The sequence below is a fragment of the Equus quagga genome, chromosome 10 (genome assembly GCF_021613505.1).
Source record: "Equus quagga isolate Etosha38 chromosome 10, UCLA_HA_Equagga_1.0, whole genome shotgun sequence".
Lineage (NCBI taxonomy): Eukaryota > Metazoa > Chordata > Mammalia > Perissodactyla > Equidae > Equus > Equus quagga.
The window spans coordinates 2,515,775-2,586,182 of record NC_060276.1 but is presented as its reverse complement, the minus strand read 5'-3'; the positions used below and the strand labels follow the sequence as shown (position 1 = coordinate 2,586,182).

At 45.5% G+C, this 70,408-nt stretch overlaps 3 protein-coding genes across 7 annotated transcripts; 2 read left to right on the top strand and 1 right to left on the bottom strand.

Annotated features, from left to right (window-relative positions):
- Nucleotides 1–5,477: 5,477 nt before the first annotated feature.
- LOC124245886 (uncharacterized protein CXorf51A-like) lies at nt 5,478–6,085 on the top strand. The gene is made up of 2 exons (XM_046673705.1): nt 5,478–5,600; nt 5,792–6,085. The coding sequence occupies exons 1-2, from the start codon at nt 5,478–5,480 to the stop codon at nt 6,083–6,085; spliced, it is 417 nt and encodes a 138-aa protein (XP_046529661.1).
- Nucleotides 6,086–29,001: 22,916 nt separating this feature from the next.
- On the bottom strand, nt 29,002–33,153 carry CETN2 (centrin 2). 2 transcript variants are annotated; one of them, XM_046672541.1, is made up of 5 exons: nt 33,056–33,153; nt 31,949–32,107; nt 31,496–31,624; nt 30,002–30,139; nt 29,002–29,553 (listed from the first exon to the last, which is right to left on the bottom strand). In XM_046672541.1, the coding sequence occupies exons 1-5, from the start codon at nt 33,056–33,058 to the stop codon at nt 29,464–29,466; spliced, it is 519 nt and encodes a 172-aa protein (XP_046528497.1). In that variant the 5' UTR covers nt 33,059–33,153; the 3' UTR covers nt 29,002–29,463. The 2 variants fall into 2 exon arrangements, with proteins under 2 accessions (XP_046528497.1, XP_046528498.1); XM_046672542.1 differs by lacking the exon at nt 33,056–33,153 and adding an exon at nt 32,754–33,015.
- A 163-nt stretch (nt 33,154–33,316) lies between these two features.
- Nucleotides 33,317–63,234, top strand: NSDHL (NAD(P) dependent steroid dehydrogenase-like). 4 transcript variants are annotated; one of them, XM_046673191.1, is made up of 9 exons: nt 33,335–33,436; nt 36,801–36,938; nt 41,166–41,277; nt 45,480–45,638; nt 53,802–53,948; nt 57,338–57,466; nt 59,866–60,008; nt 61,337–61,439; nt 62,818–63,234. In XM_046673191.1, the coding sequence occupies exons 3-9, from the start codon at nt 41,206–41,208 to the stop codon at nt 63,148–63,150; spliced, it is 1,086 nt and encodes a 361-aa protein (XP_046529147.1). In that variant the 5' UTR covers nt 33,335–33,436; nt 36,801–36,938; nt 41,166–41,205; the 3' UTR covers nt 63,151–63,234. The 4 variants fall into 4 exon arrangements, with proteins under 4 accessions (XP_046529145.1, XP_046529147.1, XP_046529144.1 ...); XM_046673188.1 differs by having other exon boundaries at nt 41,166–41,313; XM_046673189.1 differs by lacking the exon at nt 36,801–36,938 and having other exon boundaries at nt 33,317–33,436; nt 41,166–41,313.
- The last annotated feature ends 7,174 nt before the right edge of the window (nt 63,235–70,408 follow it).

Here is a 70,408-nt window from a genome sequence, read left to right as displayed (position 1 = left end):
AAATGTTAGGGCTTAAGTGTGACATTTAATTTTTATAACAATTTGTTTTTCAGAGCAGTTTTCCATTCATAGCAAAACTGAGAGGAATGTGCAGAGATTTCCCATATACTCCCTCCCTCCCTAACTCCTAGCAAGTACTGAGTTTTTTACTGTCTCCATAGTTTTACCTTTTCCAGAATGTGATATAGTTGGAATCATACAATACGTAGCCTTTTCAGATTGGTTTCTTTCTCTTAGTAATGTGCATTTAAGATTCCTCCATATCTTTTCATGGTTCAATAGCTCATTTATTCTCAGCATTGAATTTTGGTGTTCCATTGTCTAGATGTACCACAGTTTATCCATTCACCTACTGAAGTACACCTTGGTTGCTTCCAAGTTTGGGCAATTAGAAGTAAGGCTGCTATAAACATCCACGCGCAGTTTTTTGTGTGGACATAAGTTTTCAACTCCTTTGGACAAACGCCAAGGAGAGTAGTTGCTGGATTGTATGGTTAAGAGTATAGTATTATAAGAAACCTCCAAACCGTCTTCCGAAGTGGCTGTATCATCTTGCATTCCCACTAGCAATGAATGAGAGTTTCTGTTGCTCCACATTCTCTCCAGCATTTGGTGTTGTCAGTATTCCAGATTTTGGTCATTCTAATAGGTGTGCAGTGGTATATCGTTGTTTTAATTTGCGTTTCTCTGGTGACATATGATATAGAGCATCTTTTCATATGCTTATTTCCCTACTGTATATCTTTGTTGCTGAGGTGTCTGTTCAGATCTTTGGCCCATTTTTTAATCAGGTTGTGCATTTTCTTGTTGTTGAATTTTAAGTATTCCTTGTGTATTTTGGATAACAGTCCAAAGATTTTCTCCAAGTCTATGGCTTGTCTTTCCATTCTCTTGACAGAGACTTTTGTAGAGTAGAAATTTTTAATTTTAATGAAGTCCAGCTTATTAACTATTTCTTTTATGAATGGTGCCCTTGGTGTTGTATATAAAGAGTCATCTCCAAACCCAAGGTCATCTAGATTTTCTCTTATGTTATCTTCCACGAGTTTTATGCTCTCATGCTTTACATTTAGGTCTATGATCCACCTTGAGTTAATTGCGGTGAAGGGTGTAAGGTCTGTGTCTAGATTCGTTTTGCATGTACATGTCCAGTTTCCAGTCACCACTGGTTGAAGATATTGTCTTTTCTTCATTGTATTGTCTTTGCTCCTCTGCCAAAGATCAGTTGACTATATTTATGTGGGTCTATTTCTGGGATCTCCATTCTGTTTAATTTATCTATTTGTCTATTCTTGATAGTAGCTCTATAAGTTTTGAAGTCAGGTACTGTCAGATCTCCAACTTTATGCTCCTCCTTCAATATTGTGTTGACTATTATGGGTCTTTTTCCTCTCCATATAAACCTTAGAATCAGTTTTTGTCATATCCACAAAATAACTTTCTGAGATTTTTATTGGGAATCTATTGAATCCATAGATCAAGTTAGGAAGAACCTATTTCTTGACAGTATTGAGTCTTATCCATGAACATGAAAAATCTCTCCATTTATTTAGTTCTTTGATTTTCTTCATCAGAGTTTCATAGTTTTCCTCATATAGACCTTATAGATATTTTTCTTGATTTCTACCTAAATATTTTATTTTTGGTGGTGCTAATGTAAATAGTATTGTGTTTTTAATTTCCAACTCCGTTTGTTCGTTGCTGGCATATAGGAAAGCGATTTACTTTTGTATATTAACCTTGTATCCTGCACCTTGTTAAAATCGCTTATTAGTTTCAGAATTTTTTGTTGAATCTTTCATATTTTATACATAGATGATCATGTCATCTGTGAACAAAGAGTTTTATTTCTTCCTTCCCGATCTGTGTATCTTTTATTGCCATGTCTTGTCTTATTGCATCAGCTGTGACTTCCAGTATCTTGTTGAAAAGCAGTGGTGAGAGGGGACATTTGTGCCTTTTTCCTGATCTTAGTGGGAAAACTTTGAATTTCTCACCATTAAATATGACATTAGATGTAGGTTTTTTGTAGATTTTCTTTATCAACTTGAGGAATTTCCTCTCTAGTCCTACTTTACTGAGAGGTTTTTTTTTTCATCAAGAATGAGTGTTGGATTGTGTCAAACACTTTTTCTGCATCTATTGACATGATCAGGTGATTCCTCTTCTTTAGCTTTTTGATGTGATGGATTATATTAATTGATTTTCGAGTGCTCAATCAGCCTTGCATATCTGGGATAAATTTCGCTTGGTTGTGGTGTATAATTCTTGTCATACGTTGTTGGATTTGATTTACTAATATTTTGTTGAGGATTTTTGCACCTATGTTCATGAAAGATATTGGTCTGTAGTTTTCTTTTCTTGTGATGTCTATCTGGTTTTGGTATTAGGGTAATGCTGGCCTCATAGAATGAGTTAGGAAGTATTCCTTCTGCTTCTATGATATGAAAGAGATTGTAGAGATAAAATTTCTTCCTTAATCACTTGGTAAAATTCACTAGTGAACCCATCTGGGCCTGGTGCTTTCTGTTTTGGAAGGTTATTAAGTGTAACAAATGTACACTTTTGGTGTGGGTTGTGGATGGTAGGGGATCTTGTGCATGCGTGGGTCAGGGAATATATGGAAAATCTCTGTACTTTCCACTCAGTCTTTCTGTGAACCTAATACTATTCTAAAAGAATAAAGTCTTTTCAAAAAAACAATTCTCATTTTATCAACATCATAATCCACATTTCTGAATAATTCCAGTGATTAAATTCTCTCACTAATCTTTTATTTTTATTCTTTTCTGAAGCTGTTTTATTTTTTCCTGCAGGACTAGAATATTTTTTAAGTTTTATTGAGGAATATTTGGCATACAAAAATTGCATAAAATGTAAATTTGGTAAGTTTTGACACATGTATACATCCAGGAAGCCATCACCACAATAAAGATAGTGAACACATCCATCCTCCCCAGACGCCCCTCACGGCCATCTGTGATTCTTCCCTCCCCCTTCCCTGCACCCTCATCTCCAAGTAACCACTGATCTACTTTCTGTCACAATAAATTATTTTGCATTTTTAAAAGTTTTATATAATTAGCTAGTAGTGGGTTGTCTGTATCACATGGTAGGTGTATATTTAACATTTCAGGAAACTGCCAAATGGTTGTACCATTATGCCTTCTCACCAGGTGTATAATGAGAGTTCAGTGTTCCACATCCTTACTCTCAGTATAGTCAGTCTTTGCAACTTCAGACATTCTAATAGTTCTGTAGTGGTTTCTCATTGTAGTTCTGATTTTCATTTCCTTAATGACTAATAGCATTGAGCTTCTATTCATGTGAATATCTGCCATCTATCTTTTGGAGAAGCATTTAAATCTTTCGTCCACTTTTTATTGGGTTGCTTTATTCCTTCTTATTGAGTGTTGAGAATTCTTTATATATTCTGGATACAAGAATTTTATCAAATGTCTGATTTTAGAATATTTTATCCCAGTCTGCAGGTTGTCTTTTCACTCTCTTAACAAAGTCTTTCAAGAGCAGAAAATCTGAATTTGGATGAGCTCAAATTTACCAATATTTTTATTAATGGATTGGGCTTTTTTCCTGTATTTAAGAAATTGTTAACTAGCCAAGAGCAATAAATATGTTCATCTGTGTTTTTTTCCAGAAGATTTATAGATTTAGTTTTACATTTAGGTCTATGATCCATTTTGAGTTACTCTTTTATATAGCTTGAGATATGAATTGAAATTTATTTTTTGCATGTGAATATCCAATTGTTCCAGACCCAATTGTTGAAAAGACAATTTCTCCTTTCTTCTCTAATCTTTCTTTGCATCTTTATCAAAAATTGGTTGTCTGTATATGTGTATATGTCTATTTCTGCACTATTTTGTTCCATTGGTGTATTTCTATGATATGCCAATGTCACACTCTACTGATTATTCCCACTTTATAATAAGCCTTAAAATCTAGTGTAAACCCTCCATCTTTGTTCCCTTTTTTACAGTTCTTTTAGCTATGTGGGTCCTATCTATTTCCATATGAATGTTAGAAGCAAACTTCCAATTCCTATTAAACAGTTTTCTGGATTTTACTTGGGATTACATTAAATCTATCAAAAATTTGGAAAGAATTGACATCTTAACAATATTGAGTCTTTCAATCCTTGAACAAGATATCTATCTCCACATATTAAGGTCTTAGTTAATTTATCTCTGCAAAGTTTTGTAGTGCTCAGTGTACAGAACTTCTAGAGTTTTTTTAGATTTATCTCTAAGCATTTCATATTTTCTAAAGCTATTTTAAATTGCCCTGTTGTTTATTTCAATTTACAAATATTCATTGCTATAATATAAAAAATACAATTGATTTTTTATATTGATCTCGTATTCTGCAACTTTACTAAACCCAATGATTAGTTATAGAAGTTTTTTTTGATTGAGAGAATTTTCTGCATAGACCGTCTTGTGGTCTTCGAATAAAGACAGTTTTATTCTTCCCTCTCAATTGGGAGGTGTTTTTTTCCCTTGATGCACTGGACAGAACTTCAAGTACAATGTTGAACTCCTCCCTACCGCTGCACTGTAATATTGTTAGTCTCAGGCTTTAGTTTCCTACATGCAAACATCCAGTACAACTTCCATAGGGAAATATCTCCTTCATCCTCTCTACACTGTTAAAACTCAAGCCTGGATACTACACCTACAGAGATGAACACGATCCCCAGATTTGAAACAAGACTAACACACTCAGCAGCACAAGTTTATTCACTGAAGTTTTGACAGCTGAAATTGCTGATTTCAGACTGGAAAGAAAACTGCAGAGAGCTACATGGACTCTGGAAAAAAGACATGGATGGAAAAGTTCCCTCATAGAAGCCAAAAAGTGGATGGACCATCTTCACAGTGCATAAGAGCAATTTGTAGGTGGGAAGTGGGATGATTCACAACTCCACATAGCTTTAAATACATCCACATTACCTTGGAGGGATTTTAGGTAAGACATACAAACATTAGGTAATGATGAAGGGTGGGAGAAAAGAGAATGAACCACTGAATAGGGTGGCCATGAGAAAAGGCTGGGAGGAAACGCCTTCTGCCTGCCATGTAACCCACCAGAACTGAACATGGAAAGATGATGAGGGGTGGAAGGTGCGTTTGGGGAGTTCTTTAGGTGTACTTTCTCCAACAGAAGTATTTAGGCTCTCCAGCATCGCCCCACCACCACCACCATGGAGGTATCAGAATGGTGCATTGTGAGATGTCTAAGCTGCATCTTGGCCTCCCCAGCATCTCCTCTCCCTCTATGGGCATGTCAGGATGGTGCTTTATGTTGTCTAAGCCTCCTCCAGGGCTACCATTGGCTGGAGGAAAGCCTTGCTGACCAAACAAAGCTGAAGGATGTGGCCCCTCACTGTCCTGGAAAGGGGTATATATAGGCAGGTCAGCAGGCCTGGGGTAGACAGACCACTGGGAGGCGCTGACATGGCGAAAGTGACCAGGAAACCACAGGCTTCTAGCACAGTTACCGAACAACCTACGCCAAACACCAAAGAGAGGAAGATGAGGAAGGGCTCCTGTCAACCCAGGTCCAGAGGTAGTGTCAAGGTGAGATGACCCCGCCCAAGCTACTCCTCTTCCCCTTTGACTCCTCCCACCAAGACTCCGCCCCTGTCCTTGCCTGGCACACACCTCCTCCTCAGTCCACATCCCTTCTCGTGAAGTCCCTGTTCCCACCCATCTCCCACCCTCTTCCCTCAAACCAGTGCCGTTCTGTGCTCACCCTGTTGTCTTTCCAGGCGGCCAAGAAAACCACGGGGGCCAAAAGATCCCTTCGAGGGAGATCGACTGAAAAAGCCTCTCCAAAACGTCCCACCTCTTCAGTTAAATCTAAGAAAGCGAGAGGAACAACACTATTCGGTCACTATCACGGGCTGAATGAAAAGCTGAATTATGGTGAGGCAGAGGAGGACGGAGAGAGCATGGAGAAGCCCAGCACTTCATGTGCCTACCTGCACCACCAGCAACTTCAGAGCGAGGCCAGAGACCTCACAGAGGAATCATCTGAGAAGTCTCTGAGGTCTGGCCCCTGAGAAATGGCCAACGGTGTTGACGTCATTTGACAGCAGCAGGGTGCCCTGATGGTGATTTAAATAAAACGGACCTGTTGTGAAAATGTGTGTGTCTCTGAGAGTTCTGTCATGGGGGGAGCAGGGAAGGAAGGGAAGAGGCAGGTGTGTGAGGGGGAGGGAGGTGAGTCCTGCAGGGTCGGGGGTCAGACTATCAGGTCCACAGTTAGCCAGACATTGAGTACAAGGACTGGATGAAGACTGAGTACTGAAGACAAATCTCTTTCTTAAGTTTTTATTTCTCTGTGATAAATGCCCAATGGCACAATTTGGGGAAGTAAATTGCACGTTTGGTTTCGTTAGAAATTGCAAAACTGTCTTTCAAAGTGATTGTACCATTTTATGTTCCCACCAACAATGTATGAGGGATGCAGTTTCTCCACACCCTCACCAGCATTTGCTGTTGTCACTATTTATTTTAGCTGTTACGATAAGTGTATGGTAGGATGTCGTTATGGTTTTAATTTGCATTTCCCTAATGGCCAATGATGTTGAACACCTTTTCACATGCTTATTTGCCATCTGCGGGTTCTCTTTGCCTCTTTGCAGTGACTAGAGCTTCTAGTATTAGGTTGAATAAGAGTGGCGAGAGCAGGTATCTTCATCAAGATGTTCCTGATCTTAGGGGAAAAGCATTCAGTCTTTAACCTTTAAGTATGATGCTAACTGTAGAGGTTTTGTAGGTGTTCTTTATCAAGTTACAGCAATTTCCCTCTGTTACTAATTTGCTGAGAGTTTTTGTCATAAATGAGTGTTGGGTTTTGTCAAATGATTTTTCTGCCTCAAATTTCTGTGTTTATATGATTTTTCTTTAGCCTATCGAAATGGTGGGTTATAATGATTTATTTTCAAATGTTAAGCCAGCCTTGCATACCTGGAGTAAATACCACTTGGTCATGGTGTATAATTCCTTTTATATATTTCTGGATTTGGTTAACTAATATTTTGGGGGTTTTTTCCAAGTAATTTTATTGGGATTATAATGATTTATAACACTGTGTAATTTGGGGTGTACATTATTGTTTATCAATTCCTGGATACACTTCATCGTGCTCACCCCCAGCAGTCTAATTTTTATCCATCACCATACATATGGTCAACCAATATTTTGTTGGGTATTTTTGCATCTAAGTACATGAGCGATATTGGTCTATAGTTTTCTTTTTTTTTTCTTTTTTTTTTTTTTTTTTTGGTATTATCTGTGTATGTCTTTGGTGTCAGAGTAAGAAAAGCCCCATAAAATGAGTTGGGAAATATTTACTTCTCTTCAGTTTTCTGGGAAAGTTTGTACAGAATTATATTAGTCTTTCCTTAAAAATTTGAAGAATTCACCTGTGAAGCCATCTGAGCCTAGAGTTTTATTGGTGGGGAGATTTTAACCACTAATTCAATTTCCTTAATAGATACAAGGCTATTTATATTATTTACTACCTTCTTGATAGTTTGTCTTATAAGAAATTACCCATTTCTTATATGTTATTGAATTTATTGGCATAATCTTGTTCAAAACATTCTCTTTCCAGCCCTGGTGGTCTAGCGGTTAAGACTCAGTGCTCTCAGTGCTCTCACTGCCACAGCTGGGGTTCATTTCCCGGTCAGGGAACCACACCACCTGTCTGTTGGTTGTCATAATGTGGCGGCTGCACGTTGCTGTGATGCTGAAAGCTATGCCACTGGTATTTCAAAAACCACCAGGATCACCCGTGGTGGACAGATTTCAGTGGAGCTTCCAGACTAGGACTGACTAGGAAGAAGGACCTGGCCACCCACTTCTGAAAAAATTAACTATGAAAACCCTATGAATAGCAGTGGAGCATCTATTCTGATAAAGTACTAGAAGGTGAGAGGATGGTGCAAAAAGACCAGGAGGGTTCCGCTCTGTTGTACACAGGGTCACTAGGAGTCGGAATAGACTCGACTGCGCCATCAGCAACAATATTCCCTCTTTCATGGCTCTAGGGTCTGTGGTTATGTTGCCTATCTCATTGCTGATATTGATAATGTGCGTCTTCTCTCATTTTGTTCTGAGCAGTTTGGTTAGAAGTTTATTGATCACTTTAAAGACGCAGCTTTTAATTAGTTTGACAGTGATGAATATTTCACAATGTATATGTATATCAGAACTTCAAGTTGTACACCATAAATATATACATTTTTTAGTTGTCAACTATACCTACATAAAGTTGGAAAAAAGAAAACTTTTCTTGTTTTCTAATATAAACATTTAAATTTCCTTGTAAGAACTGCTGTAGTTGCATCTCACAAATTTTTGATGTGTTACATTTTTGTTTTAATTCAATTGCAAAAATTTCCTAATTTCTCTTGGGCTTTCATTTTTGATCTATGGGTTATTTAGAAGTGTAATTTTAAATTCCCATATAGTTTTGGATTTTCCAGATTTCTTTTACTGATTTCTAATTTAATTCTATTGTTGTACAAGAACATATTTTTATGCTTTGATCCTTTAAATTTTTTCAGATTTGTTTTATGGCCCAGGATATGGTCTATCTTGATGAATGTTCCATGTGCACCTAAAAAAATATGTATTCTTTAAAGAATGTGTATATTGATGATGTTGGGTGGAGTGTTCTGTAAATGCCAACTGTGTCGTGTTGGTTGATAATGCTGTTCGAGTCTTCTGTATCTTTACTGATTTTTATGTACTAGTTCTATCAATTATTGAAAGAGAGGTATTGAAATCTCCAGATATAATTGTGGATTTGTCTGTTTCTCCTGTAAGTTTCTTCTTCATTTATTTTGAAGCTCTGTTGTTAGGTATGTGCACATTTAAAATTAGTATGTCTTCTTGGTAGATTGACCTCTTTATCACTATTTTTTCATCTCTAATAATATTCCTTGTTCTAATATCTATTTTGTCTGATGGTAGTATAGCCAATCCATGGTAGATCATTTATTATTCTTTTATTTTTGATTGATCTCTTTTTCATATATAAAGTAGAATTTTATAGAGAAAGTGTAATTGGATCATGCTTTTTTATCCAAGATGACGATCTTTGCTTCTTAATTGGAGGATTTAACCTAATCCAAGGTTATGTAATCTCCCCAGGAGAAAGCTACATCCAATGACTGATCGATGCAGGTATATAAAGACTGGGCTCCTTCCTCTCAATTCAGGGACAACTCTGAAGGGCCACACCAGTTCCAGAGTTCCCCATGGGATCAGATGAAGTCTCTATAGTGACTGAGTCACAATTCAGCTCCCCCCGCTACTTCTCCCTCCCTGCTTTCTTCACTCCCTCAGAGGTGTTGTACCAGAAAACATTTCCAATAGTCTTCTTGTATGCAAATCTCTTGGGAATCTGACCAAACACAAGCAATTTTTAAATAGAGTTGAACACACACCAACCCTATGTCCCAGAAATTCTATTTCTGGGTATTTTCTCCAAAATAAATGAGGCCGTATGTCTAAAGAAATAGTTGTATAAGAATATTTGTATAAGGATGTTCATAGCAGGGTCATAACAGCCCAACATGGAAACAACCCAAATGTCTTTTAACAGGTAAATGGTTAAACAAAATTTGATATATTCTTAAATTGAATTCAGCAATAAAAATGAATAAAATACTGATATATGCAACACAATGAGTAACTCTCAAAAACATTATGTTGAGGGGAAGACTTCTGACACAAAAGCGTGCACAGTATATGATTCCAATTAAACTCTGAGAACATGCAAAACTAGTCTACAGTGATAGAAATCAGAATAGTGGTTTCCTTGGATAAGGAAAGATTGAATGGGAAATGGAATGGAGGAACTTCCTGAGGTCATGGAAAAGTTCTAAGTCTTGATTTTGGTGGTGGACATACGAGCATATGCACTTGCCAAAACTCATATAACTGTGAGCTTAAAATCTATGCAAGCTATTTTTGAAAATTAAACCTGAATAAAAAGTTGAAAATTTAAACGATATTGAAACTAAGCAATATTGTTAATAAATGTATTAGAAGTTGGTAAAACTGAAAGAGAAATGAAAATGATTATCACAACCCTCCCCTTTTAGTGTGGATGATATAATTCACATGGGGGGGCTTCTACATTGCTAGTAATATTCTATATCTAGACTTGTGTGATGATTATATGGGTATTAGGTTCACAACCACTGTTAAATTGTATGTACATGCAGTTTTCTGCATGTATATTTCACATTATATATAAATATATATTTTAAACAAATATATTTAACAAAAGATTGGTATCCAGAATGTATAAGGAAATCCTGTAAACTAAAAATAAAAAGACAACCTACTATAAAAATGGGCAAAATAAACAGGTGTTTCACAGAAAAAGAAGCACAAATGATCCTCAGGCATTTTTAAACAGCATTATTGATGTATAATTCACATAGCATATAACTCATCCATTTAAACTGTACAATTCAATATTTTTAGTCTTGTATTTATTTACTTGTTATCCATCACTCCTCTATAATTCTCTTTCTCTCTCTCTCTCTCTCTCTCACACACACACAAACACACCAGAATGTAAGATCCTTGAGGGCAGGGACTTTGTCTTGTTCACTTGCTGTGTTCTAATATCTAGAACGGTGCCTCAGAATAGTAGGTCTTCAGTATTTGCTAACTGGCTGGGATGAAGGTAGTTGAGGTGGAGAAAAGTAAATTGATTTGATGAATTTCTAAGACCTGGAGATAGATGGGGTTCAGGAACTAAAGGAGAGGGATGTGTCATCGATGACTCCCAGATTTCTGGTTTCGGCCATTCAGTGGTTGGTGATGTCAATGACAGAGATATAGGACACTGGAGGCAGAGCAGGATGGGAGGCCACAAATGACTGGAGGAAAATGGCATGTTGTAGTGAAAAGAGCATGGAGGCAGAAGGCAGTAAAACTAGGTTATTGTCCTGTCTTTCCCACATTACTCCGATCAGGCCACTGCCCATTTCTGGGCCATTTTTCTTTTGTGAGGTGATGGATTTGGGCTACATGGTTTCTTGATTTTGACACACAGATTTTGGTAAATATTTCAGGACGTGTAGAATCTGACCATAGACGCATGTTACATTGAGTCCATACCCCTTAAATGGCCTCCAGCTGGCAAGACAAACCTGTCAGTAATATCAAAGCTTCACCCATGGGTCTCTGAAGCTCCAGAGTGTGGTGCACAGGAGCTCACAAGCAAGTCCCTCACCTCCACTTCACCTGGAACACAAGGCATGCTCTTCCTTTGGCACTCCTGCCCCCACTGTGCCCATTTGTATCCAGGGAAGCCAGGGATGGGCAGCTCCTCACTACTGCCATTGCCTGCAACCCCCTGCACAGCAGTGGTGGTGGAGGCACCAAAAGTGCTTACAAGTTGGTATATTTATCAAGTCACATTTATATAAGTTTTAGTTATACTCTATTATAAATTATATTTATAAATTTATATAAATTATACTTACGATATATAAATTCAATAAATACATTACATTTATAATACAATTTTTTATATTTAGATATATAAAACAAGAACAAGGATGACAATGACAATAAAGATGATGATGAAAGTGCTTAATTTGAGGAGAATAGAAACAAGGCAAAATAACTGGACAGCATTAACATATGAGATGAGAAAGGGCAGCCAAAATCAAAATGTTCTAGGATCCTTGTGCAGTTTGAAAGGAGTGCAAAGATAGTGATTAATTTTAGATTTGTTTAGTCAGTTGTGCATGTTGAATGCTCAAGAGGTAAACCATTAAGAAAAATAGAATGTATAACTTCCAAGCCAGTAGAGGGGAAAAGAAGGAGTTAAAATTTAAAAGCTTGAGTGGATAGCTAGTAAAAAAAGGGAGAAAAAAGAAGCATAGAAATAGAAAGGACAAAATAAGATGGTAGAAATAAATGCAAATAATTACAAGAAATGGACACAGAGGAAGGCAGAGAATGGTGGGTTCTCCCTGAGCAAAGCCCATGCCACCCCAGCCCTGGTCTGTCATCTTTTAGTGCTGTAAGTCCCAGGTCAAGGTCCCTGGACACTGCTGCATGCTCTGCAGGTGCCTGTGATGGAAAGGCCGGGCTGTGGGACTTGACCCCCAAAGCTGCCTGAAATCCTGCCCGGACTCCCACCAGCAGGATGGAGTAGGAGGACATCCCACTCCCCAGCTCTGGGTTCAGCCTGTTCGGGTGCATGGTCTCCCAGGGTCCTGCCACCTAGCCAGTCCTACTTGTGATAAGGCAGGTAGATTGGGTCATATGGGCCCCTTTGGTGGGGCTTATGGCTTCCAGAGCCTTTTTTAGGAGTTGAGGGGGGCAGAAGGGACACAGATTTGGCCCTGGACTTTCTCCCTGCTTTGAAACCTGGCTCCTTCCCTGTTCTTATTGTTCTTTCTTTTCTGTTTTCCTTAACACAGTGCCTGTCACATAGCAGATCCTCCATACATTTTAGTTGAGTGAATGAATGCAATCTCAGTTTCCACTGTCTCTTTGTTGCTAAATACAGTGGATAGTTTGCAGTCCTTTCCTCGCTGGATAACTCTGAGGAATGTGACAATGGTGATGGCCAAAATGACAAAACCTGGCAGATCGTGTCCCTAGAAATGCAAAATATTTATCCTGACTTGAGGCTGCAGTGCTAGAGATAGGAAGCAGCATTTTGGCAGTGGAGCCTGGGAAGACACGTGAGGCAAAGGTCCTGGGAAGAGGGAGCCTCTACCTGAGGGTGAGGCCAGCTTAGCGGAGAGAAGTGGCAACATTTGTATCTGCCCCTGCCGCCTCACCACTTTAGCAGCCTGATTGCCTCTGCAGAGAACCATGAGTGCACGCTGCCAGCCGGCACCTCTGCCCTCCAGCGGTCTGACTAAGGAGAGAATCCCAAGGACTGCTGACTGCTTTCCCGACAGGCCTTCCTGTCTGCCCCTGCTTCCCCAGCCCACGGGGGGCCCCTTACCCTCACTAACTTTACTGGTTTGCAACTGATGCCTGGACCCAGACTCCCGACTTCCAAATCCAGGAGCACAAGCCAACACGGGAAGGGGACAGCAGGCCCCTGCCTCTGACCACTGTGCCTCAGCAGGTGCGAGGAAAGGCCACTAGTGGGGAGGACCGTGCGAGAGCCCAACACCTGCAGCCTGCATCTTTTTGCTATCTACACAGTCATCAGAAGGATCTCAACTAAAAAATAAATTAGATCACATTTCTCCTCTGCTTAAACCTTCCAGCAGCTCCTTACTTTCCTCAGAACAAATATCTTCTTTGGAGAAATGTCTATTCAAGACCTTTGCCTTTTTTGATCGAGTTATTTGTTTTGTTGCTGTTCAGTTGTAAAAGTTCTTTATATATTTTGAATATTAACCCCTTACCAGATATATAATTTGCAAATATTTCTCCCATTTCATGGGTTGCCTTTTCACTCTGTTGGTTGTTTCCTTTGATAGACAAAATTTTTTTATTTTGATGTGGTCCAATTTATCCTTTTGTTGCCTGTGCTTCTGGTGTCATATCCAAGAAATTGTTCCCACATCCAATGTCATGAAGTTTCTTCCCCCATGTTTTCTTCTAAGAGTTTTATAGTTTTAGCACTTACATTTAGGTCTTTGATCCATTTTGAGTTAATTTTTGTATATGGTGTAAGATGAGAGTCCAACTTCATTCTTTTCCATGTAGATACCCAGTTGTTCCAAGACCATTTGCTGAAATTCCTCAGCTCTTAAAGGAAAAAGTGACAAGGAACAGGGTGACTGAAGGTGACCGGGTGACTGTGAACAAGGCCCTTCCTCTTGCCAAGCCGCTCACTTGCTCAAGGAACCTAAGCAAGTTTCTCAGCTCCTCCTCTTTCACTGTTTGTTCATTTATTCATTTGCCATTCACTCATTCATTCATATAGCGTGCGATGTCCAAACTCGGAGCCCACAACCTGCATAGAATTTAGGGGTCTGTGGAATCAGATGGGGGAAGAATATTCATTAATTTCACTAACTTCTATCTGAAATTTAGCCTTATGCATAATGAATGCAGGCAACCGACCACAAACAGATTAGCAGTACCTGTGACTTTGTCACAGAGAGAAATCCCTGATATTTTCGTATCATGTTATCACAGCAGCAGCTCTCCCCAAATATCCTTTGTACTTGTTACGACTTCCAAATTACAGTAATTGTCAGACCTGCCACTCTGTCTTGTTATTTAATGCATCAATAAGATGCACATATATTTTATAATCACGATTGTGACTTTTTAAATATTTGAATAACTGTATTTCAATAAAATTTCTTTCCTTTGTAATACTACCTATTTTGTTTCATGCATTTAAAAACATTATTCTGAGAAGGGCCCCACAGGCTTCCCCAGATGAGCAAGGAGGTTAAGAAGCCCTGCCCTGTGTTGGGCACTGGGGACACAGCAGCCCATGACACAGCCTCAGGAAGATCCCAGCCGCTGGGAGTGGGAGGGCACACAGATATGTAGATTCAATATAATAAGATTATTTCTGTACCAGGGGAACCAGGCACTGTGAAAATCCCACAGACTACGCAACTCCAAGTTGACTAGCCACTTTTTGGAGGTCTATGTATGAGGAGAGATCATCCATTCGCCAGCCTTGAGGAATGGTCCTGCCCCTGATGACCTGTTCACCTCTCTTTGTGCAGGTAATGAGATTCAGAGGAACCAGCCCTGCCCTCCTTGGCAGCAGAATATCAGTTCCCTTTCCTCCTCTTCTGCTGACACCAGATATATTCATTCAGCTGTGGGAGCAGAGATGCTTACCGTGCTCTCGGTAGCTATGGAAATCCCAGGGTTTCCCTAGCAACAGCTCTGGTTCGGCCTTGTTGCTAAGGAACACTGGTATTTCCCAGGCTGCCACATGAACCAGACTGCTCTAGCTAGAGGACAGAAGACTGAGAATGGCTCTAGGTCTGAGCCCCAGGGAATGAACGGTCTCCCTTTAACTCCGATCCTTTCAGGGTACCCTGGCCTATAGCCAAGTGACAGGTGGCTGCACACTGCGTGAGATGTCTTGAGAGGGGGGTGAGGAGGGAGTGCTATGGGGTAAGCAAACTAATAGAAAAGTCCAAATGCCAGGAATTGGAAGACATTGGGCTTTGGGAAGCTCTTTAATCTTCAAATCCAGCACCTGGCTGTTTGTAAAGCACTTTTCCAGAGATTATCACATGCACACACCTGCTTGGTTTCAAGAGAAGGCCCAAAGTTAGAACTAAGGCCAGCCTCGTGAGTGTGCAACCTAGGCAGTCCCACAGGGCCCCATGCTTAGAAGGGCTCTGCACGCTTGGTATAGTGCTCTGTTGTCACCATCTTGAAATTCAATTTTTGAATAAGCAGCCTTGAATTTTTATTTTGCACTGGGAAATCCAAGATTCTGCTGCCTTCATGCTAAGGAGTAATTCAGCTCTCTCTTTGACTCTCTCCTTTCATCCCCGAGGCAGCCAAGTATCTCCTTAAGCAAAGAGCTATCTACCAAGAAAATCCTGTCACTCCCCTGAAGAGCAAAAGCAACGGCAGGTAGTTAAGGCGATTTTTCTTCTTTTTTCTTTTTAAAAAAATTTTTTTAGGTTAACAGTGCTTTATCAAGGTATAAGTACATACAATAAATTGCACAGATCATAAGTGTAAAGCTTGACAAGAAATTTGACAAATGTACCTTCCCATGTAATCATCATCCTGGTCAAAATGTTAGTTGTGGTTGCAAATAGAAATCCCCAGCTCTCTGCTGCAAGGTTTCCATGCATCATATGCCAACTCTGGCCAGGCCAGGTATTGGGCCCTGAGCATGGAGAGTTGAAGTGCAAGGTCAGTGGCATAGATGACCTTGCTGACCCAGCAGGACTAGAGCTACGGTGGACAGGACAGGGGCTGGGGGAGCACAAAGAGAAGTATAGCTCTAGCCCAGGCCAGTCACAAAAAATTCCCCTAGAGCATGTGACAGGTAGGCTGTATCTTTTAGGATAAGAATAAGTCTGCTGGAGGGAGAGGAGAAATAAGGGGATATTGTAGACATAAGGATATGCAAAGGCTTAGGGATATCAAATAGCTTAGGAGAAAGAGTTCAGAGTAAATACAGCATAGGATGGTTCATAGAGTGCCACTTGGGGTCAGGAACAAGATATGATTATAGAGAAATGAAACTGAACTTCTTGTCTGATTTAGAAGCTGTTTCTGAGGCCAGAACAATCAGTGCCAGTCTGATGTTCAGGTCAGGTTTCATTATTTGTGGTCAAAGGCTGTTGCACAATACACGGTGCAAAGAGCAGAGACTGCATGATTCTCCAGAATACACATGAGAATCTCTGCCCCAAAAGTGACATTGCAGAGCGAGTTACATAAATAGAATTCTCTAATAGATCACAGCACAAATTGATCAAGGTATCGAAAATCAGCTCAGCACTGATGTTTAAAGCAGTCAGTATCAAACAGATGTTTAAAGTTGTAAAACCAAAACGCGTTTCACTTCATTGTCCCAACATGTCATTTTCTCCCTCCTTAAACATTTGTTTTATTTTGTCTCCAGAATGTATCTTTTTAAGAAGTCTTTTTAAATCCTTTATGAAAAAAAGTGTACAAATAGATGAGCACATACATAGATGCATCAAAACCAGTCCATCATTTCCCACCATCCCTGACATAAATCAAATTGCTATACACACTTAAGTCTGTTTCAAGACCATTTCTCCTGTTCCAATAGTTTATTTGTTCCTGGCCCTATACCACGCTGTTTTTATTTACTGTAGTTCCTTCTCTTTAAACATTCAAACATTCTCAAGTCTCTCCCATTAAAAAAAATTCTACTCCATGCCACTTCCTCGTGACCACTAGCCACTATCCTTCTCTTCTTCCCCTTTTACAGTCAAATTTCTCAAAAATGTCCTACATATATTCCTCTACTTCCTCACCCACGTTTCACCCCTAAGTCATGGCAATCTGATTTCCACAGAGATTGCTCTTGCTAAGGTCTGTCTCTTGACACACTCTCCCCTTGCTTCTGTGACATTTCATTCCCTTGGGTTTCTAGCAGTCACTTTCTTTATTTTCAGTCTCTTTGCTTTGCCTCTCCTTCTCTTCCCATTTCTTAAACACTGAAGCTCCTGTGACTTCGGTCCTGAGCAGCCTTCTCTTAGCACTTTTCCTCCTTTACTTGCAGCTAGACCACATTTGCCAGAATCCCTTGTGATTCAGTGTAGTCATGTGACTGAGTTCTGACCAATGAGGTATGGGGAAAAGGAATGCATGACACTTGCAGATCTGGCCACTCAAACCTCACACGTGCTCCTCCAAGATCTCTGTCTTCACTCATCTGCCAGCCAGGTGCACAGAAGCCAGTGGAGACCTGGGCATGCCTAGGGGCCTCTGGAGCTACTGGACAGGAGGAAGCTGGGTCCCCAACGGCGTGGAGCAGAGCCCAACCCCCACTCCAATCCGCTCCCACTGACTTTGAACTATAACATGAGTTAAAAATAAAATTTTTTGAGTCAGCTCATTAAGATACAGAAATTGTTTGATACAGCAGTTGGCCCATCCCAACTGATACTCTATCTTGTGCTAATGACAACCAAATATATGAATCCCAGGCTTGTACTTCTCATTGTGCAACAAATAATAGGCAATGGTGCCCAAAATGGTAGGAGGGAGAATGTTTTGCTTTAAGTAGATTATTAGCAAGTCACACAAGTTCATTTATTGATTCAACAAATATTTGTTGAGTGCCTACTGGGCACCCGACACTATGCTAGGCTCTAAGGCTGCAATTATGAGCAAAGAGAGATCCAGTCCTCGCTCTCACAAAGTTTAGTGTGAACTGGATGACAGTGGATCCTCACGTCTCTATATTCCAACTGTCAGAAACTTCTTCAGCACCTGCTGCTTCACACGAACAGACCATCCATCTAACTGAGGCTGCTCCCCTGTAGTCCTTAGAAGCCACTTATTTCCCCTTTGTGAAAGGGTACAACTGGATCTAATAGCACGACACCCCTTTCTCTTAAGAATTTTCAGGTGTTTTTATTGTAGTAAAATATACATAACAATATTTATCATTTTAACCATTTGTAAGTGCACAATTCAGTGACACTAAATATACTTACAATGTTGTATAACCATCACCACTATATATACTCAAAACTTTTTCATCATCCCCAGCAAATGCTCTGTCCCCATGAAATAATAGCTCCCCTCTCCTCCCCCAGGCCCTGGTAACCTCTGTTTTACTTTCTGACTCTATGGATTTTCCTATTGTAGGTACCTCATATAAGCGGAACCATACACTATTCGTCCTCCTGCGCCTGGCTTTTTTCACTGAGCATAATATTTTCAGGATCCATCCATGTTATAGCATATATCAAAATTTAATTCATTTTTAGGGCTGGCCCCGCAGCCAAGTGGTTAAGTTCATGTGCTCTGCCTCAGCGACTCAGGGTTTCGCCAGTTCAAATCCTGGGCACTGCCATGGCACCACTCATCAGGCCGTGCTGAGGCAGTATCCCATATAGCAGAACTAGAAGAGCCTATAACGAGGATATACAATTATGTACTTGTGGGCTTTGGGAGAAGAAGAAGAAAAAAACAGATTGGCAACACATGTTAGCTCAGGACCAATCTTTAAAAAACAAAAAAGAAAGAAAGAAAGAAAAGGAGAGAAAGCCCTGACCTAAAATATTTTTAAAAACAAATTTAAAAAAAGTAATTCCTTTTTATAGCTGAATAATATTCCATTGTGTATATAGATCACGTTTTGTTTATCCACTCATCTGTCGATGGACACTTGAGTTTCCACCTTTTGGCTACTGCGAATAATGTTGCTGGGAACATGGGTGTACAAATATCTTTTCAAGCCCCTACTTTCAACTCTTTTGGAAATACATCCAAGCGTAGAATTGTTGGGTCATATGGTAATTCAATGTTCACCCTTCTCAGAAACCACCAAACCGTTTTCCAAAGTGGCTGCACCATTTCACATTCCTACCAGCAATTTATCAGGCTTCTAATGTCTCCACATTCTCACCAACACTTGTTATTTTCTGAGGGTTTTTTATTATAGCCATCTTAGCATGTGTGAAATGTTACTTAATAATATTTTTAAACATAAAAATCATACATGAATCTTGTTTTAAGAAATTCAAACCCAGAACAGAATAAAAGGAGAAAGTCTGTTTCACTGTAGCCCCCTCCAAGCACCTTCCTCTCTCCAGAGAAAACCACTGTTAACAGTTTGGTGTGATCCATCCAGACCTTCTTCTCTGCCGTTATAAGCTTACATAGGTAAGAACGTAAGATTATACATAATGGGTATGCATACATTATGTCAGTAATGTCAGTTTCCACCCTACTTTCCACTCATTCCACTGTTCTTTCTGTTAGAGAAGTTCCATTTCTGAAATCTCGCCCTAAAGCTTATGCCACTGGTTATAATGTGGTCTTTGACTCCCAGGAAGAGTGAGCTATGGGGGTAATTTTGTCGCCAGCTGCAGAACTTTGGTGTCTATCTCATGCAGAATGCATTTCCTAGAAGGCTTCAGGCCTGTACTGGGATGACCTTCTCCTATCACTTATACCAGCAACTCTTCATGCTACTTTCTCTCTCTGAAATTACCTTCTTTCGTCTGGAAAAAAAAAGAACTTAGAAAGATTTTCTCACTTTTGAAGAAAACAACTGTCCAACATTTCCAAATGGGAAACAGGCAGCGTTTGATGGGAGATCGCCCTCTGCTGGCTGTATTAGTTAGGATTCTCCAGTGAAACAGAACCAACAGGAGAATGTGTATATAATTATATGTATGTGTGTGTATGTGTCTGTTTATATATACATAGAGAGAGAGACAGATTTATTGTAAGGAGTTGGCTCACATGAGTATGGAGGCTGACAAGTCCCAAGATCTATAGGGTGAGTCAGCAAGCTGGAGACCCCAGAGAGTGCATGATGAAGTTCCAGTCTGAAGGCTGGCAGGCTCAAGATCCAGAAAGAACCGATGTTTCAATTTGAGTCAGAAGGCAGGAAAAAGCTGATGTTCCAGTTCAAAGGAGGAACTCTTTCTCTCTTACTCAGGGGAAGGGTCAGCCTTTTTGTTCTATTCAGGCCATCCACTGATCGGAGGAGGCCCACTCACATTAGGGAGGGCCATCTGCTTTTCTCAGTTTATAAATTTAAATGTCAATCTCATCTGAAAACAACATCACAGAAACACCCAAAATAATGTTTGACGCCTCATGGCCCAGTCAAGTTGACACATAAAAGCAGCCATGATGCTGGTCACGCGAGCCTCTTTGGGGGCCTCGACCCGGGGCAGGACACTGTGGTGCATTTAAGAACTTAAAAATGGAAATCATGTAAGCCAAACTGGAGAGAAAGAGAATGAGATAAACCATTCAGTTTTCACTTAAGAAGTATTTAAACTAACCGAAGCAAGGAGCACATCGTCTTACCTGGAGAACAGAGTGATAGAGTAGAAAGGGCAAGAACTTTCAAGTCAGAAACTCTGAGCCTGAGTCGCAGCTTCCATGCTCAACCTCCCCGAGCCTCAGCTGCTTTATTTGTAAAACGGGGTAAAAATAATCCCCGCGCAACACTGCTAATGCAGGGATCAAGTCCTTTCTCAACCAGCAAGAGTTTGGGAAACCCTGGGTCTTGGAGTTATAGGCCACTGTGCCTAGAATGAGCTGTTAAACCTGACTGGCAATAGAGAGGAATTGGCTGTGGATGAGGAAATGACCAAGAACTTGGGAGAAAATAATAATGATATTTTGAAGTTCATAATAATAATAGACAAGCTTGGGTGGACGTCAGCCATGAGCTTACAGGAGAAGACCTGAGAAGGCAGACTCTGGGAGGAAAAGGGCAGAAAGCAAAATAGCACACAACACAATTTGTGGTCTTATTGTTAGGGACTCTAGAAGGGAAAGTGGCTGCTGAATGATGGGGATTCTAAAAAGGCAAAATCTGCCTGTATCACTTCAAATTCCAGAGCAAAAGTTGCTCCAGAAATTTCCCAGTCTCAAGTAATCCAAACAGGGTTTTTTTAAAAAGTCAGCCATGTGGCTATGCAGGAAGACCTCCAAATGAGCTCATATTGTGAAAAGATACATGCTTCCACCCTTGCTCCCATAGGCAACTCTCAACCCAGCCGCCAATGCAAGGCAGATTACTTTCCTGCACAGAGGTCAGTGATGACATCCGTCACCCACAGAACATAACCCTTACTTATGGGGTTTGCAAGGCCTTACCTTACCCGACCCCTGCCCCCTTTGGCAGCCTGCCATTTTTCACTTTGTTCACTGTGCTGCAGCCACATGTGTCTCCTCATTGTTCCTCACTCAAGCCCAGCCTGCTGCTGCTTCAGAGCCTTTGCACTTGCTGTTCCCTCTGTCTGGGTACTCTTCCCCTGACCTCTGCATGGCTTCAAATACTTGTTTGAATGTTATCTCCACAGATAGGCCTTCCCTGACCCTCCTGTCTAAAATAGCACCCCCTCATCCTTTTCTAACTCCTTACCTGCTTAATTTTCTTGAGGTTTTTTACTGTCTGTCTCTTTCACAAGAATGTAAATCCCATGGGGCCGAGGACTATATTTCATTCACTTCAGAGGCTGGGTCAGAATAGGTGCTCATTATGTATTTGGTGAATGCATGAACAAATAAATGCAAAAGATAGAGGCAAGAACAGATCTAATGATGGGTTCAAAAGGAAGCAAAGGTGTGGATCCCAAAGAATAATTTCAGGGAGGCTAAAGCTGAAAACGGATTGAAGCTTTCAAAAACTGCTGAAGACAGATAAGTAAAAGGCCATTTAGTCAGTGTAAGGAGGGGAAAGAGTAACTTCTTGGAAGAAAATAAATCCTGTTTTGTTGGCATTTTCCTTCAAGAAGATTGATTTTCAAGCTAAAAAAGGCTAGAGGGGAGAGAGGGGAGATGGCAGGAAATCCAGGCAAGAGGTGAGGCTGGATCCTGGAGGCCCCAACAAGCGAATGGTTGTCAGGAGGTCTAGACAGGGACAGAGACAGCGCTGTAGATCCCCAGGCCCCGGAGCAGCAAGGAAGCAGCAGTCTCAGGCCCTCAGGCATGGCCTGGAAATGGTGCTAGACTGCACCATTTCCTGCAGAAAATACCCAGCAGGGCCAGGAAACAGGCAGATCTCAGGGAATGCCTGTGTGGACAGAGGACATCAACATCAGGTGCCACACACAACACTACAACACAATGCTATGGGTTAGCACAATTCTCCCCGTGCCCCAAATGGCAATGTCCAATTCCAGGACAGTGGGTCTGAATCTTTTTTGGCTCATGGACTCTTTGAACAAATCTGATGAAAACTGCCTGCCTGCTTGTACCCACAAATTGTGCAGGTCATTTCAGAAGATTTAAGAAGCTCCTCAGGGTAAGTACAAGTGTAACTCCTGAAATATAAGTGTCTGCGTTAGGAATCCCTGTTCTAATACCCCTACATCGCACCACTGGGATGAATGATGTAACTCCCAAACCCTATAGTTGAAGACTGCAGCCAAATTCTGGATTTATTCACTCAACAAACGTTTCTTGCATGCTGCGTGTAAGGCTCAGTTCTGAGCTCTTTAGCTATATTAGCTCATTTGATCCTCACAACTACCCTTGGGGTGGGCTCTATTAATAACTCCCCTTTGACAGATGAAACCAGTGAGGTACTAAGGCTTTAGGTATCTCGCCAGGGGTCACATAATGGGACTTCACTAGTCCAGCTCAGGAGACATTTCGCTGCTGCTCCATGGTGCCCCTCATGACGTGGGCGTCTGCTCTTTCAGATAGTCAGGTTGATCCTGAAAGCATTTCTCTGAAACTGTGCAAGGCAGGTTAGAAACAACAACCTGGCCAACACCGCCATCCGAGGCTCTGTCACTCTACTTACTCATCTTTCCCATGCTTTTCTGACTCAGTCTGTAACCATGAGTGTACCTTTTGGACCTATTTGTATGAGAGATTGCACAAATATTTTCTCACGAACATCTCCTAAGGAGATGGCTTCACATCCACGTACAATCTTTTACTCCAAATTGAGAAAAAAAGCTTTCAGGTGGCAACACTGCACACCCCCAAGCGATCATGGACGTCTCAGAAGAGGCCACATCCAGCGCGCATGGAGCGACGAGCTCTGCAGCAGAGAGTCCAAGTCCAGGTTTCGTTTCCTCGATATCACCATGTGCACTCCTGGTCAGGACACTGCGGGGAACAGAGGAAGTTTTTCAGTAAGAGAGATGTATGAGTTTGCTGGGGCTGCTGTGACGAGGCACCACAGACTGGGCGCCTCAAACAACAGAAACGGACCGTCTGCCAGTCCGGAGGCCAGAAGTCCGAGATCAAGGCGTGGGCAGGGTTGGCTCCTTTTGAGGGCTGAGGGAAGGATGCGTTCCAGGCCTCTCTCCTTGGCTTGTAGACGGCTGTCTTCTCCCTGTCTTCTCATCGTCTCCCCTCTGTGTGTGTCTGTGTGTCCACATGTCCCCTTTTTAAAGGACATCTGTCAGATTACATTAGGGCCCACCCTAACGACCGCACTTCAACTTCGTCACCTCTGTGAAGACCCTGTCTCCAAATAAGGTCACATTCTGAGGTCCTGGGGGTAGGACACCCACATGTTAAGGGAACACAATTCAAATCATAACAAGGAATAGGGGTCAGGGGAAAAAAAGAGCCATGGAACACTAGAATTTTTTAATGAGTCAATAAGTCCTTGCTAGAGGATCAACAAAGCTAGTAAATGAGTGAGCCAGACTGTGGGCAGAGCCTTGCCCCAGGCCCGAAGCACAGCTATAAAGACACAGCTGTGCTCCTCCCCGAGAACTGCTCCGTGTGGCTCAATAAGGCCATGTAGCAGGGAAACAATTTTCTCTGCACACACTCAGAATGCAAACATGTCATGTTCTTCTCTTTTAATTAGACTTAAGCAAGCACCCAAGCTGACAAGCTAGCATTCCATCAGTGTCCGTACCTAGTGGCTTTTCTGAGGGGTCTACAGCCCTGCCAGGATTCTCTCCACTATGGCATCCTCTCCATCACACTCCAAGGCTGTTTGGGACCACAGCCCTCCGGGGGTACTGAGAAGATCCAGCTTGAACCGCTGTCGGATTCCAGGTGATTCGGTGCCTTGGAGCCTCTCCATCCTGGCACCCCACCTAATGGCAACGGATACATCTGCAAGGCTGCTGTCTCAGAATCCCAGCTGGGAAGTAGTGCACAAGTCCTCTCTACTCTCAAACAAAAGTTTTCCTGGAAGGAGGGAGCTCTGAGGGGGAGTTTCATATGAAGAAAAGAATACAGATTTGGGAAAAAGATAGGGGCAACATTTTAAGAGGGACAATGGCAGAGGCCTAGGTACGTGGATAGAACTTAACTTTATGCCAAGGTTAACACACAGGCACTTAGGACAGAACAGTCCAAGCTAAGATAAAAACAGGCTAATGCACAGTGACCGTCAGCGGCCAAGAGGAGTGGATTGGCTCTACATGAAGCTGTGGGTGGGAGCATGACCCACTGCATGCTCACCAGGTGTCAGTGCTACGCTATACACCGGACACTTGTTAGCTTCCTTTGACCTCACAGCACCCCTATTTTCCAGATGAGGAAACAGAAGCTCAAGATAGTTCATTCATGTCACTCTAAGGCCACAGCCAATGAGCATAAGAGTTGGGATTTAAACCAGATATGACTAAGTCTGAAGGCTAAGCTCCTTCCCTGAAGGTGGTGGTTAAGGGGGATCAGTGGGGAGAAGCTAGAGAAGAGGTGACTTGGCTTCCAGACACATCAAGTTCTGACGGTGATGTTCTAGAAATGGGCCCAGAGCCCCTGTGAGAGTTTTGGGCACTGCTGATGAAGATTTGGGTCACAAAATGTGTCTGATATGTCACAGCATGGCATGCTGGGATGGCGTCACTGTTTCACAGCTGCAATCAGTGCAGACTGATTACTTTTGCTACAATTGAAGATGCACGATATTCCAGTGACTTCTAGAATATAGGATGGGGTTTTTTTCTTTTTTTGGTGAGGAAGATTGGCCCTGAGCTAACAATCTTCCTCTTTTTTTATTTTCTCCCCAAAGCCCCGGTACATAGTTGTATATCCTAGTTGTAGGTCATTCTAGTTCTTCTATGTGGGATGCCGCCACAGCATGGCTTAATAAGTAGTGTGTAGGTCCAAGCCCAGGATCCCAAAGTGCAAAACCCAGGCTGCTGAAGCATAGTGTGCAAACTTAACCACTCAGCCATGGGGCCAGCCCCTAGAATATAAGATGTTGAGCTGAGCAGGTCATGAGACATAGAGCAGAGGAGGGAGCCACTTGCTGTAAGACACTGATCACAACAGCCATGGAGGGCTCAAAAAAGGGTAGTTCCTGGACTGTAGGGGAACTTGGCTTCATGAGGGAGCACCATCAAGGAGCAAGCAGTTCTAGTCCAACCGAAGAGTAACTAAGTGTGTAGTGGGATGACTGTTGGCTGTTTTCTATGGAGGTGTGATTGTGTTGTAATCATGGGTAAAGTGTTGTTTTGAGTGTATTACTCCCTTTGAGTCTGCTGCCCAAAATCCTAGTATTTGACAGTATGACAAAAACAAAAGTTTCCAATCTGATAGAGGGTGAAAGGATGTCAAGAGGCCCCCTAGAGCAGCCAGTATGCCTTTCCTCCCTTCCATGCCCTGTCATCCTTCTGAGTCCAGCAGCTCTTCCACGTCTAAAAGGACAGAAACTGAGCTACCTCCTTTCTTTAAACAACTTCCTTAGATAGATTCTACTTATATTAAGTTTGAGTATGACTACCCATGAATCCAGCTGTTTATAGCAGTTCGAACACTTTGGAGCAAAGAAAAGACTAATCCACCAGAGAGTTCTTTCAAGGAAACTTAGTATGTCCCCGAGTTACTAGGAAGGCCCTCAAGGCCCAACAGGAACTGATTTCTTCTCCCTCCCCATCCCATCCACCGTCCTCCTCTAAAGCCCCCGTTCCCACCATCCCCCTGGATATCTCTGCCACATATTCATAGGAACTGACCCCAGCTCCCTCTTCTCCCCGACCCCACCATCCCCCTACAGCTCTCTGCTCCAGCCCCATATGAAGGCACTTCTGCTCCCTCTCCACCCACATCCCTGCCATCTCCGTATGGCTCTCTCCGGCGCATCTTACATCAACTTCAGCTCCCTCTCCTTTCCAATACCTAGCCCAACATGGAATGCCCTCTCTCTCTCTCTCCATCCCTCCATACCCCTGCACTTCTCTACTCCACCCTCACATGAACTAACCTCTGCTCCCATTCCCCTCAACTCCACCTGCATACCTCTGGTCAAGCTTCACATGAAGGAACCTCTGCTCCCTCCTCCTCTCCCTTCCCCTCAACTCCCATAGAGTTCTCGGGTTCATACTCACATGAACCAATATCTGCATTCTCTATGTCAAAATCCCGCCCCCACTCCCCTATAGCTCTCCGGTCCAGTCCAACATGAACTGACCTTTGTACTCCTTCCCTCCCCATCACCCCTGATCCCACTACAGCTCTCTGCAGGGCTGAACATGAACTAATACCTGCTCCCTCCTCCTCGCCATCACCCCCAAGCTCCCACAGCTTTAGTCCATCTGCACATGAACTAACCCTTGCTCCCTTTCCCCTCCCTCCCTACTCACTCTTCCCTGCCCATAAGCACTGACCTCAGTCCCTCTACTTTTCAGTCCCCTCTCACCCCCTAGTATCTGTCTGGTCCATCCCCAATTGAACTGACTTCTGCTACTTCCCCAACTCCACTCCACCCTATTTCCCCTACATCTCTCTGGTCCACCCACAAAGGCTGACCCCTGTTCCCCTCTCTCTCTGCCAATCCCCCTTCATACCCCTCCAGGTCTGTAGACCATCCTCGTGAGCTGACCTGCCCTGCCTCTCCCTATCTACCTCCACACACTCCAGATCTTACCTAACCACTCCCCATACATCTCCCTGGTCCAGTCCCACAGAAACTAACCTCCTCTACTTCTCTGTCCCTACCCGACCCTTCTGCCATCTCCCCTACATCTCTTGGTCCAGTCCCATGTGAGCTGACCTCTGCTCTTCTCCCTCCCCATCACCCACCACTCACTCTACAACTTTCGGCATAATCTGCACCTGCAATGACCTCTCCTACTATTCCTTCCCCATCCCTCTCAACCTTTCCATCTATCTGGTCCAGTTCCACATGAACTTACCACAGCCCCCTTTCCACCCACATCCCCCCACCCCCTTACAGCTCTCTTGTCTGCCTCCACATGAACTGGCCCCGGTTCCCTCTAAGTCCCCATCTTCCTGACCTCCCTGCAACTCTCTGCCCCCATACCACATCCACTGGTTTGTGCTCTGTCTCTGTCCCCATCCTCTCCACTGAGCAACTGCAAACCTATCTGAGAATGGCTGCCAGGTGCGGATGGTGAGTACCTTATGCTTGTTTTTATCCTCAGGGATAACACGTTACTTACCACTCTCCCTCCCCCCAAGAGATTCCTGACGATTTCATTTATGAGAACATTAAGCAGGAGGAGATAAGAACGTTTGGAGGGTGACAGTTAACAGTAAAATGAGAAGTAGGGCCCAGTCTTTTCACTCCTTTCCAATATTGTATGTACTTTATCAGATCATATGCCCTTTATCAGAAAACAGCAGTGCAACAAAGGTCAAATCCTCCCAGGAAGTGCTGTCAACTCTACCTTGGGGACAGTAGTCATAAAAGCTTCATGGACCCATATGTAACAAGAAAGCTTATGTGATAAGCAGACCAAAGGACTGAGAGTGAGAACAAACACTTCTGAAATGCCTCCTTATTGGACACCGTAAAGCCAGGTCCTTTATGTAAGTTTTCATTGGACCCCCCCCCCCCGCCCCCCACCAGTGATTCCGGGTTAAGCACAACTCTTCTCCCCATTGCACAGACAAGGAACCCGAGACACCCAGAGAAATAGCTTGTCCCAAATAACCCAGCCAGGAAGTGCTGGAGCCCATGTGAGAAGCCAGGTCTGAGGCTACTCTGGGTTCCCCAACAGTCATGTTTCTCAAGGAGCAGTCCCTCCTGCAGCAGATGCATCTGAGGGGCCCCAAGTCCCCCAGGATGAGGCCCAGGGTCACACAGGGTTGCAAGTTGAAATACAAAACACCCAGGTCAAGTTGAATTTCATACCAACAATGAATAGACAACAAAAAGTCCAAATGGGATATACTTGTACTAAAATAAGTTTGTTGCTGATCTGAAACTCAAATTGACCCACGTGTTCTCTTTTTCTTAGCTAAATCAGGCAACCCTATCCCAGGATTAGGATGCCCCCACATGCAAAACCCATTCCCTCCCTCTCCTCGGGTGGGTGAATGAGCATTCCCTTGTTGTTGTAGTGCGTTTCCATTCCCCCTCGCCCCTTCTTGCTCCCCACCCTCAGGCTGGGGCAGAGATTTTAATGCTATCTGCCAGGGCTTCTCTTATAGGTCATCCCGTGTAGGGCCAGGAGCGGGCTGGACAAGGTCACTCAACCCAACCTGACACTGAGATTCTGAGACACCATCCACCAAATAAACTGACCAGAGGTTGGCTGAATTCAACTTACTGTCCTAATAACCTGGCTTTCCCTGATTTGTCCAAGCACAAATTACCAATAAGACTCTTTTTCGGCCTTATACTTTGCCAAAACTATTTTAGAGCATCACTTAGGCTTTGGCAAAATAGAAAGTCTACTAGTTTTACACATCAATGGGTTCCCAGGGCAAGTAATAATTCATGCCAGTAGCAAAGGATTATTTTGTTTTCTGTCCACAGGCTGGTAAGGAGTCTGGGATCTACCAGGCTGCCTTCCACAGAATGGTTTAGAAGATGAACTCACAGTGAAGGCTAAAGAACTCATCCTTAGAGAACAAAAGCTCACAATAAGAAAGGCTTTAAGACAAAAAAATATCACAGACATCCAAATGCAAGTGAGAGAGCTCACTGGGTTTTATAAAAGAGAAAGCTGTGCTCAGGTGACAATTAAAACCAGAACCATTGAAGAGATGCCCCTTGCTTGTGATAACACCGGGTACAACATTTGCTTGTCTAAGAAGTCATTCTGTGGTGGTATAAATGTGGGAACGCATGACAAGAGTGAAGCGATACAAGGCAGAATGGCAGGTTGGTAAAAGCTTCTCTCCACTCTAACGTGCTCTTGCTCTGCTTTGGGGAATTAAAGTAAGCAGCAGGTCACCTTACAAAGAACTTTAATGTCAAAGAACACTTTTAAGAGTCTAAGATTCAAGGTTATTAACTAAAGTTATACAGGGAGGTCAGCGTGGGGGAAAAAGAGTTTGTGTTCTCAAAGACCAGGTTTCACACAATAGCAGGCACTAAATCTAGATACGTCTGCTTGCAGTAGAAAAGAAGAGACTGATCTTAATAAAGGCTGGTCTTTTTCATGATGCGCAGGAACTCTTGCTCATTGACTTCTCCATCTCCATCTCGATCAGCTTCATCAATCATTTCCTGCGTGACAGTAAGGATTCTGGTTAGATTAATTCATAAATGAAACTAAAATGTGACGAAGCTACAGGCTTTTATAATGCTACATCAATAGACAGTTTGAGCCCACCCAACGCAAATGCACTTTTTATAATAGCTTGCTTCCTGAAAAGTTATCTGAAAAGCAAGTCATATATCGTCACACATATCACCTAGAAGGAATCTTGAAGATCATCTTGACCAGGGGATCCCTAAAACCTAAAACAGTAAAATTGTATACATGTGTATCTTTCTGGGGGCAGGATCCATAGGTTTGTCACACTAACAAAAGAGAAATTAAGTGGTCAGCAGAGGAACAAGAGAACACTAGTTTTCCTTCAAAGCTGTGCTCACATCAGAGAAAATGTAACTCCGAAAAGTAAAACAGGACTCCAAGCAGGAATTCTGAGTTCCAGTCTGGCGCATTACAAACCTGCAGCTCCTCATCAGTGAGGTTCTCACCCAACTCCTTGGCCACGCGTTTGAGATTTTTGAACGATATCGTCCCAGTTTCATCATCATCAAAGAGCTTGAAAGCTTTCAGGATTTCTTCTTTGGTATCTTTCTCCGACTGAACAAGTAGAACATAAAACACATGAGTAGGGAAACACTGCTATTCCTCTGCCCTGCCCCTACAGCACCACATGGTCCTGGTGATGGCCTTCATGAGGTCACAGGAGATCAAACATCATCCAGCATAGAAAAAGAGGACAAACTAATGAAATTGTTATAAACACAGAGGCTAAAAAGGAAATATAAAGGATTGGACTTAAAACATTCTTTCTGTACAAACCAAAGAGAAATTGGCTTTGTTTTTAAAATATAGGGGCAGAGGATGGAATTAAAATTAGGGGAAATATGCTGCTTAAGCTGGTAGAAGAAGGATCTTCTTGGTGGGGGATGGGCAGGGAGGAAAGAGAAGGCTATTTTACCGTTACGAGATCACAGAAAGTGACTGTGATCTCAAGTGCTCCAACAGGGGAACAGAGCACAATCTCCAAGAGCTCAAACTCCCAATATTCCTGAAAGGTGGGTAAAGATAGAGAGAAGCCCTCAGAGGGGCAATTTGGGAACCAACCTTGAATATGGGACAGCTTTACTACGTGGTCACAGAACGTTGAGCTTCCTGAGCTCTTAAATTACTTCACAAAGAAAAATATAGGTATAATTAGATGATTTCAAAGCAACAGAATTATTAGGCTAGGAACTGACCTGTGCCCCAGGAAACACGCCTGAGACACTGAGGGAGTTACTTTTCCACAGAGCAGTAGAGCGTGCATGAGCCACACGGAAGAGGAGCCAAGAGACCAAGGAAAGAGCAGTGGCCCAACAGGAACATACTCAGGGGAGTGAGGTGGACTGCTGGGTGACATCTTATAGTCTCTCTTGACCCTTCAGACCCTTTCAAAGGGCGACACCTGAGAGACTAGAGAATGGGTGAATTCAGCCTCGGAAAGGCTGAAAGGCCGAATCCCCAGCGCAGCGAAGAGTGAAAGCGTAGCTGCTGAAGTTAACTGGCCCTCAGGCTAGGGCTGCCCAGAAGGAATGGAAGAGAAAAGAATTTCAAACTTTAAGGTATAAGGAGTTCGTCTTGTCAAAATGCAAGACACTGTAATATATTGTTGGTGTTCACATGCTTTACTGATTGTGGTTATCACACTGACAAATCAGCTAGAGAAAGATAATAGCAAAAAGTGACAGCAGTAGTACCGTTACTACTTTACAGAGGGTAAAATGACTCTTCTTGTGACTTTGTGGCAAAGAAAGCTAAGGAGAATCTAAGCAGCCTGATCTCAGTCATAGATACTATCCTTTATCTGTTGAACTCTCCAGTTTGTATTAAATTTTCCTCAATGAAGACATTTACATGATTCAAATGTATCCACCATGAGGGTGGAAAATATGCTGATTATCTTAGCTAACTTACCATTTTCTGAGTCATGACTGTCAAAAAGTCACTAAAGTTCATTTTTCCTGTCCCTTCCTTATCAATTTCGCTGATCATTTTCTTGATCTCTTCTTTCTTTGGTTCAAAGCCTAGTGCCCTCATTGCCACCTACAAGGAAAAGAGGATCATCTTAATATGTACCTCTAAACCTACCAGGAGCAAAAATGACAGCGTTGAGAGCATTAAGCCAGGATCAGACACAGTCATGTTAAAATGATTAGAAAACACTATAACATTTAGTAAATCGATATTTACGTTCAACTTTCTTTAATAACACGAGGTAAGTAAAAACGGGAAAACAGAGCACAGTGCATCCTCTCTTGTTATTTTTCACGGGGAGAAGAGGGCAAAAGGGGTAGAGCAGTGACAGAGAAAGAAGAGAAAGAGGCAGAGGAAAGGCAAGGCAGCGGAGCAGGAATGCATGGTGCTTACCTTAAGTTCCTTAACGTCTATAGTCCCAGTTCCATCAGCGTCGAAGAGATCAAAAGCTTCCCGGATTTCCTGTTGCTGCTCTTCAGTAAGCTCCGGCTTAGGACTCATCCTTTTTCGCTGGGAAGTTGATGCCATGTTCGCCTTCTTAAAGTTAGAGGCCTTTAGACGTTTTACAAACACATAAGCACAATATTATGCAATACGGTTCATGCTTTACATAAAAGTTACAGACAACCATATCTATTTTAAAAATTGTCTACACCAACCAATTCCAAAGCTTTGCTTAACAGGAAAGACAATAGGGTTTCCTGGAAAGAACAATGAATCTTTCCATGCACCTCTATCACTCTCTCTTCTTTACTATGGTCTCTAAGAATTGTTCTTTTGGACATCTCTTGTTGAAAATCATCCCCAAAGAGAGCTAGCCAAGGAGTTGACTGTGGATAACTGTACAGATAATCAGCCCTGCCTGAATTTGGGAATCCTAATTCTAGAAATGTCCTTACAACAACCACTCGTGGTACTCCACTTCCCTCTAAGTACACCGACTTTCTGATTACTTCTAGATTTCGCCAACTATTACTAGGTTAAGATGTACAGTCTGTCAATGTCGAATAATAAAACTCAATCCACTCGGCCCATTTGTCCCTTCTCCAAGAAGCTCAAAGCGTCCCCTGAATGTCCCTATATTTACATTCTAAAATGCACGTTAACAATCAAACATAATAAACCTCCCCCCAGGTCTGTGCGGAAACTTTGGTAGAGCGAGGCGGCCAGGAGGCCAGGGTCTGAGAAGGGTTGGGACCTGCGGGGAATCCGAGTCTTCTTTGCCCAAAGACGGTCACCGAGGGGGCCGGGGAAGGCCAAGGAAGCCCAAGGGGCGGGTGGAGGCCCGGTGTGGGTGAAGGCGAGGCAGCAGCGAATCAGAGGCCCAGCAGGGCGCCCGGCGTCTCTACACTACCCTTCCGGGAACGAACTCGGAGGAAGGAGGGGCGCGCCAAAGCTGAGAACGGCGCAGGAGAGGCGGCGGGGCCGGACCGAGGCCCGGAAAGGGCTCAGCCTCTGCTCGCGGGGCGCCCGGGGCGCGACAGGGCGGCTGGCACTCACCATCGCTGACGGACTCCGCCGCCCGTTGTTACGGCAACCGACGTACACACCGACTCCGCGCCGTTCCCACTGACCCGCGCGCGCGGCCCCGCTCCCCATTGGTGCAGGGCTGGAGTGGGTGGGGCTAACCCAACAAAGGCCAGGCCCAGGTCATGGGGCGGTGCGCTCGCGGCCGAGACCTGGCCTCATTGGGCAGTATCACGCCGTGAGCGCCGATTGGCTGAGCCAGCGGCAAGCCTAGCCAATCCCCTCGGTGGAGGAGGCTCGGCTGATCCTCGGCTCACGCGGGGAGGGAGGAAAAGGTCGGCCGCTGGCGGCTGGAGCTCCGTGGGTGCGGTCTTCGGGCGCGCGGAGGCCGGCCAGGAGCGTGTCTACGGACGGGTAAGGGTCGCGACATTGCCCTTGGAGCCCGCCTTGAGTCGGCGACAGGCGGGAGGGCCAGGGGTTGGGTGGGACCATCCGGGTCGGGTGCTCTCTGGTCTGGCCTAAGACTGAATTAGGATCAGAGGGGCCAGAGAAGACCGTGACCTTGCGTGGTGTAGCGGAGACTGTACTGACGGAGCACCTGAGACCCAGAGAAGGGAAGGGACATGCCGAGCATTGTCGCAGAGGTTTGGACGGCTGGGACTTAGAAGCTGAATCCAGCTGAGGATCTTTCTTTGAGGGTTTCCCTTCGAGAGCAGCCCCCTCCTGCAGACCAGGTTCCAAGAGAGGGTCACTTTAGTTCTCACCTGGCTAAAAGCAGCCCAGGAAGGTGAGCTGGGGGCCTGGGAACGGACTTTGAAAGGAATGAAGGAGATATGAGCGAGCACGAGGGGAAGAAGTCATCAAGATATACTCTTTTTCACACCCAAACACTCAAGGCGGGTAGGGAGGAGCGTTCCAGGTCGAGACACCTTCATGAGCAAAGTCACAGAGGGGTTTTGGAAGTGTGAGGCGTGCTTGGAGAATTACAAGGGGGCGTGTGCAGGGGTATGGCTGAAACGAAGCTGCAGCAGTGGAGCCGCCCTCCTCAGCGAGCCCAGTGTAAGAGTGCTCCGTGGCCCTTAGCCCTTACCTGGTTCTCCTCTGGGCACTGGGGCAGCATTTAGGGAGGCAGGGGACAGAGCTTAAGTTTCTCAGGCCAAGAAAGGCCTGAGGTTTATTAGCATTCGTTAAAGGAAAGTGTTCACCGACCTTCTGCCCTTTGCACTCTTCCTCTTTGAGCATGAACCAGGTCCAAAACCTTTTCGTCATATTTGACTCTTTCTTTTCCTGTCCCCTCCCCATTAACCAGCCTCCAAGTTTTATCTGTTCTCCCCCTCAAATGCCATTTCTTTTCTCTTTTTCACCTCTGCTGCTCCTCTTCTAATTCAGGCCTTCAGCAGCAGCCTCTCAACTAGTACAAGCCAGAGTTCTCACCTCAAGGCCTAGCCTGACTGCCCGGCCCCTCCTCTGGCCTGCGCTGGCCGCCCCAGGACACTAGCTTCCTTGCTGGGCCTCAAATGCACAGTCTCCTGCCTTAGAACTTCTGCTCCAACTGTTCCTTCTGCCTGCGGGTCCACTTCTTTCCCTCCTCCAGGTCTTCGCTCCGGTACCGTCTTGGCAGTGAGCCACCCTAAGCACCCTGTTTAGCACTGCAGTCCCCGGCACCCCCAAACCCTGCACCTTGCTCTACTTTTTTCCCATAGTAAGTATCACTTTCTAACCTTCTGCATATTCCACTTCTTTATTTTGTTCTTTATTGCCCATCTACTGGAACGTGAGATCCATAAGGGCAGGCAGCTCTGTTTTGCTCACTGCTGGTGCTCCAGTCTCTGGAGCAGGGTGGGGCACACAGCGGGTGCTCAGTAAATCTCGGCTGGGCAACTGGTGAGTAGGCCCCCCATTTCCTGCTTCGCACCTATCTAGTCCACCCTGCTCTGCCAGGGGAGTCTTCCCAGTGAACAGCTATGCTTAGGTCACCCGCATGCTCTGAAACCTTCAGAGGCTTCCCATGACTACAGAATAAAGTCCACACTCAGCCTGGCATTTGAGTCTCCTGCCCAGTTTTGCCCTGCTAGTCCCTCTAACTTCATGTCCCTTCACACCCTACTTCCCAGTCAGTCTGCAGGGTGGCAGCCTGCCAGAATAGAAGGAACAGCCACAAGTTCTGCCCTGTCCATGTACCAGCCGTGTGACTTTGGGCCCCACAGTGTCACTTGACCTCCCTGAGCCTCAGTTTCTCATCTGTTGAATGAGACTCGTACTGTCTGCCTAACTGGACACTTTTGGATCTTAATGGTATAATATACTCATATGTAAAAGCGCCTGACATTTAGCAGGTTTTCAGGCAATATTAGTTCTTTGTTCTGATTTGCTCTTGTCATTCCCGTTTCGTGGTGTGCCTCGAGCCTTAGACTTGCCTAAAATTCCTTTTCCACACTGCAGCCAGAGCGATCTTTCTTATCTTAACACTCACCTCTGTTTACAACTTCCAGGGCCTCCCTCATCTCCAATTAGGGTAACTCCTTAGCCTGACACACAGCCCCTGCGTGTTCTCAACTTTGCTCCCAACCTTGCTTCACACTCGCTGTGACGCAACTTGTCACAGTTGCCACAACATGCTGGCTCTGTGCCATCACCACGTCCTTCCCACCCCTGGCCATGGGATGTCTTTCAGGACACCGACACCCACCCCCTGTGTTTGACTCACTCCTCTGTGGTCTTGAGAACTTGGCTTAGGGATCGCCTGCTCGGGCCAGGCAACCTGCTCTGCATTTAACCTCATCAGAGCTTAAAGGCACTTCTGCAGTTCACTGCTAAGTCTGTCTCCCACACCAGATGGTGGGCTCCCTGAAGGTCAGCACTGTGTCTTATGCAGGTTCTGCTTGGCAGTGGCCAACATTCGGTGACTTGTGAATGAGGGAATGCAGGAATGAGTGAGCTGACCCCCAGGTGCTCTTGTATAAGTTGCAGCTCCCCTTTTACCCATGGGGCTTGCCTGAGCTCCACAGCAGCTCTGAGGTCAGGAGGAAGGATTGCCACCCCACAGATGAGGTCTCTTAGGCCAGCCGCAGTAGCACAGTTGAACCTGTACTCCATTCCAGGCTCTTTGCTGGCCCTCCAGTGGTTCACAGCCTACTGGGCCAAGACAGACGTGGAAGAAAAAGTATAAACCAGCATGCTGAATGTCAGAATGGGAGCATAAATGAGTGCTAAGGAGGCAGCTAACCTTGCCTGGGGCAGGGGGAGGAGGTCTCACAGAGATGACAGTTGAGCTAGGCCTTGAAGGATGAAGAGGAGCTCACCATGGAGAGGAGGGGAAGATATTCCAGGCAGAGGGAACAGCATTAGCTACAGCTTGCAGGATGCTGATGGGTTTCTCAGTGGCCACCACAAATTCAAAGCCAAGGCCTTTCTGCGTCCTAAAAGTAAACAGACAAGCAGAGAGGCCCCGCAGGTCTGTGAAAGGACAAGGTTGAGCTGATTGAGTCCTTGGGGAAGTGCATTTTGCCTTGAGTCATCTTTAAGTTTTTCTTGTACAGACAGGTGGTATCTGTCCACAGACTAAAGTGATGAGCTTGCAGTAGCCACATTTTAGCTTCCCGCACTGACTCCGTGGAAGGCAGCAGGCAGGGCCCCGACTACCCCAACACACTCCTCTGAATTGCTCTGCATTTCCCCTTTACAAAGAGGCTGCTCTCCCACGTTTTCGAAGAACGCGACACTCGTCTCTCTCCATCTGGTTTGAAATGGACAGACTATCTGTCCCTTTTGTCTCCAGGACTCAGTGGTTGGGAACTTTCCCCAGCAGGAAGGAGGAGATTGGGCTCACTCACTTCTCTCTTCATCAAATCCTATCAGCAGCCCTCCTCCCCTTGCTCAGAAGTTGAACGAGGCACTTGGATTTCACCAGTAGAAGGTAGGTCTCTTTTCCTAGGTTGTTTTTAGCCTAAGACTTTGTCCCAATGTGTATAGAGGGCATACATACTGATTTCACGTGGATTCAAAGACCTACCATTTTAAAGGAAAAAGACTTGAGGCTTCTGATGTGTGAACCTTAATGATCCCAGCCCCTAGAACATTGCTCTTTGGGGTCTTATTTTCCCATTCAGAGCTACGTGTGTATGTGTGGAAAAATAAACAGAACTGAAAATTGACCATCTGAACCATTTTTAGGTATACAGTTCAGGGACATCAAGTGCTTTCACCTTGCTGCACAGCCATCCCCACCATCCAGAACTTGTTCATCTTCCTGAGCTGAAACTCTGTCCCCATGAAACCCTTGCCCCCCCCCCCCCCCCCCCTTCCTCCCCCTCCCCCGCCCCCCCCCCCCCCCCCCCCAAACCGCCCCCCGAACCCCCCCCCGCAGCCACCATCCTCCTTTCTGTCTCTGTGAAGTTGAAGTTGACTGCTCTCGCGACCTCATATGGGTGGAATCATATGGTATCTGTCCTTTTGTGGCTGGCTTCTTCCACTTAGCATAATGTCCCCAAGGTTCTTATTTCATTTAGCATAATGTCCTCAAGGTTCATGCTTGTAGCATGCGTCAGAATTTCTCCTGTTTTAATTTTTATTTTGTTTTAGTTTATCGTGGTGAGAACAGTTATAATGAGATCTACTCTCGTAACAAATGTTGACGTGTAGAATAGGTTATTGTTGACTCTGGGAGCAGCGTTGTACAGCAGATCTCTAGAGCTTATCTTGCTTAACTGAAACTGTGTGCCCCTTGATTAGCAACTCCCCACTTCCCCCTCCCCAAGCCCCTGGCCACCACCATTCCACTCTTTGATTCTATGAATTTGACTATTTTCAATACTTCATATAAAGTGGAATCGTGCAATATTTGTCTTTGCATGACTGGCTTCTTCCACTTAGCATAATGTCCTCAGGGTTCACCCATGTTGTAGTATATTGCAGAATTCCCCTCTTTTTTGAGGCTGAATAGTATTCCATTGTATCTAGATACTACATTTACTTTTTTTGTTTACTTTTTATTGTTTTATTGGGGTCACATTGGTTTATAACATTATGTAAATTTCAGGTGTACATCATTATATTTCAGCTTCTCTATAGACTGCATTGTGTTCACCACCAAAAGTCCAGTTTCCGTTTGTCTCTGTACATATGTGCCCCTTTACCCCTTTCATCCTTCCCCGACCCCCTCCCCCTCTGGTAACCAGCAATCTGTTCTCCATATCTCTGTGTGTGTTTATCTTCCACATATGAGTGAGCACATACAGTATTGGCTTTCTCCATCTGACTTATTTCACTTAGCATAATACCCTCAAGGTCCATCTATGTTGTCACAAGTTGCATGATTTCGTCTTTTTTATGGCTAGGTAGTATTTCATTATATATATATATATACACACCACATCTTCTTTATCCATTTATCTGTCGATAGACACTTGGGTTGCTTCCACTTTTTGGCTACTGTGAATAATGCTGCTGTGAACATGGGTGTACAAATATCTGTTCAAATCTCTGCTTTGAATTTTTGGTGGTATTGTTTGGGGGAATTGTTTGATCCTATGATAATTCTATATTTAAATTTTCGAGAGGCCACCATTCTGTTTCCCACAGCGGCTGCACCATTTTAAATTCCCACCAGCAGTACACAAGGGTTCCAGTTGCTCCACATCCTTGTCAACGCTTGTTATTTTCTGTTTTCTGGGGTTTTTTGATAATAGGCATCCTAATGGGTATGAAGTGATATCTTATTGTGGTTTTGATTTGCATTTCCCTAATGGGTAGTGATCTTTTCCTGTGCTCATTGGCCATGTGTAAAGTATATCTTTTTTGGAGAAATGTCTATTGAGTCAGGGCTCTTCTTGATGTTCGTTTTACCCCTGTCATATAGTACATGGGGGATTTCGGTTGGGGGTGCCAGTGGGATCTGACTCATTCCCTAGAGATGGCTAAAGTATCACTAAAGTTCTTATCTAGATCATAGTATTTACAAACTTTAGTATAACGTGTGTATAACTTGAGATAAAGCAGATTTGATTTTCTTCTTAGAAGAGGCTGCTTAGCTGAGGATTGCCTGAGCATTGAATGGTATGGATCCACGGGGGCAGGATGGGTTTCCCCTTTCACCTCCTGGATCCTTCCCTAGAGACTGGGGGGTAGGGGCCTGGAGCAGGCTTTAAGGCTTCTTCCTTTTCTACTAGTACAGGGTGCCTATGGAAGAGGCAGCTGTACTATTTGGAGTTCAGGAGTGCAAAGAATACTTGTGTTGATTTCCCATATAGCCGCTGTAACAAATGACCACAAACTCGGTGGCTAAAAACAACACAAATTTATCCTCTCACAGTTCTGGAGACCAGAAGTCTGAAGTCAAGGTGTCCTTGGCTTGTGGTTGCATCACTCCAAATGCTGTCTGCCCTCTCGTTTCGTCATGATTCCCTGAGTATCTGGGGAAATTGAGAAGCCAGCAGTGGGTATTCATGAGTGTGGCCCTCAGTGAGGCTCCTGCATCGGAGACAGGTGTGTGTGTGTGTGTGTGTGTGTGTGTGTGTGTGTGTGTGTATGTGGCACAGAGCAGAAGGGAGTCTGCCTGGGCATGTGCAGGCAGCATATACTCAGGAGGCCAGTGGGTATGTGGGTGCCCACTTTGTGCCAGGCACCACACTTCATGCCAAGAAACAGTGGTGAGCAAGGCAGACGGAACTCCTATCACACACTATGTGCTGAGCCTTGGTGCAAGTGCCCAAGTTCTCCTCCCCGAGCTGGTACACGCTGAGCCCAATGAGTCAGAGCTCACCAGCCACCTCTGTTTAGGGTGAACAGATGACAGGGCCGCTGCCAACACAGAGAGGATTATGGGATAGAGAGAGAGGGACGGGATAGGCATAGAACTACAAGTCAACTTTACTTATTCGTTATATGCATTCGGAAAAGGTCCATGAAAAGAAGTTCTGAAATATATTTCCTGATAGCTTCCATTATGATTTCAGAAATAAGCTTCCCCAAAATTACCCCATCAGACATTGAGGATGTCTTTTTCAAGGCCATTTCAGCTACCCACAAAATTGGTTCCTACAAGGACACGTGACTCTGTGTGTGTCTGTGTGTGTGTCTGTGTAACTCAAGGTGTGGAATTGGATTGGAGTTATCTCCGTGTTTGAAACCCCAGTGCTACCTGCCTGCCACCTCCTCACTGAAGAGTGTTGTCTGAATCTAGGCTTTTGCAAGCAGTTACACTGTTTTCTTTGCCATGGATTTCACTGTCTCCAGATGTCAGGGGATCCTTGACTTAAGTAAATTGAGCACTACCAAGAAAACAGGTGGAAGACCAAATACATCGTAACCCAAAATTGAATGGCTTCTCTTTGTTTGCAGTTCAGTATTATGGCTGAATGAAGAGAGCATTGCATCCTAAGGGCTGTCACTAAAACTTCTCTTTAAACTACTTTTCTGTTTGGTGTCGTAGGACTTTGTCAGCTGGTGTGCTTCGTGACTGTCTCCAGGTTGTGAACCGCTAAGTCCCCACCACACTCTGACCACTTCCCGAGGGTTTCTGATGACCCCAGACATTCAGAATTCTTCCGCCCGTGGTCAGGGTGGCTTTAATTTTACCGAGGAGAGCTCTGTCTCCTCTTACACTCCCCCCTCCCCGCCAGCATCCTGTGCCCTGTCACAAGAAGATGAGCACTGAGTCCATTTTACTGATGGGGAAATTGAGCTGCAGCAGAGAGACAGACTTGATCAGATTTACACCGTTTGTGATAGGGCTAGGGCTGGAACTCAGGACCCCCTAGGTCTGTGCCTTTTCCCTCTGCGCTGCCACAGTCTAATGATCAACACAAGAGAAACAGAATAATCGAAGCATGTGAGTGCCGTGGGAAAAACTGCAGTGCCAGAGGTGTTCTTTTTGTTGTAACTGATGAATGAGGTTATTTAACTGGCTCTCCATTCTGCCTCTAATGCAAGTATATGGTGAGCTATGGGCCCGGTTATGCCCTTCTCTGAGGGAGTAGCCTGCACCACAAGAACGCTAGCTGAGTGCTTCGTCCAAGCCACAGACAGAGTTCAGCTGGTTGTGAAAATTCAGTGGGGAGGGGGCATCCACACAAAATGCTAACAGCTAAAAGATATTTTGATTTATACAACATAAGTATCTGTCTCTAAATCTGTCTTTAAAAAGAGAAAAGTAGACCGCAAACGGGACCATATTTGGAGCTAAAATGGAACAAGCAGCTGATGAGCCAATGAACAACCCGGTCACACAGACACATCTGACAGAAAACATTCCAAAAGTGAGTACTGACACCGAAAAGGTCAGCCAAAACCAGGTAAGGGGAAAGTCGAGCACATGCATACTAGTAAGCCATTGATACTTAGCTGTGGGTTAAAAATTGTATTTGGTACATTTATTAATCAATGTCAAATACTGTTTTTTCTATATCAGATATATATCTTTATTTAAGGTATCAGTTACTTATTGCTGTGTAACAGACAGTGTCAGGATGTAGTGATTTAAAACAATGCTCATTTCTTTGTTCACAGTTCTGCAGTTTGGGCTGGGCCTTGGCTGGTCCCCCCCTGGGCTCATTCAGGCAGCTGCAGTCATGGGAACTCCCTGAGGTGTATGTGCTGGGTGGCCTGACTCACTCACCTGCTGTAACTGCTGGTTGGCAGCTCAGTGCCTCAGTTTGCCTTCACGTGGCCTCCAGTAGGCTAGACCAAGCTTGAAGGCAGAATGGCAAAAGCCTTCCCCAGGGGCATCAAGGGCAGTAACAAGGCCTCCTAAGGTCTACCATTGCAAGTGTCAGAAGGGACTTTAAGGAATTGTCAGGTCTCCTGGAGATTCTTCACATAGATCTGCAAAGGTTTGGTTCAATTCACTTTTTTTTTTTTTTGCTGGGAAAGATTCGCCCTGAGCTAACGTCTGTTGCCAATCGTCCTCTTTTTTTCCCCTCCCCAAAGCCCCAGTATGTAGTTGTATATTATAGCTGTAAGTCCTTCTAGTTCTGTGACCTACCGCCACCACATGTCTACTGACAGACAAGTGGTGTGGTTCTGCACCCGGGAACTGAAACCGGACTGCCAAAGCAGAGTGCACCAAATTTTAACCACTAGGCCATCAGGGCTGGCTCTGATTCACTTTTTTTTTTTTGGTAATGAAGATTCTCCCTGAACTAACATCCATTGCCAATCCTCCCTTTTTTTTTCTTTTTGCTTGGGGAAGATTAGCCCTGAGCTAACATCTGTGCCAGCCTTCCTCTATTTTTCGTATGTGGGATGCTCCACAGCATGGCTCATGAGTGGAGTAGGTCCACGCCCAGGATCTGAACCCGTGCCCTCAAAGTGGAGCATGTGGAACTTTAACCACTTGGCCATGAGGCTGCCCCCTGATTCACTTAGTAAATGCTAATTCTCCAGAAATTTAATCATGCCAAGATAAAATGTATTTATATCAAAACCTACAGGAGGTTCCTGTGGGCCACTAGGTCACCGTGGTTTCGGTGGAGAGTAAAGCATCCTCTGTGCCTCTGCGGGTGAGGGTTCATCTGAGATTCTAGTGTTCAGACAAACCAGGAGAGCCCCTTGCCATCTGTAGTTCCTTATTCATATAAATTAGGATTTTACTGATACTTAGCAACCAAAAAAAAGCTAAATTCCAGTGGTTGTATCAATAGTGGTTCTTTCTCATTGATTGACTTTATAGGAAGTAAAAGTTATAAATTTAAACTACTAAAATAAAAAGAGTGCTTGCATCTTAACTTATATATACATTCTGTGTAAGACTTCTCTGAAAAAGGAGCCCACTGCTAAAGACAGAAGAAAACGGGAAAGGTTGGAAGAACCTCAGTGGCCTAGACCAATTTCTTATCTCAAGATCATATTACAATTAAAATAGTCTGTCTAGATGGCTTTCTTTCCTATTCTTAAAACTCTCTCCAGGATGTTGATCTTTTATAGCTCCCCTCAGTAACCCATCCTTAAATCTCATTCCCTGTTCCCACTCTGGAGTTTCATTCTTACTTGTCGGCATGTGTTCCTTCTTGTCCACTGTGCCCACTTCCCCTGCATCATCCTTAATGGCCATGAAAAGTAAGTGGTTATTTCCCATGATCTCCTCTAACTGCATAGCATTATGGGTGTGATTCAAGACATTGTCCCATCACACATCTAACTTCTCTGGGGCAAATGATGATTCCATTCTCATCGTTACAAAACTCTCTGCGGAATAGCCATCGGCCCACTCATTCCAAGAAATATTGGTGCAACATTTCAAAATAAGAAAATAATCCACATCACTCTGTCAGAGAGAATACAGATTGCTCACATTTAAAATCATGAAATGAAATTGCACTGGACATAATAGCAAGGTTATTTGATTTTTCTAAAAATTAGACTCTGCCTTTTGAAACAGCTGTAACTAGAGGTGCCAGATAATATAAACAAGAGAATCTGAAATCCTTTGGGATGCTATCAAAACATGTCTAATTCCGACCCTCTCTGGGCTCAGGCAAACTTTTAGTAAGCCAAGACAAATCAGGTTGCAGAGCAGGGAAGCTTGGAGTTATTCTCAAAAACCGCATGCGGGGCTGGCCCATTGGCATAGTGGTTAAGTTTGCGCACTCCACTTTGGTGGCCTGGGGTTCATGGGTTCAGATCCCAAGCGTGGACCTACATACCGCTCATCAAGCCATGCTGTGGCGGTGTCCCACATACGAAATAGAGGAGGATTGGCACAGATGTTAGCTCAGACAATCTTCCTCACCAAAAAAAAAAAAACAAACACAACACATATGCCTGGACCACTGACTTGGGACAAGGGCAGGAGGGGGGATTGCTGAGAAGGGGATCAAATGGGATTTGGGCATTTTAAGTTGTCTGGGTCCTGGGGAAATCTTAGGAGTTTCAGTCAAGGTGTGAATGATTTAGCTTGGTCTGATGATGTGTATGTGGGAACAAGCAAAACAAAGCGTGGACGAGAAGGGATTGAGAAGATCATTTGAGGGGGTAGAATAGTGAAGCCAGTTAGTTCAGTAGCTTACACATGCCTGAACAAATGATGCTACAGCTGCAGTCCCAGACTCCAGTAAAAATGCCTTTCCAGGTCGGACACCAGGTTGGGAAGGGCAGATCTGTAGAAGGGGCCCTGGCACCCCTTGGGTCTCCTGTGTATCTTAATTGTAGAGGTATTTAAGGAATAAGTAGGGGATTGGTTGGTTGGGTTTTTTGTTTTTGTTTTTGTTTTTTTTTTTAAAGATTTTATTTTTTTCCTTTTTCTCCCCAAAGCCCCCAGGTACATAGTTGCATATTCTTAGTTGTGAGTCCTTCTAGTTGTGGCATGTGGGACACTGCCTCAGCGTGGTTTGATGAGCAGTGCCATGTCCGCGCCCAGGATTCGAACTGACGAAACACTGGGCCACCTGCAGCGGAGCGCGCGAACTTAACCACTCGGCCACGGGGCCAGCCCCGGTTGGTTGGGTTTTTAATCAGGAACAGAATTTCTTTAACATCTTTAGTTTCTGCTCCCCAACTTTGGTTTATTATTCATGAGCTTAGGAAAAATGGGGGTTTGTCATCTTAAGGAAGCCCAGGTGTGGTTTTAGAAAGACCTCAGGGAGGAAGGATATCACAGGTCCTCTTTTAGGGCCACTTGAAGCCAGCTTATTCAGCATGCCAGCAGCCACAAGCTTGCATTGACTCCCTGGAGTCCGACTGTTTAAGTGCCTGCGTGTGGTGCTCTGTCCTTCCATTAGCCCCAGTGACCAGAGTTGGAATTTAGCCAAGAAAGTATACATGTTACAGAGGCTGGAATGGAAATACCACAGCACTCCCCTGATTTGTCAACTTGCTCAGAGCTCGAAGTAGAGAAAGCAAAGCCCTGGGTCAGCTGTATAACAGCTCACCGGTCCTCACTGCAACCTCACCAGGAGACCCCATCAGATGGCAACATGGTCTTAGGTGAATATACTAAGGTGACAAGCCCAAAGCCACACAGTCCAGGCCTGTAGTGGTCGGGGAGGAAAAGGCACTGACTTTCTCCTGCGAGTGTGGAGACTGCTTGCTTCTTTCTGATGTTTTAAGTGCACACTGTCAGTTGAGTGAGTGGCGTGTTTTGTTTTGGTTTGGGAGCAAGAAGGTATCACTTTTGGGTCTTTTGTTTGTTTTTAGATGGTCCCGTTTTGATTGTAGGCAGTTTAATTTCTTTTAGAGATGTCTCCTTTTCCTTTCACTAAACACACAGCATGCATTGGGTCATTCGGTCCAGCCAAAGTCTATCTCAGTATCATTTGCTATCTCTCTTCCCTTCCTACGGATCCCAGGAGAGGAGGCAATAGGACACCAGAATTAGGTAAAGCTTCCAAGTTGGCTCAAGAAGAGTTTCAAATAGACAGAGATGGACCTGCCATTACTGTGGCTCATGACGTGTGAGTCCAGGCTTTTTATAGCTTCCACTTCTCACCACCCTCGTCACCCTGCCATCCCTCTCTTTCCACAGGCCAAGAAATGTACCGTGATCGGGGGTTCTGGGTTCCTAGGACAGCACATGGTGGAGCAGTTGCTTGCAAGAGGCTACGCTGTCAATGTATTCGATATGCGGCAAGGGTTCGACAATCCCCGGGTGCAGTTCTTTCTGGGCGACCTCTGCAGCCAACAGGTAAAGACCACCCAGCCTTGCCAATTTCCCACAGGCCCCTGAAGGGAAACCACCAGCCTTCCCCTGCCCAGAGGCCAGCCAAATTGTTGTTTCAAAATTTTTTTTTTTTACTTTGAAAACTTTTGAAGTTATAGGAAAGAATTTAACATACACCCACATTCTTACTCCTCAGAATAAATAACTGTCATCTCCGTCACTGCTACTCTACTCTGCTGTGCTAGTGTGAAAGCAGCCATGGTCAGTAGGTAAACGAATGGGCATGGCTGTACCAATACAACTTTATTTACAAATAAAGTTGTCCACCAGCTGTAGCGTGCCGACTGCTGCTCCAGAGTCTGTATCCAAAAGTGCAATTGCTGGGTTTCACTTTTTGTAATTGAGATATAATTCACATTCCATAGGTTTCACGTTTTTTAAAGTGCACAATTCAGCAGTTGTTAGTACAGTCAAAAAGTTGTACACTGTCACTACTATCTAATTCCAGAACATTTTCATCACCCAAAAGGAAACCCCAGGCCCATTAGCAGTTGCTCTGCCTTTCTTCTCCTACCCTCCCAGCCCTTGGCAACCACTCACCTCCTCTCTCTGTGGATGTGCCTCTCCTGGACATTTTCTGTACGTGGAATCATACAATAGTTGTCCTTTTGTGACTGGTTTCTTTCACTTAACATAATGTTTTCAAGCTTTACTCATGTCATAAGGGTCTTAATATTTTGCATTTTATTAGATGTTGCCAAATTGCTTGACAAAGCTGCTATGTCAATTTTCCATTCACTCTGGCAGCAGGACAGGATCCCCATTGCTCCACGTCTTTGCTAACACTTGGTGTAGTCAGACTTTTTGGTGTTGCCATTCTGAAGGGTATGAAATGGTACCTGGGCGAGGCTTAGAGTCATGTGCCCTTGTCGATCCTCCTCTGTGAAATGCCTGTCGGTGACCTTTGCCCATTTGTCTCTGGGCCACCCTCTCCTTACAGATCTGTAACTCCTTTCTATTTGATATGCCAATCCCTTGCGTGTTGTACGTGTTGCAGGTGGCTTCCCTCAGCCTCTCCCTGGGCTCTTATTCTTGGCTTTGGTGTTACTTGCCGTAGATTTTTTTATTTGAATTTTAAAGATATGGCTTCCCTTGCAGCCCTCTCAAAATCCAGGCTGTTTTCTCTCCACACCTCTGGGCCTGGAGATGTGGTGGAAGTCTTCCTTGTTCGTCTTTGCCACTTCCCTCTGCCCTAAGCTCCCCACAACTTTGAAGACGATACCAGCAGACTGTACGTACCTCAGTACCCTTCCTTGTGGCAGTCATCCACAGCCACCCACTCCCTTTCCCAGGTGACTTCATCTCATTTCTTAGTGATTTTAGCTCCTGCCTAAGGTCAGCCTGGTCATAATTGTTGGTGAGTTCAGTATTCACACAGATGACCCTACTGATACCCTCACCATGGCTTCCTCTCACCCACCCATCTTGGCCTCCACTTCTATTGTCATTCCCTAGACCTGGACCTTGTCATTACCTGCAAATGTGTCCTCTCCATGTTCTCATGTGCAAGCGCTCTGCTCTGAGCATCACTTCCTATTTTTCCAGTTCATGCCCTCTAAGATCTCCACACCCACGTAGCCAGCCGTTCCCCACTACCCTCACCTCAGGCGTGTCCTCACTGCGTTGACTCCATGGCCTGCTTGTTCTCCTGCATAACCCTCAGCCCTCTTGGCCCTTTCTTCTCGTTGTATGTATCAGTCAGGATTCTCCAGAAGAACAACCAGTAGGGGTGTGTAGGGTGTGTGTGTGTGTACAGGGAGAGGAAGAGGGAGAGAAAGAGAGAGAATGAGATTTAATTCAAGGACTTGGCTCACGTGATTATGGGGCTGGCGAGTCTGAAATTTACAGGACGGGCTGGAAACTCAGGCAGGAGCTGATGCTGCAGTCCTGAGGCAGAATTTCTTCTTACAGAAACCTCAGTTTTCGCTCTTAAGGTCTTCCAACTGATTGGATGTAGCCACCCAAATTATCCAGGATAATCTCCTTTACTTAAAGTCAAGTGATTGTAAATGTTAACCACAGCTGCAAAATATCTTCAGAGCAACCCCTAGAGTGGCATCTGCTGGAATAACAGAATTGGAACCCAGCCAAGTAGACACATAAACCTCCCCATCGTGTTGTACTTCCTGGGTATAACCTCAGCCCTGGTTAGATCCAATTCTACCTCCTCCCTGGGCAGCTAAACAGGGCTGGAAGAGAAAATATGCACTCGTTGCCTCTTTCTTCGTGGCATGGCCTTCGAGCGGCCCCGTGGTGTCTCCCAGCCCTGTATCCACAGACCTATCTGGGTCCACGCCCTGCCGATGCCTTATCCCTGCAAATGCTCCAGGCACTAGCTAGAGCCCCTCCCTTCTTCCCTGTTCAACACTTCCAGTAGGGACTCTGACCCCTTCTCTTCCACATCAGCGGTTTATCCTTCTCTACCAGATCACAGCCATCGACACACAGATGTGTTGCAGTATCACCCATCTCAAGAAGCCAAAATGCCCTGATGCGAGATCCCACTCCAGCTGCTGCCCCACTTCTCTCTCCCCCTTATAGCAGAGATCAAAGAGCCATTTGTGCTCACCACCTCGGGTTGCTTCCTTCCATTGTCTCATAGAAACACTCCAGCTAGGTCTTCACCAAACAGCTCCTGTCACAGCCACCAGGGACAAAGGGGACCAGATCCAGTGGCCAAGCCTCAGTTCTCATCTGACTGGACCTTCAGCAGCGTCTTACAGTTTCTTCACTTGCCATCTAGGACACCCCACTGGCTTCATTTCTCCTGCCTCACCGATTGCCCCTTCTCAGTCTCCTAATCTCTATAATTTCTAAACTTGGCAGGATCCAGGGCTTCTTCTTGGATCTCTTTTCTTCTCCAAGCACACTCCTTGTCATGGTGAATCTACCCCGGCTCACAGATTAAATACAATTTAGGAGCTGACAAGCTCCCAGCTTGCAATCTCCAGCCCGTAGCTCTCCTGGCCCTGTATCTATCCAGCTGCCTGCTGGACGTCTCTATTTGGATACCTAATAGACATTTCAAACTTGCCACATCCAAAATTCAGCTCCTGGTTCCCTGCCCCCTAGCCTCTGACAGCAAACCTACTCCTACTAAAGTCTTCTCCATCTCCATAAATGGCCCACCCCATCTTTCTGATTGCTTTGGCCTTAGATTCAACCTTGATTCTTTCCTCTCTCGTACCCTCCATCCCATCCATCAGCAAACTTGTTGACTTCACTCTCAGAATAGATCCCCAAACCAGCAACTTCTTACCCCTTCCATTGTTACCACCCTGGTCGAAGCAATCACCCTGTAACACGTAAATCAGATCACAGTGCTCCTCTGTTCAGAAGCCTCCAATGGTGTCTAGTCCTGTTTAGGGGAAACGTAAGGCCATACAGTCACCCACGAGGCACTGCATGGTCTGCCCGCACTACCTCTCTGGCCTCAGCCTGTCCCACACTCCCCGTCATTGCTCTGCTCCAGGCGCGCAGGCCTCCTTACTGCTCCTCAAACTCACCAACCAAGTTTCTGCCTCAAGACCTTTGCACTCACTGCTCTTTCTGGCAGGAATCCTCTGTGTGAGCTACAGAACTTGCTCGCTAAATTCTGTAAATCTCTGACCACCATGCTAAGTAGCAAGGCCCTGTGGACCTCCTTTAGTCTACTTTCGGTTTCTGTGTAAGACTTGGCTCTAGCTGATGTCCTGTGTGTTTACTTGTTTGTCTGTACCCCCGCTGCCCCTGGAGAATGTAAGCTCCATGAAGGCAAGGACATTTTCTCTCTTGATCACTGCAGTGCCCCCTCAAAGGCGATGAGAGTTCTTTGCAAATTTCAACTACCCTCAAAACTGCACCCCAACTCCCATGCTATTGTTGCTAGTATTTTATTTGCAGATTTTCTTGAACACAAATTTAAAGGGAGACCCACTAGCGTGATGTGTTGTTCTCCAGCAACACTCAGCTGCTCAGGCACCAGCAGGGAGAAGGGGAGAGTGGCGCTTAACCAGGGCCAGAGTTTGCCAGGCCAATTGGATAAAGGGAGAGAGGGGCAAGGCAAAGATTCTGCTGATGGATCGTGAAGTTGAAGCTAGGGAAGATATGAAGAGGGTGAAGGACAAGCCAGGCATGGACTTTAGAAATGTGTTTTAATGTCAGTCCTTACATTTTGTGCCTCGTATGCCTGAATTCTTCACTCATCAGTACTTCTTGTATCCCATTTCTTTCTTCCAGGTTCCTTTCTCTTCTTGCTGAAGCATTTCCTTTAGCATTCCCCCCAGTGAATATCTAGGGGCAAGAAACTTTCTGAGTCCTTGTCTGCCTGAAAATGTCTTTATTTCACCCTCACTCATAAATGCTAGTTTGGCCGACGGTGGAGTTTCAGGTTCACAGTTATTCCCCCAACACTCAGTCTGGTCATCGTTCCTTTGTAGGTCATCTGGTTTTCTTCTTGTGGCTTTAGGATTTTCTTTTTTCTTTCTTTCTTTTTTTTTTTTTTTGAGGAAGATTAGCCCTGAGCTAACATCTGCCACCAATCCTCCTCTTTTTGCTGAGGAAGACTGGCCCTGAGCTAACATCCGTGCCCATCTTCCTGTACTTTATATGTGGGATGCCTTCCACAGCATGGTGTGGCAAGTGTTGGGTAGCTAGACGCCTGGGATCCAAACCAGCGAATCCTGGGTCACCAAAGTGGAACGTGCGAACTTAACCACTGTGCCCCCAGGCCGGCCCCAGGATTTTCTTTTTTATTTTTTATGGTCTGTAGAGAATATGTTGTACGTCTGAGTTTAAGGGGTTTTTTTAAATCCTGCTCAGTATTTAATGAGCATTTGAAATCTGAGGACTCACATCCTTCCTCATTTCTGGAGAATTCTTCAAATATTGACTCTACCCCATTCTCTCTTTTCTGTTTTTCTGGAAGCCTTACTGGACATATGGTAGAGTCTTTCATTATATTCTACATGTCTTTTGGTCTCTCTTTCATGTGCTCTTTCTCTTTCTGTCTTTGTAATATTTTATAGATTTCCTCTGTTCTGTATCCACTCACAGCCAGTTTTGTTTCATCTATATCCCCACCCACCCTCAGACTATTTTGAAGCCAATTCTAGATATCATATCATCTTTTTCTGTAAATATTTCAGTATTTGTCTCTAAAAGATGAAGATCCTTTTAAAAAATGCAGTTCCAGGGGCCAGCCCAGTGGCACAGCAGTTAAGTTCGCATGCTCTGCATTGGCGGCCTGGGGTTCATGGGTTCGGATCCCGGGTGCAGACCTACACACTGCTCATCAAGCTATGCTGTGGCAGTGTCCCACATACAAAGTAGAGGAAGATTGGCACAGATGTTAGCTCAGTGACAATCTTCCTCAAGCAAAAAGAGGAAGATTGGCAATAGATGTTAGCTCAGGGCCAGTCTTCCTCACAAAAAAAAAAAAATGCAATTCCATGACCACACATAAAACATATTGACAATTCCTTAATTTCCAGCCGGTGTTCAGATATCCCTGAATGTCTCATAAATGTTTTTGTATAGTTGTCTTTCCAAATAAGGAACCAAAAAGGTCAAAACATTGCAGTTGATTAAAATGTTTGTCTCTTTTAATTTATAAGTTCCCCTTCACATTTTTAAACTTTAGTTTATTTGTTGACTACTGATGCTTATTAGAAATCATGTTTATTGTCCTGTACCATTTCCCATGGTTTGCATTTTGCAGATTGGATCCCCACGGTGTTGTTTGACATGCCCCTCTGTCCTCCAGTATTTCCTGCAGACTGGTAGATCAGGGGACTGAGCTGTCCATAAGGCAGACTTAGTACAGAAATGGGGAATGTACATAACTTATTAATAATTTTTATATTGATTACATGTTGAAATGATAACATTTGGGTATATTATATTAAAATACATTAGAATTATCTTCACCTGTTTCTTTTTACCTTTTTAATGTGGCTACTACAAAATGTAAAGTCACATCTGTGCCTCGTATTATATTTCTGGAGGATTAAAGGCTGGATCTGACTCTAGTTCAGTTTTTCCCTCTGGGGCATCATGGATTGATACCCCAATAGCAATAAGTACACTTATTGATCAGATTTTGATTTCTGTACCCAATTGCCCATAAAAGGAACCAGGGATCCTTGGGAAGATAGCCTATTCAGGACTCTGGGGTGGGGGTAGTACAAGGTGAGCCTGGGACATTTTCTTAGGACAAAATTAACAAAGTGCCCCAAAACTAATGAGAACATGTCAAAAGGACACAGGAACCAACTTGAGGAGCCTCCGCTGGCCAAATTTGAGACATTTTGAGCATTTTGAGCCTTGAAAAAGATAATAGTAGTAGATTAGAATGCATTGAATAAAAAAAGAATCTATGCATCTATAGAAATTCTAAAAAGAAAAATTAGGGTGGATGAAGGGGAAATTCTACATTACAAAGGAATGCCAACTAATAAAAGTAAAAAGAACACTAGAATTAGAATTTCACCATTTTGCACCCAGTACATTAATAAAGGTTCCAGGCAAGGATCGTCGCTGAATGCTGGAATCAATCGGTGGAAGGTTGCTGGGGAGTAAGATTTTTACACGGTCTCAAATGATCACCCCACGGATTATTTTTTAATTACGGGGGGAAAGACACCTTCTTGATGGCCAGAGTCTGACAGGCATCACCTTAATCAAGTGATGAATGTCAACCTCACCACCAATGGGACAAAGTGCCATCTTGTGCCTCCTGAGGTGATGCCCAAGAAGGCATGTTCTTGCCAGAGTATGAAGCCTGAATCTAATGAGGAAACAGACTAATCCAAACTGAGGACACACTAAAATAACTGACCTGGAAAGACAAAAAAAGGAAAGATAGGGAGACTGTTCCAGATTCAAAGGGACAGAAGAGATGTGAGGACTAAATACGTAGTGTGTGATCCATGATTAGATCCTGGATCCAAATGTAAAAACAGCTATAGGGGACATTACTGGGGAAATTTGGATATAGACTAATTATTGGATAAGAGTGTCCCCATCTGTTACGTTTCTTGCATTTGATTATTTTGTGGTCACTTAGGAGGGTGTCTTTGTTCTTAGGAGATGCCTGGTGAAGAGTTTAGAGGCCAAACGGCACGATGTCTGTCAATTCCTCTCGAATGGTTTCAGAAAAAGAAATAGTATGTCTGTGTGTATCTACATGGAGAAAATTGTGGCAAAATACTAATAATAAGTGAATCTAGGCGCATAATTCATGGTTTTCTTTCTTTTGGTAATATTAGCATCTATTGATGACCATTCCTAGATCTTATTGCTTAATTAAGGTTTTGCAAAATAGGACATGCTATCATTCTTTGTTTCTTAGCTCAAATGTTTGTACCTTATGCAGGTTCAATGCTTGACTCTTACTGTTTATTTACCAGTTTGCAGAAGGAATTCTTATTCTTACTGGTTATCAAATTTTCCAACTTCTCTGGCCAGTGAGAGTCTCTTCAGGTTGGCTCTTGAGTCCTTTTAACAGGACCCCAGGAGTCTTGACTAGCTTCCTTCCTTTCTGCTCCGATGGGGTATTCTGGTTCATCTTGTCGTTTTCCTACCCCGGATCAGCAATAAGTCATTGCTCTCAGGAGCCCTGGCTCCTTTAGCAGTAAATTAAACGTCCCTATTTTCAGTCCCTTTCAGGTTGCTGTTTTCCGTCTCATTTCACAGACAGAAGTACTCCTGTATATTGGCCATTTACACTGTCTTTCATGGTGTGGGACTTGTTCATATGATTCATAATTTGTACCTGTGAGCTCCTCTTCCCCAGGAGTTTTATCCCCAGGTGCCTTGAATTGTTCCCCCACCACTGCCCCCCCAAGTGGGGCACAGAGGCACAGGTGTTGCCTCTTTCTGGATCCCACAGGCTTCTCATGTCCCAAACCAGTTTTTTTATTAGGGACCAGTTAACGGGAAGGAGGCGATTAAAGGGACAACATGGTTTCTATCCCATGTACTTCTGTATTGTTTGAATCTTTTACAATGAGAATGTATTTCCGTGTTAATTGTAGACTTATAAAAGGGCAAGACAGCTCCACCTATGGATTGGAGAGGAGGAATGGGAGGAGGCTGTTTCCTTGCCTAGAGCAGGAATGATCTTTTTGTCTTCGTTTGCGTTTCCAGGATCTGTACCCAGCTCTGAAAGGAGTAAGCACAGTTTTCCACTGTGCGTCACCCTCACCATCCAGTAACAACAAGGAGCTCTTTTATAGAGTGAATCACATTGGCACCAAGAATGTCATTGAAACTTGTAAAGAGGCTGGGGTTCAGGTAAGGGGAAAGCTGGAGTGAGTGCTGTCAGGAACATGTGATGGCCCTTTCTAAGTGTATGGGGGCCAGGGTTCTTGCTCTCTTCCTGGGCCTAGCCAGGCTTGCTTCCTAAAGTATTACAACAATCCTATAAATTAAGCCCTAGGAGCTGCTGGGCCAGTTTGAGATGTAATATTCCAACTGCATCTGAATAGACCATCTGAGGACCCTAAGGCTTAGTATTAATCTTTACTCAAAGAGCTACAAAATGTAAAATATTGCTTAAATTTTTAATTGTGGTAAAATATATAGACAACATCAAATTTACCTTTTTAACCATTTTTAAGATTACAGTTCAGGGGCATCAAGTGCACTCACATTGCTGCGCAGCCATCCCCACCATCCATCCCCAGAACCTTCCATCTTCCCAAGCTGAAACTCTGTCCCCATGAACCACTACCTCCTGTCACCCGCGTCCTCCTTTCTGTCTCTATGAATCTGACTTCTCTAGGGACCTCATACAGATGGAATCATACAGCAGCTGTCCTTTTGTGTCTGGCTTATTTCACATAGCATGATGTCCCCAAGGTCCATCCAGGTTGTAGCACAGGTCAGAATGTCCTTCCTTTTAAGGCGGAACAACATTCCATTGTGTGGATGGACCACGTTTTGTTCATCCGTTCACCTGTCGATGGGCACTTGGGTTGCTTCCGCCTTTTGGCGACTGTGAATCATGCCCCTGTGAACATGAGGGTGCAAATATCTGTTCCAGTCTCTGCTTTTAATTCTTTTGGGTAAATACCCAGAAGTGGAATTCCTGGATCACATGGTAATTCTGTTTAGCCTTTTAAGGAACCGCCATGCTATTTTCCTGACCTTGCTTATATTTTCAAAGAAAAACAAACTGTATTTACTTTTAGCCAATAGAAACCTGTTATAACTCAGACCCGAGGGGATCCGAATTTCCACAATGTCGTAAATTGCTGTGTTGTTATAAATCCTGGTTCTCAGGATCACCTTTATGGGGCACCAGCCACTGGACAAAACAGCTCCCTGTCAGCCAGGCACCCCGCCCTCACAGTGATGCATGCAAAGTGAGCCAGGGGCTTTAGGTCCCAGCAGTCCCTGGTGCCGTCAGCCCACCCCAGCATCATCAGCCAGCCCAGCAAGAACAGGCCAGGAAAGAGCTTTTCTGGGCTCCGTGCCCTGGAAAGGATCAGTTATCCTGGTAAGGACCCCTTATACTTTGCAAATGACAAGACACTTTGCCCTGCATTTGTCACCTGATTTGCCTCTCGTTAGGTAACCAGGAGCTACTAATATCATTTAACAGGTGAGAAACCAGGTTTTGAAGGCTAAGTGATGTCTCTTTGCTAGTAAGTGAAAGAGGTGGGATTGGAATCAGACCCTCTGGTGCCAAATGCCAGACTCCCTACTCTCTACTGTGCTTGTATAAATGGAGCTGGTGAATTACACTGCTGCTGTTTTTTAAATGGAATATCTCAAGCATCCAGAAAAGATTCAAGAATAATCTAGTCTCAGTACTCTCATCACAGCATTTACAGAACAGTATCACTGGTAGAGTTGAAGCCCCATGTGCACCCATCCTTGCTGCCGTTGCTGCCCGTCCCCACCCACAAGGACCACTCTTCTGAATGTGGGTTTATTTCTATTTGCCCCATGTGCAGCCAGTATAAGGTCTTGGGATGCATATTATAAAATTGTATAAAAATGATATCATATTGAATGTATCTTCCTGCAACTTGCTTTTGTCCCCAGCATTATGTTTTTGAGATTTATCCATCTTGATATATGTAGCTCCACTACATTCATGGAAGTGGCAGGATAGCTTAGTGGGTGACAGTGCTGGAAATCATTTTGTGTGTTGTATTTAGGGAACATTTCCCAACACTGAGATCAAGATTGTTTAATGTGGGTTTTTTTTTTCCTCAAAGGTTTAAAATGTTACTTCCCACATTTAAATCTTTAATCCACCAGGAATTTATGTTTGCATATAGTCTGGGGTAGAGATTGAATCTTTTGTTGTTCAGCACCATTTACTGTGTGATTCGTTCTTTCCCCACTGTTCAGCACCCCAGCCAGCAGGTCTCAGGTGCTGGTGCCTTGCGTGCGTCTATTCCTGGCTCTCTTTCCCTCTCTGCTGGTCTCTGTCTATGCCCGTGCCACTGTGCTGTGCCACTAAGTAAGCCTCAGGATGACTCTCAGTATGTGGTAGGACAAGTCACTCCCCAGCCATGTTCTTCAGAATTCGAATGCCTGGCTAATCTTAGCCCTTTGCTCATCCATCAACATTTTAGAATCAGCTATCAAGTTCCTTGATAAAGCCTATTGGCATTGTTATTGTAATTGCATCAAACTTAAAGGTAATTTGGGAGAAAATTGACATCTTTCTGATATTGAGTCTTCCCACCCATAAATATGTAATATTTCTATCTCTCTTTAATGCTTTTCAATAGAGTTTTATACTTTATCTCATAAAGGTTTTACACATCTTTTGTTAAATTTTTTCCTATATACCTCATTTTTGGTTATTGAAATACTATCTTTCCTATTACATTTTCAATTGCTAATGCAGATGAACAGTTAATTTTTGTATGTTAATTATTAATTTTTGTATATTGATTCTGTACTTCGCAACTTTGCTAAACTCTAATATTTTCTGTATGTTCATGGTGTTTTCTATGTAGACGTTTCCAACATCTATGAATGGTGGTAGTTTGGTTTCTTCTTTCCAAATCATTATGCCTTGTTGTTTGTCTTATCCTACCACCGTGGCTAGGACTTCCAGTACAATGTTGCGTGAAAGTTTATGATTGGACTTCCGGTCTAATCATAAAGATATGATTGGAGCTACTGATGTTCAGTGTTGGATGAGCTGCCCTTAACCAGAGGGCTGCAAGCTGGGGAGCATCTTCCTTTCAAGTAGCATTTCTCCAGTGGGTGTGTGCATGCATACATGTGCTGACATGCCAGGGTTTGTATCAGAATCACCAGGGGTCTTTTTCAGACAGACTCCCTCGCTCGAAGTTTGTGGGCTCTCCTTCCCACATGGAGAGTCACTCCCATAGTGAGGTAATCATGGAGGATGGAAGTCTGTCCTATCCCTCAGCTGTGTGGAAGAGAAAAAAAATGTGAAATCCACTGTTTTCGAATGCAATACCATAGTGTGTCTCAAATCCATGTAGCTGCAAAACATGGTGGTCTTTCGATTATTCTAGAAAGGCCTGAAAAGTGAAGGCATTGCAATAAATAACTTGTGTGATGCCTTGCATATGAGGGTCATGAACAGGTGCTATTTGATTTTCTTTCTTAGGTGACCATCAGAGTGTTTAAATAGTGATGATTGCTGACTCGTTTTTTTTTTTTAATCTTCCTTTCTCCTCTGCCAGAAACTCATTTTAACCAGCAGTGCCAGTGTCATCTTTGAGGGCGTCGACATCAAGAATGGAACCGAAGACCTCCCTTATGCCGTGAACCCCATTGACTACTACACGGAGACGAAGATCTTACAGGAGAGAGTGCGTACCTGATAATTGGTGGAGTGAGTGACAAGCGAGTTCTGTGAACATCTGAAGGGTTTAGAGTCTTAAGAACATATGAAGTTAGTATTCTGAGGCCTAGGTAGCTAACTTGGGAAGTAAAATTTGTGGATGAAATTCAATTTTAAAAATAATAACAAAATAGCTTAATGTACCTTCCTGAGGTTGTGCAGCTAGTAGGTGGCTAAACCCGGGCAGTTTAGCTCCAGGGCCTGCGCTCAACCTCTGCACCATACAAGCTTACTCAGGTGCTATAGAAATCAGAAATCCAGGCAATTTATGATGGTCCAAAGCATGCACGCAGAACTTGGGCTTAACACACGAGTGTGTTTTCATTTGAAAACTCCTTCCTAGTGGCACTCTTGTCCCCCTCCCTTTTTTTTAAATTAAACAATAGAAGGATATTGCTTTGTTTTAAGGAAGAGTACTTTTCCACTTGGCAAACTGGCTTTGCCAGGGAGCACCTGGTTTTAGCAGCAGTCTGGGTTAACGGGCACCAAGCCTTCAGACTGCAGGGCTCCTGCCAGCAGCTAGCTCCAGGTCTACCATACAGAGAGAATATTATCCAGGGGACATCCTCACCTGGAGGCCATGGATGCTCATCCGCCACAGCCAGCTTGCTTTAGCTGGGTAGCTGTGAGTTTCCTGCTGTAGGTGTTTGCAGCATGTCACACCCACTGAGGTTTCCTTTTGCAGCCAGCATACATTAAACCAGAGCTTAGCACCAAATTGACCTGAATCCCCTGCACTGCCTGAGAGCCAGCTACCTCCCAGGTGTTTGCTATTACTCCAGCTCAGAAGGTCCCAGAAGAGCTCGTCTGCAGGGAGACATGAGGGCCTCCCAGTCCAGGGGGTGGAGGCCTGGCCTTTGCAAGCGCCAATCCTCTCTCTGCCATTCTGCTCCTTGGAGTGCAGAGAGCCTCACAGAGCTGCCACCATCTTAGACTTGACCCAGGGAGCACTGAAGCTTCCGCTGGGCCCTGTGCACTCTCATCCAAGGCTCCTGGGACTCGCACCCTCTGGCCTCAGGAGCTCCAAGTGGCAGCCTTGGCTCAGGCCGTCGGTGTCTTGCCTGCATTGACTTTTGAGTGCTCAACTGGAAGTAAGCAAAGCCTGTGAACGCCTCCAGCCGTGACCCTCCTGGGACCTCCTGTCAGCCGCGGTTGGTGCACATTAGCTCACTGTTGCCTTTCAGACCTCCTAACTGATAATGAATGGAATGTGGTGTTGATCTAGGACTCTTTCAACTCTCTTCTCTTTAGTAACAGAGATGAGCCTTGTCAGAGGGCATTTGAAGGCTTATCTAGTCATTTCCTCCATTGCCATGGGGACCAGAGACCTGGCAGGAAGAGGCGGGGCAGCTCTGGGAATCTCTTGCGAGACTGCTTCTCCATTGTTGGGTTGCTCCCATCATTATAAACTCAATCAACAAGTAGCTTAAATTCAGTGGGACCAAAACATTTAAAGAATTGTGCCACCATAGAGTAGAAATCCTAGGTGAGGTGACAGAATAACTATGCTTATCAAGCGTACACTTACTGAAACAGTTGACATGGGCCATCTCGTTTAATGGGCACACAGCCCCATCAGGGGAGGTACTGTCATGTTCCCTATTTTTGCCAATGACATAACAAATTCTTCAGAAAGTTTTGTTGCTTTTGAGGCAAAACCTGTTTCTCTGTACTTTAAGCCCATAAGTTCTGGTTCGTCCATTAAGCCACACAGAACCCATCTTTCCTCTCTTCCTGACAGTGGATAACGGGAATAGTGGCTGCCCCTTCTTGAGCACTTACTAGCTACTAGGCGCTGCTCTGAGGACTTCCCCTGTATTGGCTCATCTCTTTAGCTCCCCAGTCTCTGCCCTGCTTCTCCCAGACCCTTCACCTTCTCAGTCCCTTCTTCCTAGCCCACTTGGATCCATCAGAATCCCTTCGTAGGAGGTGGTACTCAGAACTGACCTGAACACCCCAGGACTGGTGGAAAAGCACACTCAACACATGGAGCTTTAATGAGGAGCCCCTTTGCTGGCGGCAGCCTCACTGGAAGCTCACAGCTAACTCATTAGCCGGAACCCGCAGATCTTTTCCACAGACTGCTGCCAAGGCTCGCGTTCCCCTGGCTGCTCTTGTGCATTTTAGTCTTTGAACCCAGACCCAGGCTTTTCTGTTTGATTGTGCTGGTTTGACCCAGCTGTCTCTCCTGCGTTTGCACATGTTGAGGTTAGTGGTGGGGAATGGCATAGAGAAGTAGCCCAGAATCATACTGGTCACCGATGGTCTTCAGCCCAGGGCAGCAGGCGACGTCCATGTCCCCTGTGAGAGGTGCTGCTCCCCGGGTGCCGCGCCATCTGCAGTGGACACACTCCTTCTCTCCTACAGGCCGTCCTGGGCGCCAATGATCCAGAAAGGAATTTCTTAACCACAGCCATCCGCCCTCATGGCATTTTCGGCCCAAGGGACCCCCAGCTGGTCCCCATCCTCATCGAAGCAGCCCAGAAGGGCAAGATGAAGTTTGTGATTGGGTAGGTCCGTTGCTCTTCTCTGTGCCTCCCTGAACCCGCTGCAGCAGGCATCAGTCACGTTCAGAGAGCACTTTGTCCGCGCTTTTCTTATGTGGGCTTCTCCACTGCCCTCTATAGTCCACAAACTGGGGGGCTGAAAACAACGGAAATGGATTCTCTTCTAGTGCTGGAGGCCAGAAGTCCAAGATCAAGGTATGGGCAGGGTTGGTTCCTTCTGGAGACTCTGAGGGAACAGCTGTCCCAGGCCAGGGTTGGCTCCTTCTGGAGACTCTGAGGGAGCAGCTGTCCCAGGCCTTTCTCCTGGCTCAGGTGATGGCTGCAGTCCTTGGCGTTCCTTGGCTTGTAGACGCATCGCTCCATCTCTGTCTCTGTCTTCACATGGCCTTCTCCCTATTTGTCTGTGTCCAAATTTCCCTCTTCTTATAAGGACACCACCCATTGGATTTAGGACTAACCCTACTCCAGTACAACCTCATCTTAACTTGATTACATCCGTAAAGACCCTATTTCCAAATAAGGTCATATTCACAGGTTCCAGGGGCCATGAATTTTGGGAGGACCTTAATCAACCCAGTACACCCTCTTAGGTAGACTGGGAAAATATTTGTGTCCCTGCTTGGAAATTGAGGAAACAGGCTCAGAGGCGAAAGACTGGCCCAGGGCAAGGGCCAGGCCCTCGACTTTCCTTGCATCTAGGAAGGCAGGTGGAGGTACTAATAACAATCCTCGAGGAAAGTGCAGGTGGAGGTACCTCTGCAGGTGGTGACAGAGTGTAGCCATCTCCCCAGTACGCCTTCTCTTCCTTCCTTCCTTTTCTCCCTGTCTTTCCCCCGCTTATCTTTGTACCTTGCCGCCTGGCCTCCTTGCCTCTTGCTTGGCCTCCTTGCTGCTCTGCCTTATTGCTCTGAGGGATTAGAAAGAGATGATAGGAAAGTGTGAGGCCAGAGCAAGGCATGAACTCAAGGGTATCCTGGAAGGAGCTGAAGAGCTGCTACCCAGATTAGAGCCCAGAGCAGACAGCACCAGTGTTGGCCATGCTGGGGTAGGGCAGGCAGGGCACCAGGCTTTCAGATTCATTGGTTGGCTCTTACCTATCCCACTGCCCCTGAGGGCCCCAGGATCCCTGGCCCCCTGCACATCTTTAACTGTCACAGATGTCCAGGTGTGCCAGGGACTGGCGTTGCCAAGGCAGATAGCAGCCATTCTCCAGGTAGCAGTCTATTGAATGCTGAGACTAGAGAGCAGCCCTGGTTCCATGTATTGGGGTCCCACTGGGCATGCAGCTGAGTGCTCCCAGCATGGTGGAACCATTCCCTGTACGCCCGCAGAAACGGCAAGAACTTGGTGGACTTCACCTTCGTGGAGAACGTGGTCCATGGACACATCCTGGCTGCAGAGCACCTCTCCCAAGACACGACCTTGGGTGGGAAGGTAAGGTGCCTGCCTCCCCCGGCTCACCAGTGGCTGGCTTGCCACATCCTACCCCTGCACTTTTGCCCGTCTGGATTTCTTCTCCCTGTGATTGGATTCACTGGCAAATTGTCTCCATGGTCCTGCATCCTGGCAGACCTGCTTTAGTGTCCCAGTGGGCCAATGTTGAGCCTCTCTGGTAGGGAGTGTGGTGTCATCACAGCACCACATCGCTTGGGGCATCCTGACTCCGGAGCCAATGAGCTGGGGTTGAATAGAGATTCAGGACCCGGTTCTCCATGTCATGTGACCTGGCTGCCCACTGTGGACGTGGCTACTCCTGGCAGGGTCCCATGTATGTTGGCCGGGGTGCCTGCTACTCACCTGTTCTCCCAGTCATTCCAGAAGTCTCCATTTTCTCCCTCATCACCTACCCATGCTCACACCTCTCACCCCCCGGAGGGATGGATGTATCTGAATCTCCTTGTGTTTGGCACCTGGTGGGCCAAGTGGGCATGTGGGAGGTGGTCAGCTTTGATGCAGAGAAAAGAGAGCACCCTCGGGCTCCCTTGCCCTTTCCTTCTGCTCCTAGGGCCCCCGTTTTCCCTGCTTCTCACTCCTACCTTTGGAATCCCCCAATTTGGGCCTCATTTTTTTCTCTTGGACCTCTGCCATTTTCCCACTCCTGTAACTCTTAGGGTGGTGGGGGGAGGGTGGGTATGTCACAGCACATTTGAGAAACGTAATATGACCTATTTTTTGCATCTGAGGATAAGAAGATAAGTTTTACCATGATTAACACAATTATTAAGTTAAATTAACAAACATGCCTTCCCAAGTGCAGTCTAACCTTCACTTAGAATCCTGGCCCATAGATGAAACTGTCCTCACCTTCCCTCTCTAGACCTTAAAGCTGCCCATAGCTGCACATCGAAAAAGTGGCTCTAGGGGCCGGCCCGGTGATGTAGTGGTTAAGTCCACATGCTCTGCTTCAGTGGCCCCGGGTTTGCAGTTTCGGATCCCAGGTGCAGACCTATACACTGCTCATCAAGCCATGCTGAGGCAGAGTCCCACATTCAAAATAGACAAAGATGGGCACAGATGTTAGCTTAGCAACCATCTTCCTCACACAAAAAAAAAAGGTGGCTCTGCCGCCAGTTGACATTGATGGATTTGAGGACCATGTGAAATGCTGCAATCTACCTAGACTTACTGTCCACCTCACTTTCGAGCAGCCCTGCACAGCAACTGGGGTGGGCAGGCATGGAGTGGCCACTGGTGTCCCAAAATACTGGTCCTGGGCTGAGCCAGCAGCTTGCGGCTGAGCTCTGTATTCCAAGCACAGCCTGCTTACCCCTCCAGCTGGGGAGCAGTTTCTAACTTCTTGTTCTCTCTCCAGGCATTTCACATCACCAATGATGAACCCATCCCTTTCTGGACGTTCCTGTCCCGCATCCTGACAGGCCTCAATTACGAGGCCCCCAAGTACCACATCCCCTACTGGGTGGCCTACTACCTGGCCGTCCTGCTGTCCCTCTTGGTGACAGTAATCAGTCCTCTCATCCAGCTCCAGCCCACTTTCACACCGATGCGGGTCGCACTGGCCGGCACATTCCACTACTACAGCTGCGAGAGAGCCAAAAAGCTCATGGGCTACCGGCCCCTGGTCACCATGGATGAGGCTGTGGAAAGGACTGTGCAGAGTTTTCACCACCTGCGGAAGGTCGAGTGAGGCACCTGGAGACTGGGCCCTCTCAATGCATTCCCCCGCTGCTAACTCTCTCCCCTGTGGGCCAATAAACTAACCTTCAAATGAGTTTTTTTGAGCTTAGGTCTCCTGCCAGTTAGATGAGAACACACCCAGCCCTTCCGTGACCGCAAGTGTGGCAAAAGCAGTAGACATTTCTTCCTTCAGAGGACTGGATTTGGATTTCTTAAAGCACGAAGTTTCACAGGCTACTGTTTTGCATTCTCTCTCCCCCTCCCCCCCCCCCCCCCCATGCACTCCCCTCTCTCCTCGGTTCCTTATCATTCCCGTGTCCTTGTACATAATCAAGGAAGCTATAGGGAAGACACAACCGATTTGCTAATTGAGGATGGGGAACTAGATTTATTTCCATGGGAACCATCACAACTAGCCTTGAAGAAAAGCAGAAGTTATAAACACATGGTGAGACTTCAAATGTACATTTCAAATAGAGTTTAGAGCAAAAACTCAAAAAGCTTAAATAGCTGTAGCCCTCCCTGCGGAGTCCCCAGGGGGAAAGGACTGCACCTCCTTACATGCTTGCAAGTTCTCTGTCAGGTACAGCTGCGTACTTCCCTGCATTGTTTGTTCATAAAACATTGTTTCATGGACACATTTCTCTTTATCAACGGAGTCCCGTTGTCCTTTTTTGTGGTGAGGTGGTGGTCTGCCCCAGTGGCATGCTATTTCAGCTCTTTAGTTCCTCCTAACACGGGATGTCGCGCTGGTTCACAGTAAGCCATTGAAAATGTCAGGGAGAAGAGAGCCTCTATCTGCTTGGAGTTCGGACAGAAACTCCCCGAGACGGGCTACCTCCCTGTAGCTCCTGCTCATAGACCCTTCAGGCCAATTTCTGAAAGGCATAGCACATATAACGATTCAGCGATCTGCCTCTTCTGGTGATGTTCTGCCTACAGAACCTGATTTCTTCTCACATGAATTGAAATGTAATTGTAAAGACTTCTGTTTTCTCCTCTGCCTTTGTCCAAGGGTGGGGAGGCTGCTGGGGAGACTGGAATAAAGTGAAGATATTGTGCGTGCAGCATCACCCCCACCAGAGGAGACAGCGCTAAGCTGATGGGGCAGAGGGCACAAACAAATAAAACACGGTCTTTGCCCCCGAGGCACTTAGAATAGGGCAGTTAAGATAGTTCAAAAGCCCCTATAATACCAGGCAGGAAATGATACACCACTTGAGACAAGGTGGTATAAGTTCAGAGGAAGGAGACATGGCTTCCAGCCAAGACTGTCAGAAAGGCCTCCCTGGAGCAGGTGATAGCACTGAGTTGGACCTCGAAGGATGGATAGTAGGGGCAGACCCCTAGGTGGCATTTCAGGCTAAAGGTCAGGTTCACAGTCAGTGGCTTGTCATAGTTTCATTAGCAGTGTATTGTCTTCTCAGACTCAGTGAAGGACAGAGGTGACCAGCCTGGCTTGGGGTGGGGGGCATGCAGCAGTGGGAGGTCAGTTGGCCTGAAGAGGTAGGCAGGTCAAGATGCCCCCTGGATGCCAAGCCAAGGGGGCTGAACTTTATCCTGTAGGCATGGGAAACCATTGACCGTTTAAGCAATGGAGGGCAAAAATCAAGAAACATTCTGGCCACCCTACATAGAACCTGAGAGCAGATACGAAGTAACCAGAGTCCAAGCAATGATGCAGCCACGGCAATAGAAATTAAGTCTTAAGTGGAAGCGCCTGGACAGGAGTCAGTTCTCATTTCCTATGAGGGGTGAGAGAGGGAGGAGGCCGGCGTGGAGGGAAAGTTTTCAGAGCTGCTGGGAGGAGGGTCTCAGGCCTGGAAAAGGGAGGCTGGCAGACGTTGCTGAGGAGCACCAAGGACTAATGCCCTGGGCTTCGGCCTCCCAGCTTTCCTGGGAAAATGCTAGCAGCTGCCTCAACAAAAGATGTCTCTTGTGTAACTCCAGCCTGTCCAATTCCTTCCTAGCTTCTACTTTCTCAGGGAATGTCTTCTCTGCTCACCCATTTTGTTCAGCTGTTCATTTTACACATTTGTTGGGCACGGCCTGGAGCTGACATTTCTAGTAGGGCCATGCAAATCAGTACGTGATTGGAAACGGACAAGTTCCAGAAAGGAAAAGTGTGGGATGCTATGGGAGGGAGAGCAGGCTGTGAGTGAACCTGGCCCAGGTGGAAAGGGGGCACAACAGCCACAGAAGGTTTCCCAAGGAAGCAGTGTCAGCTCACGTCAGAAAGGTGAAAGTTAATTAGGTGGCTTGGGGAGCTCTCTAGACAGACCTTGAGCCCCAGGGGGCAAAGGGCCACCCTCCCCACCTGCCCAGCAAGGGCCTTTGCCACTGCTCCTTGCTCTGTCCTGCATTCCTGACCCACACCTATGGCACCCCACTGAGAACTTGTTAGAAACTATTGGCCTGCCCTCCAGACCTACTGAACTGGGACTTGACTAGGCGTGGGCCCGGCACTCTGTTCACAAGCCCCACTGATGGTTCTGAATCACTGAAGTGGCCTCCCACCAGATCACTGAGCCCAACTGGAACCTCACCTCGGCCACTGCAAGACTGAACTTGCCCTGTTCACAGGCCCAAATCCCTCGGCCACCCCAACTCGTTCCTCACAGCCTTGCAGCACACCTCCCGAAAATGCCTCCTGGAGAACCACCCCAGGCCTGCACCTCTCCCCTGTGGCACATCGGTCTGTAGAATCTGGCCGAAGAGAAGGCAGTTCTCTCCAGCTTGGGGACAGTTCAGCATGTTCACTGGGGAGAGCTCTCATTTCAGGCCCTCTTTCCTCCCCATTGGTGCTGACCTAGTTCAGCCCCTGGCCCCGTCTGCACCTGGGTCAGGTGTCCTGGGACAGCCAGGCTGATCTGTTTGCCTCCTCCGATCCAGCCTCTACACACATTCAGGGTATCCTTCCTAAAACAGGCCTGGATCCTGCCTCTCCTCTGCCAAAAACACGTCAGTGGGTCCCAATTTTCTCCTGAACACATTCTGCAGCCAATCCATCATGGCCTGTGCCCAGCCCCTTTCCGGCTGCTTCCACTGGGCTTCACACCTGCCGTGCTCCAGCCAAACTGCTCATTCCCTGTCATCCATCCCCTCACTCAGGTTGTTCTAGCTGCCTGCAATGTCCTCTCTCCCATGTGTCCCCAGGTCCAGAATGGCCAGCTCCCTTTCCACCAAAAAGCCTACCCTAACCCAACTGGAAATCTCTTTTCTCTGAGCTCCCAGCCTGTGGCTCTCAATCTTTGCCTCATTTAGCGTAATCCTTCTTGTGCTTTCTTTCACGGCCACCAGGCCAGGAGCTCTTCAAAGACAGAACCAACCAGTGTCCTCACAGCACAGAGTGGGTGCTCAAGAAAGCCAGGTAACCAACTGGCTGGCCTGGAATCCTAGAGTAACAGCAGCAAAAAAAGGAAACAGCCCAACAAGTGGGGGACAGAGCTTCCAGGCCGGGCATTTTTGTGTGGGTTTGGGAGGTTTTTGAACCCCATAAACTGGACGCAGCCTTTGGGGCATCTGTGAGTATGTCTTTTGGCAGGAGAGGGCACGTAGCTGTCATCAGCTTTCAAAGATGACTGTGGTCCAACAACTGTGGGGAAGCCCACTTTGGAGGGAGGAGACAGGAGAGACAAGCTGAGGGAGCAGATGCCAGAGAGGAGCTCCTAGGCCTCATCGGCATCCCCGTCTGTGGGTGTTCCTGGACCAGGAGGTACCTGTGGCCACCTGTTCCATCTGTGGAGGTCATGACTCCAAAACAGGGAAGGACTGGAACCCATGTTCCAGGCTGGCTTGGCAGACAGGACAGGAAGGGTTGAGGCCTTTGGCCACAGCCCTGCAAGCTCTGATGTGCATTTCTATCCACTGACAGGGAGCTCTAGGCTTCTTCTCTCCTTGCTGTGTGAGACAGCCCTTGCTGGTAGAAAGTTCGCCCTTCGGCTGAACTGAAATACCTCTCAATGCGACTTTCCTTGCCTTGCCTTTCCACCCAACCCCAACAAGCTAGCTTACAAGCTCCCCGTGACTCCTCAGCTGCATTCTCCTCTGTACAGCTTGCCTCGGCATATCTGGTCCTGCTGGGCCCACAGCCTCCTCTTCTCTCTTCTTTTTTTTTATATTTTTTATTTATTTATTTGTTTATTATTTATTTATTTATTATCTATTTTCTGAGGAAGAGTCACCCTGAGCTAACATCTGTTGCCAATCTTCCTCTTTTTTGCTTGAAGAAGATTGTCCCTGAACTAACACCTGTGCCAATCTTCCACTATTTTGTATGTGGGACACCACCACGGCATAGATGCCAATAAGTGGTGTAGGTCTGCACCCGGGAACCAAGCCCACACTGCCAAAGCAGAGCATGCCAAACTTAACCACTAGGCCAGGGAGCCGGTCCTCTGCCTCCTCTTCTTTCAAACTTCACCTCCGACATTGTTTCTTCTTTGCAGCTTCCCCCCATGAAAGTCTCTCTCTTCTGGCTTCCTACAAAGCTTGGCCCACATCGCCATCAAAGCACTTCCTCAACCATATGGTAATCATCGGCTTAGCTGCCCCGTTCTCCTATGAGCTACTGCACTTCTCAAGGGCCAGGAGCTTTTGATTCATTTCTCTGTCCCTGAAGTCCTGTGCAGTGCCTGTTCCTGGGAAGGTGCCCAGTAAGTGTAACCTTATTGGAAGGGCGTTTAGAGGCAAAAGCCACCAACACCTACATTGACCAGCTGTGGGAGCCCCAGAGAGAAGAAGCCGTGGCCAAGGGCACTCCTGCAGTTAGCAGAGCCAGGGCTAGACCACAGACTCCTGATCCCCCAGGCCAGTGCACTCCATGTTCCCCATCTAGATCAGGCAGCCTAACACAGCAAAGGTACCCATGTGGGGAGGAAGGGACCCAGGCTCTGATCCAAGGCTCTCCACCATGAAGGGCTCAAAGAGCACAAATAGACAGTTAGGAATGGAGAGAAAGAAAAGAGGCATGTTGGGAGACACTAGAACCTTCCAACACCAGCATGCCTAGATGGTGTCTCCATTGATCATAGAAGATTCCAAATGATGGTGGACCTAAATTAGAGCCTTCCCTTTGTCTTACTGAGCTCCTCCTGTGTAACTGGCCTTGTGCTAGGGGCGGGGGCACTGTGGTGAACAATCTAGACAAGAGCCCTCATGAAGCTCATGGTCCAGCAAGGGAGGGAGAGGTAGTCATTAATGAAAGAATCACTGTTCATTATAACCGGGCTAGGCAGTCAGAGAGATGCTTCAGCAAGAAGCAGAGAGCGCCATCCCAGTTGGTGGTACACTTGTGCCCAAAGCAGATTTCACGTCCTGTTTATGAAACTCGCATCCTTCCTTCATCTTCCCCTCCACAGTCTTCTTTGATTGTGGCCTTCTCAAGGCCAGATTTTCTTAGACTTTGGGGACCCCTCCAGCTCCTGACCCAGACAATGCTGGTCACTCTATGGATACTCTGGGTTTGTTGAGTGGTTTTGGTAGGAGGGGATTGGAGAAAAGGCTACAGATGAATGCCAGGCAAGATGGCAGAAGCAGGGTTCTGGGGAAGAGGGCAGAATGTTGGCCTTTGTTTAGCACCTCCTCAGCCAGCATATTCCCAAATAAATGGATGGACAGACACATGGACTGGTGTTCTCTCCTTTGATCCTCACAACAAAGCTGTTTATTATGATCCCCACTTTGTACAGGGAAGCTCAAAGTCCTGAGTGGGGAGGTGTTTCTCAAGACACACAGCTGGTTGGGGCAGAGCTGGGTCTCAACCGCAGGCTGGCAGCCCTCTAGCCCAGTGTTTTTTTCCCCAATAGCCTTCCACTCTCCCAGGGTAATCCTGAGTGGCCTGGGCCCCTTGCGCATGCACTGAATGGGAACACTAGATGTATGAGTTCTCTGTGGCTGCTGTAACAAATTACCACAAACTTAGTGGCTTAAAACAATGCAAATATATTCTCTTACAGTTGTGGAGGGCAGAAGTCCAACATCGGTTTCACTGAGATAAAGCCAAAGTGTCAGCAGAGCTGGTTGCTCTGAGAGGAAAACCCATTTTCTTGCCTTTTTCAGCTTCAAGTGGCCATCTGTAAGCCTTGGCTTATGGCCCCTTCCTCTACCTTCAGAGTCCATCACTCCAACCTCTGCTTCCCTCATCACATCACCTTCCCCTCAAGATACAGACTTCTTTGGGGGCCATTGTTCAACCTACCACAGTGGACAATGAGGTACATGAGATCTCTAAAGGGACCCCACTGGGCTGGTGGTCAGCGGGGCGGGAGTGTCTTGTCCTCTAAGATTTACCTGGCAAAACCAGCATGAGGTTCTATCTGAACCCAAGTGCAAGGTAGTGAGGTGACTAGCTTAGGTGGTAGCCAGATAGAGTTGCATCTGAAGCCTGGCTGCTATGGGCAGATGCAGGCAGAAGAGGGTGCTGAGCAGGCTGCTGAGGCATGGAAGGTACTGGGCTCAGGTATAAGTCAGGCCTCCAGCTGGAAGGGGGGCTAAAGTACAGGCAAGTTCTGACAGGCTCAACAGCCATGAATCCAGGGTGGGGAAGCCCCTGCTGAGCTGGCTGGGAAAGCCAAGCCCCTGGGTAAAGTGCCCAAGGGCTGCCTACCCAACGCTCCAACCTACCTTGCACAGGACAAGGGCTTCCAGCAAACCATGCTGAATCCCTGCAGCTCTGTCTGCCAAACACTATTCACATCATTCACTGGGCTAGTTTGGCACCAACTGATGATTGCTAAACCTGTACAGAGGTCACTAATAGGAGATGCTGAGAAACGTGGGTGGATCTGCAGGGCGGGTTCAGAAAGACCGGAGAATCCAGTAGCCCAGGTGAGCCGGTGTTTGTCCCAGCACTGCCTCCAAGCCCAGGACTGGGGCCTCTGATCCCAGGACTGGGTCCCAGGTCCCTGTAGGGGAGGGACCAGGATTTGGACATGCTTCTTTGTGCCCTGTCTGGGGCTGGGATTAGCATTTGAGGAGTGAAGCTCAGAGGCTGAGCTAATACCTCCTAACCAAAGATTATCTAGCCATAGCCAACCAAAGGTGCTCCCAGCATGGGCCCAGGTGGCTCCCAGACCAAGCCTGCAGAGACTTGGCCCTGCAAGAGAGGCAGGGACCAGACCCAAGGAACCAAGTCACCGCAGGCTGTTCAAGGGAGGGCGCCCTGTGCCACTGCAAAATGAAGGGCTCCCAAGATCCCTGTCCTCTTAACATGATTGTCTAATTGCTCCCTTCTCCAAAGCCAGTTCTGGCTCAGACCACTGGGTGCT

What these genes read in the sequence shown, in the direction of transcription:
- NSDHL (XM_046673189.1), top strand. Translation starts at nt 41,206, where the DNA reads ATGGAACAAGCAGCTGATGAGCCAATGAACAACCCGGTCACACAGACA. An exon ending in AAAAGGTCAGCCAAAACCAG is followed by an intron (nt 41,314 to 45,479) that starts GTAAGGGGAAAG and finishes CTCTTTCCACAG; the next exon opens with GCCAAGAAATGTACCGTGAT. An exon ending in GTAAAGAGGCTGGGGTTCAG is followed by an intron (nt 53,949 to 57,337) that starts GTAAGGGGAAAG and finishes CTCCTCTGCCAG; the next exon opens with AAACTCATTTTAACCAGCAG.
- CETN2 (XM_046672541.1), bottom strand. An exon ending in TAGACGTTAAGGAACTTAAG is followed by an intron (nt 31,625 to 31,948) that starts GTAAGCACCATG and finishes TTTTCCTTGTAG; the next exon opens with GTGGCAATGAGGGCACTAGG. An exon ending in CAGTCATGACTCAGAAAATG is followed by an intron (nt 30,140 to 31,495) that starts GTAAGTTAGCTA and finishes CTACTTGTTCAG; the next exon opens with TCGGAGAAAGATACCAAAGA.
- LOC124245886 (XM_046673705.1), top strand. Translation starts at nt 5,478, where the DNA reads ATGGCGAAAGTGACCAGGAAACCACAGGCTTCTAGCACAGTTACCGAA. An exon ending in GGTCCAGAGGTAGTGTCAAG is followed by an intron (nt 5,601 to 5,791) that starts GTGAGATGACCC and finishes TTGTCTTTCCAG; the next exon opens with GCGGCCAAGAAAACCACGGG.